This window comes from Nicotiana tomentosiformis, chromosome 6 (genome assembly GCF_000390325.3).
Source record: "Nicotiana tomentosiformis chromosome 6, ASM39032v3, whole genome shotgun sequence".
Taxonomy (NCBI): Eukaryota; Viridiplantae; Streptophyta; class Magnoliopsida; order Solanales; family Solanaceae; genus Nicotiana; species Nicotiana tomentosiformis.
Window position 1 is genome coordinate 28301597 of NC_090817.1, and position 72089 is coordinate 28373685.

General features: G+C 41.3%; 2 protein-coding genes across 17 annotated transcripts; both read right to left on the bottom strand.

Moving 5' to 3' along the window:
• Window positions 1–13593: 13593 nt before the first annotated feature.
• On the bottom strand, window positions 13594–57870 carry LOC104097862 (uncharacterized). 16 transcript variants are annotated; one of them, XM_070177227.1, is made up of 10 exons: window positions 57699–57870; window positions 52709–52776; window positions 46059–46339; window positions 39087–39154; window positions 37996–38060; window positions 36981–37296; window positions 36353–36777; window positions 16127–16219; window positions 15918–16026; window positions 13594–13837 (listed from the first exon to the last, which is right to left on the bottom strand). In XM_070177227.1, the coding sequence occupies exons 7-10, from the start codon at window positions 36650–36652 to the stop codon at window positions 13794–13796; spliced, it is 546 nt and encodes a 181-aa protein (XP_070033328.1). In that variant the 5' UTR covers window positions 36653–36777; window positions 36981–37296; window positions 37996–38060; window positions 39087–39154; window positions 46059–46339; window positions 52709–52776; window positions 57699–57870; the 3' UTR covers window positions 13594–13793. The 16 variants fall into 16 exon arrangements, 15 of the variants coding, with proteins under 15 accessions (XP_070033328.1, XP_070033332.1, XP_070033330.1 ...); XM_070177231.1 differs by lacking the exon at window positions 39087–39154 and adding an exon at window positions 56931–56996; XR_011408465.1 differs by lacking the exons at window positions 39087–39154; window positions 46059–46339 and adding an exon at window positions 15391–15531 and having other exon boundaries at window positions 15935–16026.
• Window positions 43560–44483, bottom strand: LOC138893727 (uncharacterized). The gene is made up of 2 exons (XM_070178381.1): window positions 44354–44483; window positions 43560–44056 (listed from the first exon to the last, which is right to left on the bottom strand). The coding sequence occupies exons 1-2, from the start codon at window positions 44481–44483 to the stop codon at window positions 43560–43562; spliced, it is 627 nt and encodes a 208-aa protein (XP_070034482.1).
• Window positions 57871–72089: the final 14219 nt, after the last annotated feature.

Here is a 72089-nt window from a genome sequence, read left to right on the forward strand (position 1 = left end):
TAGCCCCACGAGTACATATATATGATTAGTTTCAAAATCCGAGTTCAAATAGACTCTCAAAACTCAATTTTCTTATTTTTCAAAAAACTTGATAAAGCTTCATAAACTTCTACTTTGATTAACAAGATTTTGATGTTAAAATCTAGGATATGTTGATGAAATATAGTTAGAAATAGATTAGAATCACTTGCCCAAGGTTTTTAGGTGATGATCCCCTCTCCAAATCGCCTCCTACCTAGTCTAGGGTTAAACAATGAGAGAATGAACTCAACAATCGCGTCCCTCTAGCTATTTGATCAGTCGCAAATATTGCAATTGCGACTTGGGGACCCATTCAACCACAAATCCAACCATATCATTACTACCACGGCGTGTGGGCGTGCACCGTAGTAATTATGACTTAGTCGATTTCGTGGGACTGTGTAGTCACCATATCTGACTATCATTACCGTACTCTCTGTGTTAGAGCATTTGAGTTGTGATTTATGTTAGAAATTATGTTTAGGCTATGTGCTAGTGCTATTGGGACCCACAATGGTCGTTCTTTGCTGTTGAGTTATCTGCTTAACTGCAGTTATTTACTCAGGCATATTCATCATTGCATATCATATCTCAGTCTCTGTTATCATACATTGTCACATCATGTATCATTGATTTGGGTTGCTTAGCATGAGTTTTGTATGCCCGAGAGACTAGAGAGATTGATTACTGAGTGAGGCCAAGGGCCTTTTTTGTGAGTGATATTGTGGGATCAGGCTACGCGTCAAAGTGGGTACTATTGACTGATGATGGAATCGGGCTGCACGTTGCATCAGGTATTATCGATTCATGATTAGATTGGGTTGCGCGCCGCAGCATGATTTATTAGCGCTTTAGATGGATCTTCCCCTCTAGAGTATGCACACCCACAGTGAGTGCAATTGCTATTTATTCAAGATGGGATTCGGCTGCACGCCGCAGCGGGTACCGTACAGTGCTGAGTGAGAATTGAAAAGGTGAGGTTGAGTACTCTGAGATATGCATATTGGCATGTAGATATAGATATGTCATATTCCTCATATCATCCAGACTTGACATATTTTATCCGTTTTGAGTTTAACTGTTAAACGTGGAAGCATGTCTACATTCCTGTACTGGTACTTGCAGATTATGAGTTTCTCTGAGATATTATTATTTTATGTTGTGTAAATTTTCGTACTATTTAATTATGTATTTGAACCGTATTGTTCGGACTCGTCACTGCTTTTAGTCCAAAGGTTAGACTTGTTACTTATTGAGTTAGTTGTACTCACGCTACATCCTGTACTTCGTGTGCATATCCAAGTGTTTCCAGGCACGGTGGCTGTTGATCTTGGAGTTTCAGCAGTTCGGAGATTTTCGAGGTAGTTGCCTTGGCGTCCGCAGACCTTTACTTATTCTATTATACTTTCTTAGACAGTGTATTAGACTATGTTATTGTATAATAGCTCATGTACTCAGTGACATCCGAGTTTTGGGAAATTCTGTATTGAGCTGTGACGTTTTAATCCAGCTTTATTAGACTTTTACTTACATAACCTTATTTCCGTATATTTTAAATTTAAAGATGTTGAGATGTGTGAGTTGTATGCTTCCCTAGTATCAGGATCGCCACCATCATGATACTTGTGATTTTGGGTCATGACAAGTTGGTATCAGAGCCTAGGTTACATAGGTCTTACGAGTCATGAGCAGGTTTAGTAGAGTCCTACGGATCGGTATAGAGACATCTTTACTTATCTTCGATAGGTTGCCGAACCCTTAGGAAAACTTCACATTCTTAAATTTTTGTCTTGAAAATTTGTTGGTTTCGGAAGATATACTTCTGTTATTCTATTCTCTCATAGATGGGGAGGACACGTGCTACCGGACCGGGCGGACGACCACCAGTACCACCGGCTAGGGCCACAAGAGGTCGGGGTCACGGTAGAGGCCGAGGTGCATGACATACATCAGTTAGAGCAGCACCAACAAATCCACCAGTTTCTCCAGCTCAGGAGTAGGTTCCAGATGTGGTTGAAACAGTGGGGCCAGCTCAGGCACCAGTTGTGTCCATTGTGATTCCAGGCCTTCAGGAGGCTTTGGCCTAGATATTGACTATTTTCACTAGCCTTCCTCAGGTGGTTTCTGTTCAGACCGTGCCAGCCACTTGTCAGGACGGTGGAGGTACTTAGACTCTTGCTGCCCGTACTCCAAAGTAGGTAGTGCAGGGACTCCAGACATCGAGGGGTATTACCAACCCAGCCGGTATAGTAGCTTAGGCCCAGGTGGGTCCTTTTATGAGTTATAAGGATCAGAAGAGACCAGAGAGATTTGGGAGGCTCAAGCCTCCATCATTCAGGGGGGTTGAGTCAGAGGATGCTCAGAACTTCTTGTATAGGTGCCAGCGGATTCTTCTCACAACGGGAATTTTGGAGACTAGTGGAGTCTCCTTTATTACTTTTTAGCTATCGAGGACTGCCTATAGATGGTCGGAGCCTTATGATAGGAGCAAACCAGTTGGTAAAGCACCACTTTCATGGCATGAGTTCTCCATTCTCTTCTTGGAGAAGTTTGTGCCACTGACCCACAGAGAGGAGTTGCATAGGCAGTTTGAGAAGCTACGTCAGGAGGGCATATCTGTGACCCAGTACGAGATGAGATTTTTAGAGTTGGACCGTCACGCTATCTAGTTGGTTCCCATAGAGAGAGAGAAGATTAGGAGGCTCATTGATGGACTCAGCTATCAGTTGTGTTTTGTCATGACTTGGGAGAATGCATTAGGTGCTAGATTCAACGAGGTGGTTTATATTGCTCAATGGCAAGAGTTGGTCTGTAGTCAGGAGCGTGAGGAGAGGGAGGCCAAGAGGCCTCGTTGTCCGAGTGGTTTTAGTGGTGTTCCTTCTGGGGGCAGTCCTACCACAACAGGGGTCGTCATTATAGGCCCACTCAGATGGCTCGTCAGGTTCATCGGAGTGCATCAGCTGGCCATGGTTCATACAGTGCTCATCCGGGTCAGTCATCTCTCAGTCCACTCCCAGCTCAAAGTTCATCTCGTGCTCCTTCAGTTAAGGGTTCATCTGCACCAGGTTCCTCTAGTAGTTATTCTAGTTCTCGGGGTCCGCTTCAGTACTTGATAACATTGTCAGAGCGGGGTTGTTTTGAGTATGGTGAGTTTGGTCATGTGAAGAGGCATTTTCCCCACCTTTGGGAGGTCCAGTTTAGCTGAGAAGTCCGGCTGCGACTTTCGCACCAGTTACTTCGCCACCCGCTCAGCCAGCTCAAGGTGGGGCTCAGGGAGCCAGAGGTCACCTTAGATGGGGAGGCTGATCAGGTGGTGGTCAGGTTCGATTCTATTCTATCCTACCAGGACAGAGGCCGTTGCTTCAGACACAATAATCATAGGTATTGTCTCAGTAGTCCATAGGGATGCTTCTATATTATTTGACCGTGGTTCCTCTTATTCGTATGTATCATCATATTTTGCTCGTTTTGTAGATATGCCCCGTGTGTCCTTAGTTTCATCTATTCATGTATCTATGCCAGTGGGCAATACTATTATTGTGGACCATGTGTATCGGTCATTTGTAGTGACTATTGGGGGATTGAAGACTGGAGTTGATCTCTTATTTCTTTGTATGGTTGATTTCGACGTGATTTTAGGTATGGACTAGTTGTTATCATGTCATGTTATTCTGGATTATCACGTTAAAATCGTGATGTTGGTGATGCTGGGGTTGCCAAGGATTGAGTGGAGAGGTTCTCAAGATTATGTTCCCAGGTTCGGGGCATGACATACCGGGAAATCACACAAGCTAGAACCCAACTAAGGTCCGAAACATCTAATATCACGAACTGGTTGGCCAAGGCCTGAACATCAGCTGCAAGCGATCTCTCAACAACTCGAATAAATGTAAGGCTACCCATACTCGCTGCCTTTTTACTCAAGGCATCGGCCACCACATTGGAAAGCGCGTGACTCTATCTAACTGTTACTCTAGTCTATGAAGCCTCTAATGAAGTACTGAAAACATTGACTGTCTGAAAATACTGAAGACTGTAAGGTAATTATAATTACCTAAAAGAACTGGGGATCACCAAATAACTGGTACGAGAATCCTAGCTTTATGAATTGTCAAACTTTAAATTATTACCTGCATCGTGAGATGTAGGCCCCGGGCAAAAGGGACGTCAGTGCATTTGAATTGCACCGGTATGTAAAGCAATTGAAAGAAAGAACTATAAATGCTGTAACTAATACTGAGCTGATAACTAAGAATTGATAATTGATAACTGATATGATAAATGTTGAAACTGAAATTGAAATGATAACTGATAATAGATAACTGATAACTAATAACTGATAACTGAAATGATAACTGATAATTAATAAATGAACTGAACAAAGGAAGTAAGGATATGAATACTCCCTATTCTAAATGATGAACGACCTATTTATCTGAATAAACTACGGCCTCTGGCCCAATATATATGTGCACAAGTTACGGCCTCACGCCCAAGTATACATATACATAACTACGACCTTATGCCCAAAAATGCATAAAGCATAAACTACGACCTCAGGCCCAAATACAGGTGTTCAACATTCAGGGATTTGAAATCAGGAACTTACAATCATATTGTAATACATGATACTGAAATACTGAATCACATTGAGTTACGTGATACTGAAATGCTGAATAGAACTAGATTGAGACATGTTTTCTTGAACTAATTATGGACACTAGAACTTTAACTCTTGATGACATGGTGAGTAATCTAGATTGAGACTCATGGGCATCAAACCCAAGTCCATATTGATTATGCACTGAGATCACAACGTTAAAAATAAAAGTCATGAATGAGTTATGAAGCAAGAGAATAGAAGTTCTAAAACTTTTTAAGGAACTAGGCTTAATTATATATTTTTTAGGCAATTAATAATGTTGTAAACGTAGTGTAGGGAGAATAATTAATATTACGAAACATAGAGATTTAGCCTCACATACCTTGACTCTGGTCCTTTTAAGTATATCACAATGTTCATCACCTTTTTAAACGATAATATATGTCAATATATATCAAGAGGAACCAATAATAGCACTAATTCTCATTTTTTAGTCATTAAGGCATTTTATCAAATACTTTATGGGCATAAAGCCTCATAGCCCTCAGTAATTTGTCTTTTCTTCACAAAGTTCTCATTCTACTACTTCTAGGTGATTCTACAATCCCAAATAGATGTAACTAACACCATTTCTCATCACCCAAATTCTTACAACAATCATAAGTTAACAACCCAAAACCCTAGAATAGTTCATATGGTTCTCTTTATCAAACACATTTACTATTCTTCGAATAACTCATCAATTCACAACTATAAATGATTAAGTAGTAGAAATAATGCCTTTTTGAAGTTCACTCCTCTTGAATTAGATTTCTAGGGTTTCGTTTCTCAACAATGGTGTCTCGATCGAATATCTAATGATTGGAAGTATTTACCCATGTTAATAAGGTGTTGGAGAATTGAAATTAACTTAGAATCATTGTTAGAACTTACCTTGGATGATGGAGGGACATTGGGGAAGTTAGGTACTTGAGAGCTTCCCTCTCTAGAGTAGGTTTTTGTGTTTAGGGTGTGGGGGATGAGGTAGGACTTTTAAATAAGTGAACACGTCCCATAATTTAGGAGGAAATAAAAGTAGCTCGGATAAACATCGTCGGCGCGGGGAATCATCAGAGGTGCCAAAACTACAGTGCCTTGTACTATCAGGGGCGCCGACTTTAATGCCTTAGACAGTGCCTTGCACTGTCAGGGGCGCTGAGGTTAATTCCCTAGACAGTGCCTTGCATTGTCTATTAGCGCCCCAGGAAAAAGGGACGTTAGTATATATGGAATAGTACTAGTATGTAAAACTAAATACCCTCTCAATAGAACGAGCAACAGTAAACAGTATCAAAGATGATATCAATAAGAGACTCAAACGATATCAAAGTCCCAGATACATCGAGCCATATAGGATCCTGTGAAGGATCGGGCAAGTAGCTTACGAGTTAGAGTTTCCGCCAGAGTTTCTGTTTGTACACCCAATATTTCACGTGTCATGTTATAACATTCAAGTTTCCAGTATTCAGATCTCATGTCATGACATTTATGTTTCCAGTATTCAGATCTTATGTTAGAACATTCATGTCAGTTTATTACGTAGATACTCATGTCAGTCCAGTACTGAAATATGCATGCCAACATAGTACTCAGATATCGATGTAAGTTCAGTGCTCAGATATTCATGTCTGTTTAGTACTCAAATATTTGTGCCAGTTCAATATTCATATATCCATGTTAGTTCACCATTCACACATCCATCACAGACCAGCATTCACGTATATGTTTCATGTTATGTGCATTATGATGCCCTGTGAGACTTGTGTTTAAGCTCTATTAGCTGGCGGGTGTTTTGGGGAACTAACCTTCTCATTCAGACCATATATTATAACCACCATGTCTTTCAATATTCAATCAGCTCAGTATTCAGTCAGTTCAGTAGCCATCCAGTCCATGACCTATTCATTTCAATATCTCAGTAATTCAATAACCATGTATTCACTCAATTTAGTACTCACGGGTTCATGACATTTCAGTTTTCACATGTTTCCATCAGTCCTGCTTAACGTCCAGAGTTAGTCGTAGTTACAATCGGGACAATCACTTAAGGACGAATGATCCCAAGGGGGAGATAATGTAATACTCCGTAAATTTGAATTAGTTGTGGATGCATTAAATGAGTATTAATATGACCTTTTAACATGTGAAGTCCTATCATCTTTAATGGATACAGGTGGTTCCATAGCAGGTGGTATTGATCAATGATAGCACCACACTCTTTCCTTGGTTAATTTTGGTGAGCCCCACTTCATTTCAGGGTCATGTATCTTCTATCCTTTGTACATAGTATTTTGATGTATAGCAGGGGCCTTGTTGTCGGCATTGTCACAACACTCTTCTGTTCCAGTTAGAGGCACCGTAGACATAGTGTGGGTTGTATCTATTTTGGGAAAGTTAAACTAAAAATGTTGTAATGGTATCATGTGTTTCACTTTAACTATGATTGTACAACGTACTATTTTGAAGACTTGTTAATGACATAACTAATAGAAATGAATTGGTGTTGTTCACATGACTTCTTATTGACTTATTATTGAAATGTATTCTTCTCTTTATTTGCAGTTGAATTGGGTAGACGGCACTGTGCATGCTTGCTCGACCGAGGTAACTCTGTTGAGTGCCAGTCGCGCTCCCCAAGGTCGGGGCATTACATATAGTGAGTTCATGGTTTTGGAAGTGTGTATGCTTTAAGTTAGCATAAAATTCTCGTACCCATTACTCGTTGGCCTTGCAAAAAGTGTGGATGAAGCAGGCCCAGCCGCTTGAAACCAGCCGATTATGGAAATCTGAAAGGAGATCGACCACTTTGTCGTTCGCAATTCCTTTATCAAGTTTGAGCTTCTTCGTAATGAGATTATCATAATATCGACTTTGACAATCGCGCGACATGAATCTATTGGTATCATAGTTCAAATCCTCAGCCACTTCTTCAATTTCGTGATCATGTGCCTCATTTTTGTTATGGTTAGGGTCTATTTTTTAAGCTCAAAGTACCTAAAAATCGATGTCGAGTTAGAACTTCATTCAAACCATATTAAGAAATTCAAAACACATCAACTAGGCCAAAGAATTAAGAAAAAAGGTTCGCAAACCTTAAGTTGCAAATCTACTGCCTGCAAGGCTATGCTTCTGGAATCGCACCTACAAAAAATATATCGTAGGTGTGGACTGTTTAATTGAAAACCGCTTCTGTGGAAAATTCATTTCAGGTGCGAATTTCTGGATTAGTCTCTCATCGTGCCTGCGAAAGGAAACTTCGCAGATGCGGACAATTAGAATCAGTTAAAAATCTCACATGCGGATAAAGAGATGCAGGTACGAAGTTCACCACTGGTTTTAGAACCCAGTGCCCCATTTGTTCTGAGTTGGAATAAAGATTAAACAACCAAATATATACTCAGACTTCTAAATTTCAGATAATTTGCACATACATGATTATACTACTTGATTTCCAATGATTTGAAGGCACAAATGACCCAATTCTTCACAATTGTACCACCTCACATGCGTGCCCTAAACCCAAATTTTTCTCCACCTCTTCCAAAATTGGAACAAAGGAAGGGAATGGAGAGAGCACTACCTGGTTTACCCGTGAAAAATTAGGGAGAGTGTAGAAGAACATAACTTGATTTGATGAACAGTGGAAGAAGAGAGAGGGTGGTGAGAGTGTATGCTGGTATGAGAGGGAGAGGATTTTGAGACACGGTAAAATTCTGCCTTGTGTGAAACTAGGTAAAAACCCATGGGACCGCATCTACGGTTAGCTGGTTGTAGGAGCAACTGACGCAAGTGCGATTGTCCTTAGCTACGGCAGGTTCATTTTCTTCAGCAAGTACTCGCACCTGCGGCCTGTTTCCCGATTCAGTGCTTAGCCAACGTCTACACATGCATAGGAATTCCCCTGCTTCTGAAATGCTTTGTCCTTTAGCAAACATTCACACATGTGATCAAGAGGACTGCATATGCGGTTGAACCAGATATCAGAATTAGACAGCATACTATTTTTTTTATGTTCCTCCAACACCTAAAACTGCTCAAATGAACTCCAAAATTCTGAAACTTTGCAGATTAGTATAAAAATAATATAATAAACTATTCTAAAAAAGAAAATCTTAAAAATGATTTAGAAATTTGAAAGAAATTGGTTCCCTCCCACAAAGCGCCACATTTAACGTCGTGGCACAACGCGAGTCAACTTTAGAACTTTTCTCTTCACTTGGAGGATATGAAATGGGCACCTAAATAGGACTCAAGTTTGTGATCACGAACGGTGGGAGGTGGTAAGTGGATGAACAAGCCAAATGTCTTTTCCTTCATTTTTTATTTATTGGCTTTCATTTGAGGAATATCATTTTGTTGTGTTGCGCCTTCAAATCTCAACATGTACGACTCTTGCCTTTCCTCTTCGTAATTCCTCATTGATTGATGTGGTTACATTCCCATATCACCACATAACTCTAATGTTGAAAAATGCTTGGAATGAGACATCAAGCTGCCAAATTGAAACTTTTTCCAAATACTGATATCCTCATTTTCCCCCGAACTAGTGTCAATGTCAACCATATTTTATCGAGTCGTGATGGCACCTAACCCAACCCACCAGGCAAGTCTAACAGTATAAGTCACTACTATAATGAAAAACTATCAATATTAAAAATAAAACGACAAAAGAATCAATCTAACTACCCCAAGGACTAGTAGTACAAGTCATTAACCACTATGATTTAGATTTACAAGCTGATGAAAGGAATAAATACAATATTTGTTTGAAGTTACATAAACAGATATGAAATCCAACTCTACCATGAACAAAAAGGTAGCATGAATCCAGTACGCTGGTGCGTCTCCAATGCAAAGCTCTATTTTCACAGCTACTCAACTCTAGAACAAAAAGGTAGCATGAATCCTACTCTTGTTTAAAAATATCTCGCCTTGTTGCTTCCGCCTGACAAAATAACAATATCTCACCTTGTCGCTCCAACCTGACAAAATAACAATATCCCACCTTGTCGCTCCGGTTTAATAATATTCCCCATCGCAACAATAAAAATAACAACAACAACAACAACAACAACAATAATATCAATGATAATCGCACGGTAGAAACCTCGTGCCAATACCCAACAATCCGCCCAACACGTCAACATGTGCCGTAATTACAACAATACAACATGCCCATAGTTTTCATCAAGACATAAACTCATAAATGGCCCACATAATGTACAAGGACATAACAATAGGGAATGCAGATAGGTGTTCAATATATAGACATGAATACAACTAACTCAATTTAGGAACAACTCCAAAAATTCCCAACTTGTCTAACTTAAGAAATAATAATCCTAAAAACATGATCTCTCGACTGGAGAAATAACTCAAGTAGCCATCCAAGACGAACACATGTAACACAGAGATCTCACACGTCTCAATCAACGCACATCGCAAGAACAAGTACCAATGTGTGTTCAGCCATACGTATATCTACCTCCAAGGCAAGCTTAGCATAAATCTCAAGATTTTCTCATCATGTTCAACATAAAGTACCAATAGTCTCAACATTTCTCTAGCGTGGTTTATTGTACTCATGTAGTCGATTAATTAAATAATATATTGAATCAAGTAACACACAACTAAACAAGGCATATAGTAAGCTAGACTCTACCCCGAGCATGAATACCCATGGCACATGTATATACACTCGTTACCTCATATATACATCACCCCTGCATATAGCAAATTAGTATAAGAAATTTTCTCAACCAAAGCTAGGCAAGACACTTACCTCATCCAGGTTAGGTCAAACCTCCAAAATCGCGTTTCCGTGAGAAATCACCTCTAACCGGTTTGAATCAAGCCAATAATCTATCAAGGAAGTCAACCAATTCCATAGGAGATAATCTAAATCAATAAAGCCTCGAGCATTGAAGAATTCCACAAAAGTTAAAAAAAATCAACCCTAGGTCCGCGTGACCGAAACCTGAAACCAATACCAGAATTTGATGACCCATAACCCGTCGAGTCAAAATATATGATTAGATTCTAAAATAGAGTCCAAATCGGTACTCAAATCCTCAAAATAAACTTTCTTAAAGTGTAGTCAAAACTCCCAAATTTCACATTGAAATTCCAAGTTTTTTGCGTAGAAATTAAAGTAGATCCGTGAAATATAATCACAAATAGGTAAAAATCACTTACCTTCTTTTCTTGTATGAAACTCCCGATGAAAAATCTCCCCTTGCCAAGTTTAGGGTTCAAAATATGAAAGAATAAACTAAAATCCCGAAATTCCATCTCTTAACCCAGTTGTTGATGTCTCATTTGCGACCAAAAGTTCACAATTTGTGGATGTTCGCAATCGTGACCAGAAGTTCGCAAATGCGAAGTTCGCAATTGCAAGAAAAAGTTCGCAATTGCAATGTACCAGCACCAGCAATCCCAAACTTCAGCAGAATGATCCGAAACCACCTAGAATTTATTTGGAACCTCCCAGACACAAATCATATATGCATTTCTTTTATAAAACATGTTATGAAACTACTCGAGTACTTAAAACACCGAAAAGAGGTCGTCTTGACCCAATGTTGACCATCGTCAAACTCCAACTCCGTAACTTAACTAGTATACTCAACCAAAGACCCAAAACACACCCGAGCCTCTCGGGACTCCGTCTAATCATACCAACGATTCCAAATACATTATCCAAATTTATCAAAACTCTTGAACTATCATAAATAGCATCAAAACCAAGAATCGAAGACCAAGATTATTCTCTCAACTTGCAAACCTTCAAACATCGTCGAACGCATCTGTATCATATTAAATCAGCTTGGAATGAAACCAAACGTTGCACACATGTTTCTAATGACAAAATGGACCCATTCTAAGTCCCGGAATAACAATCCAAACCCGATAGACTCAAAGTCAACTCTTAGTCAAAGATCCAAAATTCCTTTTAAGACCCAAGTTTCGCATCTATACACTATATAAGTCTAAACAAGCTGCATCAAGCCATAACCATATTCTAGGATATAATCACACGACGTGCCATAAAACTCATGAACTCATAGTAAGATATTTAGACTGTAATAGTAGCTCATTACTAAACCCGGTATCGGTAGCATACCTCATATCAAATAAAACCTTGTTCCAAACCTTCACAATAATGATAATTATGTAAGAAACATGTACAAAATCGTAACCATCACCCAATCAACAAGCCGTGGAGATCTCTAGCCCGATTAGAACCATTGCCAAACTCTGAGCTGATTAATGACATTATTATCTAAACATACCTTATCCAAGTCTGATTGCACTAATTCAAGTCAAATAATCTCATATTACCCAGTACACGCTATTCAACTGACAAGCCACACCAAATGCCCCCTGTTCACATATGACGCAATATGTGCAACCAACAAGCAAGAACTCGAATATAACCAAAGATGGAAGAAGAGACAAATAAGAGAACCGCCCAATAAGTTCAACAAATACCACTGCAAAGCACAACTCTATGAACCCATCTCACAAGGCAGAAGCAAAGAACACGACATTAGCACAAAGAATCATGTCCTATCATAACTCCGTTGCAGCACGTAGTTCGATCCAAACATATCAATCCACACAAAATACTTATCTATCTGTAACGCTCACAATCAACAACCACATACATATCAACAGCAAACACGCGAAGTGCATGACCATAACCACGGAGAAACATATATCACAATATACCACAGATGGGAAACCATAGTCAAGGTGCAATAACCAATTCAACACCCCAAGGGCCATCTTCTCGAATCTCGCCACAAGTCCCGAACAGAACCACATCATGTATGTGAATAGTCAAGTAGTCTCACAACCCATTTGTAGCTTAAGAGAGTAACACATGAGACATCAGAACATGAATAAAATCAACTCTAGCCAGTGACACACCCAACAATTGATGTGCTGAGTAAACATACTTGATCCAATGTAAAGTACACATTCCCACTAGGCCTACCAAGGGACCCCCAAATAAATTCCGACCATCTTAGAATAGGCAAATAACCTTCCAAAAGTTCATAGTAACATATTCGTAACATAAACAATTAGACGTCTTACTCTTAACATATCTTCACGGTCCATAACCAAGGAATAATTTGTCTCTGAGAACATCCTTTCTCTAAACCTCAAGACTATAAGAATTTCCATATCCGGTCCTAACTCTACCACTCAAATGACTAACACACCACTCAGACACAATCATCTCACATCAAATACTCACATAAATCTTCTGAGCCACGTAGCACAACTTGTACCTCAGCAGCCAACAACCAGGCGATTACCGTAATACTAGTCAACTATCCGCAAGCCAAAACACGACGCGTCTCCTAACACGCACATATTTCTCAGGCGATACAAGATAATGCAACATCCTCTTAAACATCTTAAATCTCCCATGTCGTCTGAAGCGCATGACCTTCTCTTCGAAACTAAACCACGACCTTTTACTTGAACTCTCAATTCCACATGGAGCACCGCAACTATCATGCTAACTTATGAAAATACAAAAATCTCACAATCAACTCTAAATCACAAGAAGGATAAATACCTCATCAACCAAGAACCTTCCATTTAACTCAATCCCGGAGAACAAAATCATGACACATAACGAACTCCCCCTACCTGTAGAGTAGATCAACTACATGTCGTGGCCCAACCATCGCAAACTCTTCGGAACCCATTTGCAAATAATCAAATCATTAGAACTAAATCCCTCCAAATCAATATCGCAACAGATATTTCAATATATTCCAACGGTTATTAGGGGCTGCTGTTATTGTTTTTGCTGGGTCTATTGGAATGGTTATATTCTCTATTGCAACAATTAACAATTGTAATTTCTAATATTTATGGAAGCAAAATGAGAAATATTTTTCTATGCAATGAAATTTTATACACCATAACTTATATAAACCACGAAATAAAATTAAAATATCCAACTAGCGTTATCCATATACAAAAACAAAGTATGAATACATTGTTTGATCAACAATTCAAAAATCAAAATAGATGAGTTTGCATACAGAAAGTTCTAAACTAAAATATCCTTGAACATTATAATAGAAAGTCTTACAACGATCAACAACACTCAAGTAAGGTCTTCATCACTGCTTTCATCCGCAATCGCTGCACCTACAAAAAAAAATCAGAAATAATTAAATAAATTAGTTTTAGAAAATTGAATCACAAAGTAATTGAATAACCAATTTGATAACTCGGAAATTTTCTAACTCTCCGAATTCTTAAAATTTTCGGCAACAATCTAATAAAACTCTTCATCATCACATAAAACTCTATAACGTAGAAGAAGCCAGCAATCAAGTAAGTCCATAAATTGAAAACAATGAACAATCAGCAAACTCTTCAACATCACATGGCATTCAACCAACTAATATGGAGATTATGTGATACTATTGGTTTTGGAGTTAATTGCCACTGGTGGGCGATTAGTGATGAATTTTCCAGAGAGAACTTACAAAACAATATTGATACCACTAATGAAATAAGATAAAAGAGACATATTCTGAAACACCAGGCAAAGTATTTAGTGAAAAAATACAATTTGATACAACTACGAATGGAAGCCAAGGCATACAGCCTCCACAGAAATGTCTTCTTTTATTATGAACATGAAACAACCATCTTGAGTCTATTGTTTCCATGACCATTACCAAATTGAACCAAAACTGCAAAATAATTCATGCTGTTATGCACTAATTCCCAACCACAAAAAGCTCAACTATTTTGGCGTTCTATTGTAACAAAAGATTATCTCTGAAGTCTACCATAGCTCAATATCTCATAAGCAACATACATATTTTCTCAAGTGTCAAGTAGCACTTTAAGTCGAAACTCGTCATATGAAAGTTGTTGCGAAACAATGGGTCATCGAAGTCATAGTTATTAACTTGCTATAAAGATGCAACCCAACTATGTGATTGAATAATCCTAAAATCAAAATTAGTGCAATCGAGACTGTTTTTTACAATGATGACTGGATTGGAAATGGTCCTCTCAAAGAGATATTTCTAGATCTATTCAAATTAGTGCAACCTCCTCAAGCAACAGTGGTAGACACTTATAGCCAACAAGGGCGAAATTTTACCTTAAGAACACTTCTAAACGATTGGGAGGTTGCTAGCGCGACTGAACTTCTAAAACTGTTCGAGGCTTTCAAAGGTAGATACTAGAGCAGGACAGCCTCCTTATTCCCTTCCCCCCCCCCCCCCAAAAAAAAGAAGAAGAAGGGGAGGACAGTCTAACTCCGATTTCTCTTAGCAAAATATGCTGTTTTTTTAAAATATATGCAGATCACAACAATGTATATAAGAAAATTCTACCCCCCGCCCCTACCGAAACTCTCAAAAACTATTACATTGTAAACGAGTTAATCCCTGGAATGAGCTGGCCTTCTTTTTGCTATTAGTAGATGGACGACGGATTGGTTGCAAAGTTGTTTCTTGTGCAGAGGAAGCTTCTGCCGGTGAATTATCACCCAAAGCCTCTAGAATAATGTTAGCATCAATATCAATTTCGGAACATTGAAGTCGTGCAGGGACATCTGCAACAACTTCTTGACGGATAGTTGTCTTTTGTTCCTCAATTTTTCCCTCCATTCTATGTATCTTCTCCTCCATTTATTACAGAGAATTTGTAGCATTTGAAGAAGGTTCAAAATATCCTACTCTCTCACAAAGAAGTTCTTGTAACCCCCCGTCCATACAACTTCGATGTCTAGGATGTTCAGGTCCCATGACAGATGCAAATGCCTCTACGGACTCATTGCCATTTTCATTTTGTTATGCATCAATTTCCTCCATTTCAGCCTACGACACAAATTCATAAAGATAGAATTCTAGTAAATAAAAATTAAGCTAATAAAAATAAATAATAGATCTCGATATAACATCAGATAACGTGCTATAACATATTAAAAATATAATTCGATTTGTTACGCTATTTGTGCACATAAGTTAAGCAAATTAAGAAAAAAGCAAGAAAAAGGAACAACAACAACATAAGATATTTATTAACATGATGAAGTAGATGTATTAACATCATAAAAGATAGGCATAGAAACATAGCAGCAGCAATATGCAAAATAAGCAATATTGTGTTCCTCTTCAAACTTTCATAAGTTATAAGCAGTAGCAACCATTTTTGCCATAATAAAAAGAAGAAAATTAAAGATTCAAAATTCTCAAAATTTTACTAGTTGTATCTTCATACGAGCACTTGTATGATCGCCCAAGTTTCCTTTTTCCTGTAGCTACATAGAGTTCCTTTGAAGATAAAGGATCCGAAGATTCCTTGCCTTTTTCCTAGTTATATGAAAGTGAGTTAGCCTTCCTGGTGATCATCCATTAACTAAACAAGAGCCAAACTTGAGAAAATATTTTCCATGAGTTGTTAGTAATATACCAACTTAGATTGAATTAATGCAAAACTTCTTTTCCCAGTAGAGTGAGGATTCTTCAACTTTTTTCGGTTCTCAATATTAGTTTTGGAAATTCTCTGCAGGAAGAAAGAAGCACCAAACAACAGCTTATAAGTAGAACTTGCGAAGTATATAGTAAACACAATAAAAGCGAAATGGGAGAACGGAAAATTATAAGAAAAAACAGCAGCAACAAGTGGAGTATACGCAGCAGTGACAACAAAGGAAAAGCAACAGAAGTAGTTAGGCTATCAGCTAACCTAAAAACACTTGATTCGAGCATCGAGGGTTTTGAGGCTGGATTACAGAGCTTGTACAAGCAATTTATCAACATAATTAAAAGAAGAAGTATATCTGACACGAAGTTATAATTAAATTGTAGCTTAAACTTTTGCGCCATTATTATTCATCATTGTAGACCAACAGAATTTAATGTTTGGCAGCACTTCTATGAATACAGTGGACTTACTGTACATGTTTTTCCCACTGATAAATCTTAGCTTAAACTAGTACTCCCTATGTTTCAATTTATGTGAATTTATTTCCTTTTTAGTCTATGCCAAAAAGAATGACCCATTTCCTTATTTGGAAACAATTTACCTTTATGCAATGATTTATAGCCACACAAAATATATGTGCCTCATTTTACACCACAAGTTTAAAAGACTTTCCTCTTTTCTTAAACTCCGTGCCCAGTCAAATGGGTTCACATAAATTGAAACGGAGTGAGTACATGTTTTTTTGAAAATCATGTATGAAATCATACGTTTATAAATGTTGTTGCCAAACTTTTTTCCAAATACTTAATCAGAAGAATGAAAGCACCAAAAACTTTATGTTAATAATCTAAATACTTAAACTTTATTCTTGATTAATTCAAAGAAAACAAGAAGGAAAAACAGCAGCAGCAGAAGTGAATACGCAAAAAAATAGCAGCAGTGAAGTAGAAAAAGACGAGAAAAAACAGCTTGAACGAGCGAAGTATACGCAACTTTTTTGACAAAGAAAAAGCAGTGAAAGACAAAAAAATAACAGTTAAAAAAGAAGAGCACGCACGGTAGCAACAAAGTGAAAGAACAACAAAACAAAAGAAGCAACGGCAGTTACGACAAAGAAAAAGCAGTAAAAGAAGGAAAAATAGCAGTGTAACGACCCGGCCAGTTATTTTGAGAGTTGTAGCCTCGTTCCCCCATTTACAGCTTATTTTGTACTTTATAGCTGTTATGTGACTTGCCAGGGTAGTCGGTTTGAGTCCGGTGTGATATTAGAATGAAATGAGACACTTAGTCTCAAGGTTGAAAGCTTAAATTGAAATGATTGACCGGATGTTGATCTTTGAGTAAATGACTCCGGAACGGAGATTTGATGATTATGTTAGCTCTGTTAGGTGATTTTGGACTTAGGAGCGTGTTCGGATGGTGAATTGAAAGTCTGTAGTGGAATTAGGCTTGAAATAGCGAAAGTTAGAATTTTTGAAAAGTACGACCGGGAGTGGACTTTTTGATATCGGTGTCGTATTCCGATTCCGGATGTTGGAATATGTCCATAATGTCATTTGTGACTTGTGTGCAAAATTTGGGCTGAATCGAATGTGATTTGATAGGTTTCGGCATAGTTTGTAGAAATTGGGAGTTTAAAGTTTATTAGGCTTGAATCTATGTGCGATTCGTGTTTTGATGTTGTTCGAGGTGGTTTGAAAGCCCGACTAAGTTCGTATGTTATTTTAGGACCCGTTGGTATGTTTGGTTGAGGTCCCGGGGGCCTCGGTTGATTTCGGATGGTTAGCGGATCGATTTGAAGTTTGAAGGAAGTGGTGAAGCTCACCAGCTTCTCGTTTAATCGCACCTGTGGAGTGGGGATCGCAGGTGCGATCTCCCAGAAGCTAGAGGTGAACTGGATAAGCGGCCAGGGAAGAGGTGAGAAGAGGTCGCATGTGTGAGGTCCTTTCCGCACCTGTTATACCGCAAATGCGGTTGGGCTTACGCAGAAGCGGAGCTGGGCTGGCCTGGGCAAGACGCAGGTGTGAGGAATTAACCGCATCCGCGATCCCGCAGGTGCGAGCGAGGCTCCGCAGATGTGAAATTGAGAGAGTGGACTATTTCCGCATAAGCGGATGGAAGGCCGCAGAAGCGGCACCGCAGGTGCGGAACATGGAGCGCAGATGTGGGCCTGAAGAATATAAGTGACTTCCGTAGAAGCGAGGAATTGATCGCAAAAGCGGTTCCGCAGGTGCGGACATATGGTCGCAAGTGCGAAAAGCCTGGGCAGATTATTAAAAACAAGGGTTCGCGATTTTGGCTTTATATCAAACATTTCAAGCACAGTTTAGGCGCTTTTCATAAATAATATTACTTCCCCATTTATTTTCGCACCTAATTAACGTATATCTAATTGGTATGGTTAGACTCGTGGTTGAGTGGACTTTCGGGTTTTGTGAATTTTATCGAATTTCGAGACGTGGGCTCAGGGCCAACCTTTGAGCCGATTTTTAATTTTGATTAATAACTTAGCATTTTCTTATGGAGTTGATTCTTTTAGTCCATATTGATTTTTATCGCATTGTTTATGGCTAGATTTGAGGCATTTAGAGGCCGTTTCGCGAGACAAGGGTGAGTTGGAGTACATATTTGCTCGTATTGAGGTAAGTAATAGTTCTAAATTTGATTTTGAGGATACGAAACCCCATATTATGTGTCTATGTATTTGGTTTTGAGGTGACGCACATGCTAGGTGACGGGCGTGTGCGCGTGCACCGTAGGAATTGCGACTTGGTTAAATTCCGTGGAACCGTGTAGTTGTATAATCTATTGTTATATGTACATTCTCCATGTAATAGAGAAATTTAACTACAAATCATGTTTAGACTACGTGTTGGCATTGTAGGGACTCACAGGGGTCGTGTACATGTTGAATTATCTGCTAAATTATTGTTTGTACTCAGTCTTCATTTGTATATTACATCTCGGTCTCTATTGTTCTTTTTTGATTCATCGTATCATTGCTATCTGGGTCGCTTATTATGAGTTTTGAGAGCCCGACAGACTGGAGAGGTTGACGACCGAGTGAGGCCGAGGGCCTGATTGTGAGGTATTATACTATAGCACGTGAGTTGTCTGTACGAATACAGATATTACACTATAGCACGTGAGTTGTCAGTGCAGCACGTGAGTTGTACGTGCGGATCCAGATATTATATTATGGCACGTGAGTTGTCCGTGCAACACATGAGTTGTCCTTGCAGATTATAGTGCTTGAGCTAAAGGAGCCCCTCCGGAGTCTACACACACCCCTAGTGAGTGTAAGTACCTATTGAGTGTGAGTGTCGAGTGCTGAGTGTTGAGTGAATGGGAAGGTGGAGTGACTGTGGCCCTGAGAGGATGCATTTGATTTCATTATTGTTGCATTAACTGTCATGTACCATTGTTTGAAATTTCTGAAAGATATTACACTCTGTTTCACTTGAACTAGTCATGTAATAACTGTTGACCTAATTTATCGAACTTGATAGCATGCCTACTTTCTTATGTTGAAATCACTGTAATTGAACTATAACTGTGAAGCTCGTCACAACTTTTAGTTCTTTATTTAGTATTGTTACTTGCTGAGTTGGTTGTACTCCTACTTCACCCAATACTTCGTGTGCAGATCTAGGTGTTCCCGGACACAGTGGGTGTTGATTTCCGCGCACAGTTGATCTTCTGGAGATTTCGAGTTAGCTGTCAACATTTCGTAGACCTTGTTTCTCCTTCCCTATCTTTCCACTTATTGAATTTGGTTTCACATTTTCATAGACAGTTTTTTTCGGACTTGTGATGTATAGATACTCATGTACTTAGTTGGGTTTCTATCCTGTTTATAGGAAGTTGTTATCATTTAAACTATTTTAAATATGTTTTCTGTGAAGTGTTGGACTTATTTCATAAATATCGGCTTACCTAGTACCACGATAGGCGCCATCACGACAGGTTAAGATTTTGGGTCGTGACAAGTTGTTATCAGAGCCTTGATTACATAGGTCTCACAAGTCATGAGCAGGTTTAGTAGAGTCTTGCGGATCGGTACAGAGACATCTGTACTTATCTTCGAGAGGCTGCCGAACCATTAGGAAATTTCACATTCTTGTATTCTTGTTGTACGGATTTATTGTTCCAGTAACTAAACTTCTATATCCTATTGTCCATGGTGAGGATACGTGCTACCAGACAGGATGGATAGCCACCAGTACCACCAGCTAGGGCCACGAGAGGCCGAGGTCGCGGTAGGGGTAAAGGTGCAGCTCTTGCACCAGCTGGAGAAGTACCTGCAGATCCACCAGTTGCTCCAGCTCAAGAGCAGATTCCAGATGTAGTTAAGCTAGTGTGGCCAGCTCAGGCACCAACTGTGCACGTTCTGATTCCAGGCCTTCAGGAGGCATTGGCCCAGATATAGATATTGACGGTCTGTCCAGGCCTTGCTCGGGTGGTATCGGCTCTGGCTGCGCCAACCACTTCTCAGGCTGGGGGAGGTAGTCATACCCCTGCTGCCAGCCGAGCCGGTTACGGCTGCTCAGGCCCCGGTGGTCCTCGTTATGATTGATGATAGTTAGAGGAGACTTGAGAGATTTGAGAGGCTTCGGCCTCCATCATATAGTGGAGCTGAGTCGGAGGATGCCCAGGGCTTCTTGGACAAGTTCCAAGGGATGCTTCGTACAACAGGTATTTTGGAGACTAGTGGGATCTTGTTCATTACTTTTCAGTTTTCTGGGGCTTCCTTCAGATGGTGGGAGGCTTATGAGAGGCACAGGCCGGTTGGTGCAACACTACTTACATGGCAGGAGTTCTCCGTTCTCTTTTTGGAGAAGTTCATACCGCAATCTCGCAGGGAGGAGATGTGCAGACAGTTTGAGTAGCTTTGGCAGGATGGCAAGTTTGTGACCCAGTATGAGATGAGGTTTTCTGAGTTAGATCATCACGCAGTTTGGTTGGTTCCCACTAATAGGGAGAGAATCATGAGGTTCATTTATGGCCTCTTATATCAGTTGTGGTTGCTTATGACTAGGGAGAGGGTATCTGGTGCCACTTTTGACGAGGTGGTTGACATTTCTCGGCAGATAGAGATGGTTCGAAGCCATAAGCGGGGTGAGAGGGAGTCCAACAGGCCTCGAGGTTCGGGAAGCTTTGGTGGTGTACCTTCTGGGGACAGTCCTACCACTGTAGGAGTCGTCATTATAGGCCCGCTCAGACAACTCGTCCAGCTCATCGTGGTGCATCAGCTAACCACAGTTCTTACAGTGCTCATTCAGTGCACTACCAGCGCAGAGTTCTCACCATGCCTCATCCGCTCAGGCTTCTATAGGTAGTTCCTCGGGTTATCTAGAGCTGCAGTTCTGTCATAGGAGGGGTTGTTTCGAGTGCGGAGACTTTAATCATATCAAGAGAGATTGCCCTAGGTTTTTGAGTGGAGCTCCACAGCAGAGTTCTCAGACGATGGAACCAGCACCAGCAGCTATGCCACCAACTTAGCCAGCTCGTATAACCATCGAAGGCTATTGAAGTGACTAATTCCTGGAAATTAGGAGGCGTTAAAAGGTGGGGCCCAAGCAATTAAAGGTCGCCCTGGAGGGGAGGTCGAGCAGGGTGCGATCAGGACCGATTCTATGCTATCCCTACTAGACCTGATGCTGTTGCCTCTAATGCAGTGATCATATGTATTGTCTCAGTATGCCACAGGGATGCCTATGCATTATTTGACCATGGTTCCACTTATTGATATGTTTCATCGTATTTTGCTCATTATCTAGATATGCCCCATGAGTCCTTAGTTTCATCTGTTCGTGTATCTACGTCAGTCAGTTATACTACTGTTGTGGACCGTGTATATCGGTCGTGTGTAGTGTCTATTGGGGGATTGGAGACTAGAGATGTTCTCTTATTGCTTAGTATGGTGGACTTCGATGTGATCTTGGGTATGGACTGGTTGTCTTCATATCATGCTGTTCTGAATTGTCACACTAAGACTGTGACGTTGGCGATGCCGGGGTTACTAAGGATCGAGTGGAGAGGTTCTCTAGACTATGTTCCCAACAGAGTGATTTCATATTTGAAGGGCCAATGGATGCTTGGGAAGGTTTTTTTATCGTATTTGGCCTTTGTGAAGGATGTTAGATCAGATACTCCTACTATTGATTTTGTCCCGGTGGTGCAAGATTTTCTAGATGTGTTTCCTGAGGACCTGTCGGGCATGCCGACCGACAGGGATATCGATTTTGGTATTGACTTGGTGCCGGGCACTCAGCCCATTTCTATTCTACCGTATCGTATGGCACCAGCTGAGTTGAAGGAATTGAAGGAGCAACTTCAGAAACTCCTTGATAAGGGGTTTATTAGGCCTGGTGTGTCTCATTGGGGTGCTCCTGTCTTGTTTGTAAAGAAGAAGGATGATTATATGCGAATGTGTATTGATTATTGCCAGTTGAACACGGTTACAGTGAAGAACATGTATCCATTGCCATATATTGATGACCTATTTGATCAGCTTCAGGGTGCCAGGTTGTTCTCCAAGATCGACTTGCGTTCAGGCTATCATCAGTTGAAGATTCGGGAGCCAGATATCCCGAAGACTGCTTTCAGGAGTCTGTATGGTCATTACGAGTTTCTTGTGATGTATTTTGAGCTGACCAATGCCCCAACATCATTAATGCACTTGATGAACGCTGTATTTCAGCCCTATCTTGACTCTTTCGTCATTGTGTTTATTGACGACATTCTGGTGTCCCGGAGCCGTATGGATCATGAGTAACACCTGAGGACTATGCTGCAGACCTTGAGGGAGGAGAAGTTGTATGCAACATTTTTGATGTGTGATTTCTGGATAGATTCAGTGGTATTTTTAGGCCATGTGGTATCGAGTGAGGGGATCAAGGTAGATCCAAAGAAGATAGAGGCGGTTTAGAGTTAGCCCAGACCGTCCTCAGCTACGGAGATCCTGAGTTTTCTTGGATTAGCGGAGTATTACCGTCAATTTGTAGAGGGTTTCTTGTCTGTTGCGACACCTATGACCAGATTGACCCAGAAGGGTGATCCGTATAGGTGAACCGAGGATAATGAGGAGAGCTTTCAAATGCTCAAGACTACATTAACTACAGCCCCAGTGTTGGTGTTGCCTACTGGTTCGGGGTGCTATAACGTATATTGTGATGCGTCGTGCATTGGTCTCGATGCGGTGTTAATGCAAGACTGTAGGGTGATTGCGTACGTGTCTAGAAAGCTGAAGGTGCATGAGAAGAACTATCATGTCCACGACCTTGAGTTAGCAGCTATTATTAATGCCTTGAAGATCTGGCAGCACTATTTGTATGGTGTTCCTTGTGAGGTTTTCACCGATCACCGGAGTCTACAATATCTGTTTAAACAGAAGGATCTTAACTTGCGGCAGTAGAGATTGTTGGAGCTGCTTAAGGATTATTATATCACCATCCTCTATCATTCCGGAAAAGGCCAATGTGGTGGCCGATGCCTTGAGTCGCAAGGAGGAAAGTTTGGGGAGTTTAGCATATCTACCGGTGGCAGAGAGGCCTTGGCCAACCAATTTGTGAGATTGGATGTCTCGGAGCCCAGTCGGGTTCTAGCTTGTGTGGTTTCTTGATCTTACTTATATGATCACAGCAGAGAGCGCCAGTATAATAACTCTCATTTGCTTGTCCTTAAGGACACGGTTCAGCACGGTGATACCACAAATGTTACTATTGGGGATGATGGGGTATTAAGAATGCTGGGTATTTGTGTGCCTAATGTGGATGGGCTACGTGGGTTGATTGGTGAGGAGGCCCACAGTTTGCTGTATTTCATTCATCCGGGTGCCGCGAAGATATACCAGGACTTGAGGTAGCAGTATTGGTGAAGAAGAATGAAGACGGATATAGGGGGCTTTGTAGCTCGGTGCCTCAACTGTCAGCAAGTAAAGTATGAGCATCAGAGACCGGGCGGATTGCTTCAGAGGTTAGAGATTCCATAGTGTAAATGGGATCGGATCACCATGGATTTTGTAGTTGGGCTCCCACGGACTTCGAGGATGTTCGATGCTATTTGGGTAATTATGGATCGACTGACCAAGTCAGCGCACTTCATTCCAGTTGGGACTACTTATACTAGCTTGTTCGCTTCCACGGCGTGCCAGTGTCCATCATTTCAGATCGGGGCACGCAGTCCACATCACAGTTTTGGAGAGCCGTGCAGTGAGAGTTGGGTACCCAGTTGAGTTGAGCACAACATTTCACCCTCAGACAGACGGACAGTCCGAGCACACTATTTAGATATTGGAGGATATGTTACGCGCTCATGTCATTGATTTTCGGGGTTCTTGGAATTGGTTACTGCCACTCGCAGAGTTTACCTATAACAACAGCTACTAGTCAAGCATTTAGATGGCTCCGTATAAGGCTTTGTATGGGAGACGATTTAAATCTCCGGTGGGTTGGTTTGAGCTTGGAGAGGCTAGGCTATTGGGTACTGACTTGGTCCAGGATGCTTTAGACAAGGTTAAGATGATTCAGGAACGGCTTCGCATGGCGTACTCTAGACAGAAGAGTTATGCCGACAAGAAGGTTTGTGATGCTACTTACATGGTCGGGGAGAAGGTACTGCTCAAGGTTTCATCCATGATGGTGTTATGAGGTTCGGGAAGAAGGGAAAGTTGAGCCCTTGTTATATTGGGCCATTTGAGGTACTTCAGAGAATTGGCGAGGTGGCTTACAAGCTTGTCTTTTGGATCGACAGATTAGAAAGTTGAAGTCAAAGGACATAGCTTCAGTAAAGGTACAGTGGAGCGGTCAGCCAGTTGGGGAGGCTACTTGGGAGACTGGGCGGGAGATGAGGAGCAGGTATCCACATCTATTTGAGACTTCAGGTATGTTTCTAGACCCGTTCGAGAACAAACGTTTGTTTAAAAGGGGAGGATATAACGACCCGATCGGTCATTTTGAGAGTTGTAGCACTGTTCCACTATTTACTACTCATTTTGTACTTTATAGCAGTTATGTGACTTGTCGGGGTAGTCGGTTTGAGTCCGATGTGATTTTAGAATGAAATGAGAAACTTAGTCTCAAAGTTGAAAGCTTAAGTTGAAATGATTGATCGGATGTTGATCTTTGAGTAAATGACTCCGGAACTGAGTTTTGATTGTTTCGTTAGCTCTGTTAGGTGATTTTGGACTTAGAAGCGTGTCCGGATAGTGATTTGGAAGTCCATAGTGGAATTAGGCTTGAAATGGCGAAAGTTGAAATTTTTGGAAATTTCGACCGGGAGTGGACTTTTTGATATCGGGGTCGGATTCGGATTCATGAAGTTGGAGTATGTCCGTAATGTCATTTGTGACTTGTGTGCAAAATTTGGGGTCAATCGGATGTGATTTGATAGGTTTCGGCATCGTTTATAGAAATTAGGAGTTTAAAGTTCATTGGGCATGAATCTATGTGCGATTCGTGTTTTTGATGTTGTTCGAGGTGGTTTGAAGGCCCGACTAAATCCGTATCATATTTTAGGACCCGTTCGTATGTTTGGTTGAGGTCTCGGGGGGCCTCGGGTTGATTTCAGATGGTTAGCGGATCGATTTGAAGTTTGAAGGAAGTGATGAAGCTCACCATCTTCTGGACATATGGCCGCATGTGCGAAAAGCCTGGGTAGATTATTAAAACAAGGGTTTGTGATTTTGGCTTCATTTCAAGCACGGTTTAGACGATTTTTGAGAGGGTTTTCGAGGGTTTGTGATTTTTGTGCTTATTTTTGATTAATAATATTGCTTCCCCATTAATCTTCCCACCTAGTTGGCGTGTATTGAAGGTGTAGTTTGGGAGTTTGAGGTTAGGGATTTGGAGAGTTTGATTTGGGGATTTGGGTGACGATTTGGTGTCGGATTTTTATAAATTTGGTATGGTTAGACTCGTGGTTTAAGTGGACTTTCGGGTTTTGTGACTTTTATCAAATTTCGAGATTTGGGCCCGGGGGCCGGCTTTTGAGTCGATTTTCTATTTTGTTTAATAACTATGCATTTTCTTATGGAGTTGATTCCTTTAGTCCGCATTGATTTTTATCGCATTGTTTATGGCTAAATTCGAGACATTTAGAGGTCGTTTCGCGAGGCAAGGGCGTGTTGGAGTAGAGATTTGCTCGTATTTGGGTAAGTAACAATTCTAAATTTGGTTATGAGTGTACGAAACCCTGTATTATGTGTCATGTATTTGATTTTGAGGTGACGCACATGCTAGGTGACGGGCGTGTGGGCTTGCACCTTAGGAATTGCGACTTGGTCAAATTTTGTGGAACCGTGTAGTTGTATAATCTGTTGTTATCTGTACATTCTCCATGTATTTGTAATGACCTGATAGGTCATCTTATGTTTTAGAACCTAATTCTGCGCTATAAAGCCTTAAATACCTCATTTTATCTTTCCTCGATTTGCGTGCACAGTCTAGGTATTTTTTCGAAAAGCTTTAAAGGCTTAAATACCCTTTCTATCTCCCCTATTTTACCGTTACTGTTCATTGAGAACAATTGTATTTCTTTCAGACTCTGTTTGTATATATGCTTTGAAGCTCGTGAGTTGTGACTCCAGATCCGAATTGTATCAGTTATTATGGGCTTTATGTTATTCCGCATTTCAGTTTTAGCTTCTATTTAGTTTAATTGATTATGTTATTGAAATTGACTAAAATTGGTTTAAAGAATCCTTTAACACTGGCTTGCCTAGCAAAGGAATTGTTAGACGCCATCACGGTCCCAAAGGTGGGAATTTCGGGTCGTGACAAGTTGGTATCATAGCACTATGTTGCCTAGGTCTCATAAGTCACGAGCAGGCTTAGTAGAGTCTGGAGTACAGAGACGTCTGTACTTATCGTCCAGAGGCTATGAAGTTTAGGAACAAATTTCACTTCTATTCTTCTCTATCGTGCGATTTTATTCTCTCATTGCTAATTGAACTCTTCTACTCTTGTTCTCTCGCAGATGGTGAGAACACGTACTGCATCTTTAGCTGAGCAGCAGCCAGAGCCCCCAGTGGAAGCTCCTATGAGGGGCAGAGGTCGAGGTCGAGGTCGTGCTAGAGGCCGAGGCAGGGGCAGAGCTTAGCCTAGAGCTCGAGCAGCAACACCAGCAGTGGAGCCTCAGGTAGAGTTTGACGAGGAGGTTCCAACCCAGACTGTTCCTGTCGGAACTACTCAGGTCCCGGAGGTGTTCATCGCCACCCCAGTACTTCAAGACGCTTTGGTCAGTTTGGTGGGCCTTATGGAGAGTGTGGCCCAGGCCGATACATTTCCCATGGCACCAGCTGCCTCTCAGGCTGGGGGAGGAGCACAAACATCCACTACTCCCACTCCGGAGCAGATGGCTCCCCAGTATCAGGCTCCAGCAGCTCCGCGAGTTAGAGTAGTTCAGCCGGTTATTGCGGCACAAGCTGGTGATGGACTAGCTATGTCTTCTAAGGGCTTATTAAGGTAGGACAAGTTCACCAAGCTCTTTCCAGTTCACTTCAGTGGTGCACCTTCTGAGGACCCATATGATTATCTTGACCGCTGCCATGAGGTTCTGTGGAACATGGGGATAGTTGAAACTAATGGGGTCGATTTTGCTGATTTTCAGATGACGGGTTCCGCCAAGAGATTGTGGAAGGATTTTGTATTGACCAGACCAGCAGGGTCACTTGCTCTTACTCGGGACCAGTTCTCTCAGATATTTCTTGAGAAGTTCCTTCCTGACATATTGAGAGAGGAGTATCGTCGGCATTTCGAGCATCTCCCGCAAGGTAGTATGACTGTTACTCAGTATGAGACCCGTTTTGTGGATTTGGCCTGTCATGCTCTCTTTTTACTACCTACTGAGGGAGAGAGAGTGAGGAGGTTTATTGAGGGACTCACTCAACCTATCAGGCGACAGATGGCCAAGGAGATTGGAAGTGAGATTTCCTTTCAGGCGACTGCTAATGTTGCGAGGAGGATCGAGATTGTTCTTGCACAGGAGAGAGGGTAGGGGTTTGATAAGAGGCCCGTCAGTTTGGTGGGTTCAGTGGTGCCTCGTCTGGAGGCAAGGGTAATTTTGGTAGAGGCCATCCTCCTAGGCCGTTTCATTCAGCACTCCAAGCATCCCACGGTGCTTCAGGTGGACGTGGCCCTCATATGCCTTATTCCGACCAGTTAGCTGACAGTGCACCACCAGCTCCTATTAGTGCACTTCCGCTCTAGAGTTTTCAGGGTAGTTACTCAGGTTGACAGGGTCAGTTTCAGGGTCAGCAATCACAGCAGTCGAGGTCCTGTTCTACTTGTGGTGATCCGAGGCACATTGCTAGAAGCACCTCCCGCCCAGCCAGCTAGAGGCAGGGGTCAGACAGCTATAGGTGGAGGTCAGGCCGCTAAAGGTGGAGGCCAGCAAGTTAGGGCCCGTCCTAGAGATGTAGTTCAGAGTGGTAGGGCACAGCCCCGATGCTATGCTTTTCCAGCGAGGCCTGAGGTTGAGTCATCTGACAATGTTATCACATGTACTGTTTCAGTTTGCAGTAGAGATACTTCAGTTCTATCTAATCCGGGTTCTACTTACTCATACGTGTCATCCTATTTTGCTTCATATTTGGTTGTGCATCGTGATTCTTTGAGTGCTCCTGTGTATGTGTCCACACCTGTGGAAGATGCTATCATTGTAGACCGCATTTATCATTGGTGTGTGGTAACCATTGGGAATCATGAGACTAGTGTAGATCTTCTACTTCTCGATATAGTAGATTTCGATGTTATCTTGGGTATAGATTGGCTGTCACCTTATCACGCAATATTGGATTGTCACGCTAAGACAATGACCTTAGCCTTGTTGTGGTTGCCTCGATTAGAGTGGAGAGGGACTCCTTGCCATTCTACCAGTAGGGTTATCTCTTATATGAAGGCTGGTCGTATGGTCAATAAGGGGTGTCTAGCTTATTTGGCTTATGTCCGCGATTCTAGTGCGGAGGTTCCTTCCATGGATTCAGTACCAGTTGTTCGTGAGTTTCCGGAGGTATTTCCTGCAGACCTGCTGGGGATGCCACCCTACAGGGACATTGATTTCTGTATTGATTTAGCTCCGAGTACTCAGCGCATCTCTATTTCGCCATACCGTATGGCCGCACCAGAGTTGATACCGTAGAGCTTCGAGCACTCAGTGCAGGATTTTCTTGATAAAGGCTTCATTAGACCTAGTGTCTCGCCCTGGGATGCGCCTGTGTTATTCATGAAGAAGAAGGATGTATCAATGAGGATGTGCATAGATTATCGGCAGTTGAACAAAGTCACCATGAAGAACAAGTATCCATTGCCGAGGATTGATGACTTATTTTACCGGCTTCAGGGTGCCAAGGTATTTTCAAAGATCGATTTGAGGTCTGGCTACCATTAGTTGAGCATTAGGGCATCCGAAGTCCCTAAGGCAGCTTTGTGGACTCGGTACGGGCATTGTGAGTTTTTAGTGATGTCATTTGGACTGACAAATGCCCCAACATCATTTAAGGATTTGCTGAACCGAGTGTTCAAGCCCTATCTGGATTCTTTTGTGGTTGTGTTTATTGATGATATCTTGATCTACTCCCGCAGTCGAGAGGAGAACGAGCAGCATCTTCAGATTGTACTTCAGACTCTAAGAGACATCCAGTTATATGCTAAGTTTTCAAAATGTGAGTTTTGGTTGGACTCGGTCGCTTTCTTGGGGCACGTTGTATCAGCAGAGGGCATTCAGGTAGACCCTAAGAATATTGAGGCAGTTTAGAACTGGCCTAGACCCACTTCAGCCACAGAGATCCGGAGTTTCTTGGGATTGGTAGGCTATTATTGTCGTTTTGTGGAGGGGTTCTCATCTATAGTAGCCCTGTTAACCAGGTTGACCCAGAAGGGTGCCCCGTTCAGATGGTCAGACGAGTGTGAGGCGAGCTTTCAGAAGCTCAAGACTGCATTGGCTACAACGTCAATATTGGTGTTACCTATAGGTTCAGGATCTTATACGGTATATTGTGATACATCCCATGTTAGGCTCGGTGATGTATTGATGCAGGATGGAAGGGTGATTGCATATGCGCCGCGACAGTTGAAGGTTCATGAGAAGAATTACCATGTCCATGACTTAGAGTTGGCAGCCATTGTTCAAGCGCTGAAGATTTGGAGGTACTATCTTTACGGCGTGTCGTGTGAGGTTTTCACGGATCATCGGAGCCTACAGTATTTGTTCAAGCAAAAAGATCTCAATTTGAGACAGAGGAGGTGGTTGGAACTATTGAAAGACTATGATATCACCATCTTGTATCATCCCGGGAAGGCCAATGTGGTGACCGATGCCTTGAGTAGAAAGTCAATGAGTATGGGCATCCTTGCGTACATACCAGTCGGTGAGAGACCGCTTGCATTAGATTTCCACGCCTAGTCTAATCAGTTCATGTGGTTGGATGTTTCTGAGCCCAGTCATGTTCTAGCTTGTACAGTCACTCGCTCTTCCTTATTTGAGCGTATCAGGGAGCAGCATTATGATGACCCTCATTTGCTTATCCTTAGGGATACAGTGCGGCACGGTGGTGCCAAGCAGGTTACTATTGGATATTATGGAGTTTTGAGGATGCAAGGTCGTGTTTGTGTGCCCAATGTGGATGTACTTCGTGAGTTGATTCTTGAGAAGTCTCACAGTTCCCGGTATTCTATTCATTCAGGAGCCGCCAAGATGTATCAAGACTTGCGGGAGCATTATTGGTGGAGTAGGATGAAGAAAGATATAGTTGCATATGTAGCTCGGTGTCTAAATTGTCAGGAGGTAAAGTATGAGCATCAGACCTGGTGGTTTGCTTTAGAAGTTAGAGATTCCTGAGTTGAAGTGGGAGCGTATCACTATGGATTTCGTTGTTGGACTCCCACGGACTCAGAGGAAGTTCGATGCAGTTTGGGTCATTGTAGATAGGCTGACCAAGTCAGCACACTTCATTCCTGTAGCAGTTACCTATTCTTCAGAGTGGTTGGCAGAGATATACATCTGCGAGATTGTCCGTTTTCACGGTGTGCCTGTGTCTATCATTTCTGATCAAGGTACGCAGTTCACCTCGCACTTTTGGAGGGTAGTACAGCGTAAGTTGGGAACGCAGGTGGAGCTGTGCACAACATTTCATCCTCAGACGGACGGACAGTCCGAGCGCACTATTCAGATATTGGAGGATATGCTCCGCACTTGTGTTATAGACTTCAGAGGTTCTTGGGATCAGTACTTACCGCTCGCGGAGTTTGCCTACAACAACAGCTACTAGTGGAGCATTCAGATGTCTCCCTATGAGGCATTATACGGTAGGCGGTGCCGATCACCCGTTGGATGGTTCGAGCCAGGGGAGGCTCGGTTGTTGGGTACAAATTTAGTATCGGATGCCTTGGATAAGGTCAATATTATTCAGGATCGACTTCGCACAACTCAGTCCAGGCAGAAAAGTTATGCCGACCGTAGAGTTCGTGATGTTGCATTCGTGGTCGAAGAGAGAGTTGCTTCGGGTATCACCCATGAAGGGTGTGATTAGGTTCGGAAAGAAGGGCAAGTTGAGCCCTAAGAAAATCGGGCCTTTTGAGATTCTTGAGAGAGTGGAGAGGTGGCTTACAGGCTTGCGTTGCCACTGGGTTTATCAGCAGTTCATCCGGTGTTCCATGCGTCCATGCTCTGAAAGTATCACGACGATCCGTCCCATGTGTTAGATTTCAGCTCTATCCAATTGGACAAGGATTTGACTTACGAGGAGGAGCCGGTGGCTATTCTAGCCCAGCAGGTTCGTCAATTGAGATCGAAGAGTTATTCTTCAGTCCAAGTGCAGTGGAGAGGTCAGCCCGTCTAGGCAGCTACTTGGGAGTCCGAGTCGGACATGCAGAGTAGATATCCCCACCTTTTCACCAGCCCGGGTACTTTTCTATGTCCGTTCAAGGACGAACGATTGTTTTAGAGGTGGAGAATGTGATGACCCGATAGGTCATCTTATGTTTTAGAACTTAATTCTGCACTTTGAAGCCTTAAATACCTTATTTTAGCCTTCCTTTATTTGTTTGCACAGTACGGGTGTTTTTCCGGAAAGCTTTTATGTTAAAAACTGAGAAAATATGAAATTTTAGCCTTAAAAATCCATTTGAGTTGACTTCGGTCAACATTTTGAGCAAATGGACCCGGAATCGTGTTTTGACGGTCCCGGTGGGTCCGTATCGTGATTTGGGACTTGCGCGTATGCCCGGAATGAAATTCGTAAGTCCCTAGCCCAAATTATCGGACTTTGTTGAAATTTGAAAGTTTGAAAGCTTAATGACTTTGATAGTTTGACCAATGTTTGACTTTATTGATATCGGGTCCGTAGGTCCAATACTACATTTATGACTTATTTGTCAAATTTGGTGAGAAACGGAGTTAGTTTGTCGTGGTTCGGACGACCGGTTGTGAAATTAGAAGTTAATGAGTTTTGTTGAAAATTTCCTTTGATTTGATGCTAAATTCGTAGTTCTATGTGTTATTTTGGTGATTTGATCACGCGAGCAAGTTCATCTGATATTTTTAGACTTGCGTGCATATTTGGTTTAGAGTCCAAAGGGCTCGGGGTGAGATTCGGATAGGCTACGGAGTGATTTCGACTTAGAACTCAGCTTGTGTTCTGCAATTTCTGGTACTGGTCTCTGATCTCACAATTGCTAGATCAGTGTTCGCATTTGAGAACATCCCAAATCCTGCCAGGCTCGCATTTGCAAAGAGTACCTGGGTCAACATAAGTTTGCATTTGCGATCAAGAGGTCGCAATTGCGGGGAGGCCAGAGTTCGCATTTGCGAATAATACTTTGCATTTGCGAAGTGGGGCTGGGGCAGGCTTGGTCGCAAATGCAGAAGATCAATGTTCGCAATTGTGTACAAGTCATCGCATTTGCGATGAAAGCATAGATGGGAAGGACTTTGCATTTGCGATTGTTTCTTTGCATTTGCGGGGCTTGCATTTGCGATCCCCGGGTCGCTAATGCGACATCTGCAACTGATCAAAATGGGAGTTAGACAGGATTTTTGTTCATTCTTCAAATTTTCAAAACAAGAAAACCCTAGAGGCGATTTTTCAAAGAACTCTTCTTCCCAAATCACTGGTAAGTGATTCTAATCCATTTTCTTTCAATATTTCACTACATTTCCTAAGATTTCAACCTAAAATCTAATGTTTTCATGGTGGAAATTGGGGGTTTGGGAATACTTAGGGATTTTTGCAAAATGGGGATTTAGACCTCAAATTGAGGTCGGATTCCAAAACAAATTACATAACCGGTCTCGGGGGTGTACGGGTAATCAGGTTTTTGTCCGAATTTCGGGATTGGACCAAGCGAGCCCAGGGGTTGACTTTTGTTGACTTTTTCAATAATGACCTAAATTGAATCCTTTGCAAGCATGGTAGTTCATAAGGCTTAATTTGAATCGTTTAGTTGGTAATTTCCTAGATTTTATTGGTTCGCAGGTTTTTTTGAAAGGCAAAGCCGTGGTTGAGCTTTGAGTGGAATATTGGAGCGAGGTAAGTGTCGTGGTTAACCTTGACTTGAGGGATTAGGACTTGTTTGTTTTTTTCCTACATGTTTAGATGTTAAGTACAACGTATATGTGAGGTGACGAGTACTTATGCGTTGTTGTCGGGTTAAAGCATGCGGGTGGAGACTTTTTCCTTGTAGTTTATTGCTTATTTTGATCTTGATATCCATGCTTAGACTAGTTACTTACTAAATTGATCATTCTTATCATGTTTACGTGCTTTTGTGATAATTGAGTATTGATTCCAAAGTTGAGATTGGTATTGTGGAACCATTGTTGAAGTAAGGCTTGTTCTTGTTGATTCAATCTCCCTGCTATTACTTGTTCATTGTTATGTGGTAAAGGAGAGTGTTAATGCACGAAGGGTGATGCCGTGCCATATTATGAGTGTCAATGCACGAAGGGTGATGCCGTTCTATATTATGAGTGTCAATGCACGAAGGGTGATGCCGTGCCATATTGTGAGTGTTAATGCACAAAGGGTGATGTTATGCCATATTGTGAGTGTTAATGCACGAAGGGTGATGCCGTGCCATGTTATGAGAGCTAATGCACGAAGGGTGATGCCGTATAAATTTTCTTCATTGTGTTTAGTTGTTTTTAATGGTTAAAGGCATGTTGACTGTTCTGGTTATCATTTCCGTTGTATCTCTTATATCTTATGCCCCTTTTGCATGTGCCCCTCCCAATAGTACATGTTTAGTTGTTATTTGCTATTACTTTGTACATATACTGTTATCTGCACAGGTTTATTATGTGGGTATCTTGCAATAGCCTCATCACTACTTCGTCGAGTATAGGCTCGATACTTACGTGTACGCGGGGTCGGTTGTACTCATACTACACTCTGCACTTCTTGTGCAGATTTTGGTACCGGTCCTAAATGATCGTGAGGTTTAGCAACTTGGACTTGCTTATTGGAGACTCAAGGTAGATCTGCTGGCGTCCGCAGACCTTGGAGTCCCCTTCTATCTCCCCCTTTCTATCTCCCTAATTTTATTGTTTCTTTTCATTCGGAATAGTTGTATTTCTTTCAGATTCTGTTTGTAGAAAATCTTAGAAGCTCGTGAGTTGTGACTCCAGATCCGAATTGTATCATATATTATGGGCTTTATCTTATTCCGCATTTCAGTTTTAGCTTCTATTTAGTTTGATTATGTTATTGAAATTGACTAAAATTGGTTTAAAGAATCCTTTAACATTGGCTTGCCTAGCAAGTGAAATATTAGGCGTCATCACGGTCCCGAAGGTGGGAATTCCGGGTCGTGATAGTATTAGAGAAATTTAACCACAAATCATGTTTAGACTACGTGTTGGCATTATAGTGACCCACGGGGGTCGTGTACATATTGAATTATCTGCTAAATTGCTATTTGTACTATGTCACAATTCGTTTGTATTTTATATCTCGGTCTCTATTGTTTATTTTTGATGCACCATATCATTGCTGTCTGAGCCACTTATTATGAGTTCTGAGAGCCCGAGAGACTGGACAGGTTGACGATTGAGTGAGGCCGAGGGCTTGATTGTGAGGTATTATTCTATAGCACGTGAGTAGTCCGTGCGGATCCAAATATTATACTATAGCATGTGAGTTGTCCGTGCGGATCCAGATATTATATTATAGCACATGAGTTGTCTATGCAGATTATAGCGCTTGGGCTGAAGGAGCCCCTCCGGAGTCTGCGCACACCCCCAGTGAGCGCAGGTACCTATTGAGTGCGAGTGCCGAGTGCTGAGTGAATTGGAAGGTTGAGTGACTGTGGCCCTGAGAGGATGCATTTGATTTCATTATTTTTGCATTACCTGTACCATTGTTTGAAATTTCTAAAAGATATTACACTCTGTTTCACTTGAACTGGTCATGGAACAACTGTTGACCTAATTTATCGAACTTGAGAGCATGCCTACTTTCCTATGTTGAAAACACTGTAATTGAACTATAACCGTGAAGCTCGTCACTACTTTCAGTTGTTTATTTAGTATCATTACTTGCTAAGTTGGTTGTACTCATACTACACCATGCACTTCGTGTGCAGATTCAGGTATTCCCGGACACAGTGGGTGTTAATTTTCGCACACAGTTGATCTTTTGGAGATGTTGAGGTAGCTGCCGACGTTTCGCATACCTTTATTATCCTTCCCTATCTTTCCACTTATTGTATTTGGTTTCAGATTTTCATAGACAATATTTTTCGGACATGTGATGTATAGATGCTCATGTACTCAGTGACACCCTGATGTTGGGCATTTTCGCGTTGTATTTTGGGTTTCTATCCAGTTTATGGGAAGTTGTTATCATTTAAACTATTTTAAATGATAGATAGATGTATAGATGCTCTGTTAAGTGTTGGAGTTATTTCATTAATATCGGCTTGCCTAGTACCACGATAGGCGCCATCCCGACGGGTTAGGATTTTGGATCGTGACAAGCAGGAACATCAACAAGCTGAGTATATACAATAAAGTGAAAGACGCAAAAAATAGCAGTAGTGAAGTAGAAAAAGAAGAGGAAAAATAGAAGCAACGAGTGAAGTATACGCATCTTTTGCGATAAAGAAAAAGCAGAGAAGGAAGAAGAAAAAAAAAGCAATGGCCAAGAAGAACTGGAGGAAACATCTCCAGGAAGAAAGAAGAAGAAGAAGAAGAAGTATAAAGAAATATAGATACCTGGAGTTTTTCAGAGTTCCAATATTTAAGGAGTTTCTTAAACCGAGAAGCTGGAACATCTTCAAGCATATGGAGTCGTCGAGTGTCATCATTGCCATAGGCGTCAAAGTTGTATTTATTCAATCTACTCTTGTGCTTTTTCCAGGCAGCTTGGACTGTTTCCAAAATCCATTTTTTTTCCAGCTTCATGAATATCATATTTATCCTACAATTGGTGTCAAATATGTTATTGCAAAAAATATGAAACATTTTCAACCAAAAATTAAAAATGAAGAACTTCAGAAATTGGTATATTCCCATATATCGTCTTTTGTATCAATCATCCTCCAATCCAAAATATTAAGAGGACATAGAGTCGCATTCATTGCCAACATGTTGAGGAGGCTTCCAAGCTGTAGCACAAATGCTTCACTAGGACCAACAAGCTGATTAAAATTGTTAAGTAAAATCAGTTTACGCTCATGTCGTCCATGTACATATTTCATCTTTGTTTTACCTTTTTTCTTTTTTGAATAGAAGGTCATACAATTATACGAACCAAAAAAAATCACCAAATTACTATTGTTGATACATTATTTATAACTAAAATAGGATGTAAACTTCTTTGGATAAAATATATAGTTCTTACCTTGTTCTTCACATTGTTCATCACTGATAGGAGTTGTAGAATTCAGTTGAACTTGTTCCTCTACTACTTCTACTACAAGAGTGGTTGATCTAGTTTGTACATGTGTTACTACTCCTGGACATTGTGACAGTAGCAGATTCTCTTCAATAATATTCGGGCGCTCTTTGTTTGATTGTCTAGCAGGAATAGTATATTTTTGGCTAAACGAATTCCTTATTTGGTTTGCCAAAGATGCCATAGTTCCAGCTTTTATGTATGCCGTGCCTGTCTTTCTTTTGGATTTTGAAGGTCTTTCTTGACTCATGTTTATCGGAATCTGTGACGAACACATATAAAAATAGGGGGAAAGATTTAGATATGAGTACCAAATTGATATAAATGTCAAAATGAGAAGGAAAATCGAGCAAAGGCTAACTGCTAGTTCACACAGAAATAGAGAATATAACGTTATATATTGTCAGCCATCATCTAACCTATAAAGATGCAACACTACTTCAAATGTCAGAATGAGAAAGAAAAATGAGCAAAAGCTAACTGCTTCTTCATTATTATAAGGCTACAAAGTAGATATAGATTCAAATGGAGTTCAAATACCAAGGTCATATGCAAGAGCTGCTCGGATATAAGAAAAGCTTGGAATTGAAACAAACTAATCTTGAACTGAAATATATTAAAATAGCTCCATGTATCAGACTATTGTATCAAGTACTTAGTTGTCATGACCCAAAATTTAACCCGTCGTGATGGTGCCTATCGTGATACTAGGCAAGCCGACATCTCCAAAACACTTTCAACATTTAACAAAAATGAATTAATATATTTAAAATAACTTGCGTCTTTCAAGAAAACAGGGTAAAACCCAAAGCATAAGTGCGGAAAAATTGCCCGACATCGGGGTATCACTGAATCACGAGTATCTAGATATCCAGTCTAATACAAATAGTGTCTGAGAATCAATACTGAAAAGAAAGAAAACATAAAAAGAGAGACAAGATTTGCGGACGTCGACAGCTACCTCGTAGTCTCCGGTACTCGATGGCGCACGAACTCAACGACCTCCGTGATCAAACACACCAAGATCTGCACATAAAGTACAGGGTGTAGCATGAATACAACCAACTCAGCAAGTAGTAGAAATAAATAAAGAACTGAGAAGGTAGTGACGAGCTATACAAATACAGTTCATTTTCAATAATTCCAGCAAAGAATAGACATGCTTTAAAATCCGACAGTTACAGTGCAGGTAATCCGGATATAGAATCATTCAGAAATTTTACAACAATGACAGATAGCAACTAAATGCATCAACAAATAGAAAACAAGTACAACCTCTCAGGGCACCAGACACTCAACTCATCACAACAGCTAAATCACTCGGCTCTCAGCCCTCAGTACTCACACTCAATAGGTACATGCGCTCACTGGGGGTGTGCACACTCCGGAGGGGTTCCTTTCAGCCCAAGCGCTATAATCCGCACGGACAACTCACGTGTTGCACGGACAACTCACGTGCTATCGTATCATATCAAGATCCGCACAGATAGCTCACGTGCTACAGTATCATATCAGAATCCGCACGGACAACTCACGTGCGAAGTATAAATATCATGATTCGCACGGACAACTCACGTGCTACGGTATCTATATCTCATAACCAGGTCCTCGGCCTCTCTCAGTCATGTACCTCTCTAGTCTCACGGCCCTCAGAAATCATAAAGATCAGCCCAAGCAAATAACAGTGTATCACCAAGAATCAAGAAGAGATTGAGATATGATGCGCAAGTAAAATCATGACTGAGTACAAGACGGCAAATAGCAGTTAATTCAACAAGTACTCGACCGTTGCGTGTCCCAATAGTGATAACATATGACGTAAGCATGATTTCTAACATGATTTGTAGTCAAATCTCTATAAAACAGAGAGAACATGCAATTAGCAATAGTCTATTCGATTTTACAGTCTCACGGGATGGACCAAGTCACAATCCCCCACGGAGCACGCCCACACGCTCGTCACCTAGCATGTGCTCGACCTCTAAAATAGTCACATCAAACCAAAATCCGGGGTTTCATACCCTCAAGACTAGTTTTAAAACTGCTACTTACCTCAAACAGCGCAAAATCCTACTCCGTAATGCCCTTGCCCCTCGAATCAATCTCCAAACGCCCTGAATCTAGCCACAAGCAGCACGATATAATTAATATAAGTTAAATGAATTGATTCCACAAGAGAAACACGAAATTATAAGCCAAAATCCGAAATAGGCTTAAACCGGCCCACGTCTCGAAATCCGACAAAATTCAAAAAATATGAACACCCATCCACTCACGAGTCCAACCATACAAGAATTACTCTAATCCAACCTCAAATCACCTTCCAAAACTCGAAATTTTAGCCTATGAAGTTTCTACCATTTTTCCCAAATTTACAACTCAAATCCCTAATTAGATGATGAAAATAGCAATAGATTCATGAAATATAGTCCAATCCGAGTTAGAATCACTTACCCCAACAATCTTCTTAAAGAAACATCAAAATATCGCCTCACACCGAGCTATCTAAGTCCCAAAATCGAAATGGGAATCAAACCCTCGAAGTTCCATTTTCTGCCCAGTTCTTCCGCACCTGCGGACATTCTGTCGCATCTGCGACACTGCACCTGCAGAAATTCCATCGCAGGTACAGATCCCACTTAAGTTCCCAGATTCCGCATCTGCGGTCACATATTCGCACATGCGGGTGCGCACCTGCGGGCTCTGTCCGCTTCCGCGATCCTTTCCACTCAAGCCTTTTTCGGCATCTGCGCCTCCCCTTTCGCATCTGCGGTTTCGCAGATGCGCTCCTAACCTTGCACCTGAGCTTCCAGTCCAACCCGGCCTTTCCCTCATCTGCGTCCTCCTCTTCACTTCTGCGGGGCCGCACCTGCGAGCTTACACCGCAGGTGCAAAACACCAGAAGAAACCAGCAATGACTAAGTCCAAATTTCCATCCGATGGGCATCCGAAATACCCCCGAGTCCCCCGGGACCTCAACCAAACATACCAACAAGTCATATAACCCCATGCGGACTTAGTCGAACCTTCGTATCACTCAAAACAACATCAAAACACCAGATACACCCGGATTCAAGCCTAAAGAACTTTTAAACTTTCAAATTTCACAAACGACACGGAAACCTACCAAACCACATCCGATTGACCTCAAATTTTGCACACAATTCATATTCAACATTACGGACCTACTCCAACTTCCGGAATCAGAATCCGACCCCAATATAAAAAGTCAACCCCCCGGTCAAACTTCCCAAAAAATGCGACTTTCGTCATTTCAAGCCTAACTTAGCTACAGAGATCGAATTGACAGTCCGGACACGCTCCTAAGTCCAAAATCAGCAAACGGAGCTAACGGAACCGACTGAACTCCATTCCGGAGTCGTCTTCACATACTTCCGACTACGGTCAAAATCTTGAGACTTAAGCTTCCATTTCAGGGACTAAATGTCCCAAAACACTCCGAAACCAAAAACAAGACCTCCCGGCAAGTCACTTAAGAAGAAACAGATACGATGAAAACTGTAAATAGGGGATCGGGCCTAATACAGTTAAAACGACTGGCCAGATCGTTACATCCTCCCCCTCTTAAAACAATCATTCGTCCTCGAACGAGCATAGAGACATACCTAAAGCGGTGAAAAGATGAGGATAATGGCTGCGCATATCATGCTCAGTCTCCCAAGTCGCCTCCTCGACCGGCTGACTCTTCCACTGAACCTTCACAAAAGCAATATTCTTCAACCTCAGCTTTCGAACCTGCCTATCTAAGTTCGCCACCGGCTCCTAAACATAAGATAAATCCTTGTCCAATTGGACTGAGCTAAATTCCAACATGTGAGACGGATTGCCGTGATACTTTCGATCCAAAGAAACATGAAATACTAGATGAGCTCCTGCTAGACTAAGAGGCAAGGCAAGCTCATAAGCAACCTCCCCAACACGTCGCAATACCTCAAATGGACTAATAAACCTCGGGCTCAGCTTGACCTTCTTTCCGAACCTCATAACACCCTTCATGGGTGACACCCACAGCAAGACCCGATCTCCAACCATGAATACAACATCGCGAACTTTCCGATCCGCATAACTCTACTGTCTGGACTGGGCTGTGTGTAGTCTATCCTGAATCACCCTAACCTTCTCCAGAGCATGAACCAAGACTGTACCCAATAATCTGGCCCCGCTCGCCTCGAACCAACCCACTGGAGACCTACACTGCCTACCATACAGAGCCTCATACAGTGCCATCTGGATGCTCGAGTGGTAACTGCTGTTGTAGGCAAACTCCGCTAGAGGCAATAACTGATCCCACGAACCCCCAAACTGCATCACACACGCACGTAGCATATCCTCTAATATCTTAATAGTGTGCTCGGACTGTCCGTCCGTCTGAGGGTGAAATGTTGTGCTTAACTCCACTCGAGTACCCAACTCATGATGTATGGCCCTCTAGAGCCGTGATGTAAACTGCGTACCTCGGTCAGAAATGATATATACCGGTACACCATGAAGCCTGACGATCTCGCTGATATACACTCGAGCCAGCTGCTCGGAAGAATAGGCAGTCATCACAGGAATGAAATGAGCTGACTTGGTCAGCCGGTCCACAATCACCCAAACTGCATCAAACTTGCGCTGAGTCCGTAGAAGCCCAACAACGAAATCCATAGTGATCCCCTCCCATTTCCACTCCAGAATCTCTAACTTCTGAAGCAACCCACCTGGTCGATGATTCTCATACTTCACCTGTTGGCAATTTAGGCACCGAGCTACACACTCCACTATGTCCTTCTTCATTCCCCTCCACCAGTAATGTTGTCTCAAGTCCTGATATATCTATGCAGTGCCCGGATGAATAGAATACCGCAAACTGTGAGCCTCCTGGAGAATCAACTCACACAAACCATCTACATTGGGCACACATAGCCTGCCCTGCATGCTCAATGCACCATCATCCCCAATAGTGACCTCCCTCGCATCACCGTGCTGGACCGTGTCCTTATGGACGAGCAGATGGGGGTCATCATACTGACGCTCCCTAATACGATCATAAAGAGAAGACCGAGAGACCACATAAGCCAATACTCGACTTGGCTCATAAATGTCTAATTTAACAAACTGGCTGGCTAAGGCCTGAACATCCAATGCCAATGGCCTCTCTGCTGCTGGAAGATATGCTAAGCTCCCCAAACTCACTGCCCGGTGACTCAAGGCATTGGCCACCATATTGGCCTTCCCGTGATGGTACTAAATGTTGATATCATAGTCCTTAAGAATTTCCAACCACCTCCGCTGACGCAAGTTAAGATCCTTCTGTTTGAACAGATGCTGCAAACTCCGATGATCAGTGTAAATCTCACAATGGACCCCGTACAAATAGTGCCGCTAAATCTTCAAGGCGTGAACAATAGCTACTAACTTAAGGTCGTGGACAGGATAGTTCTTCTCACGGGGCTTCAATTGGCACGAAGCATAAGCAATCACTCTACCATCGTGCATCAGAACACACCCAATACCGATCCGCGAGGCAAAACAATACACTGTGTAAGAACCAGAAGCTGATGGTAGAACTAGAACTGGAGCTGTGGTCAAAGCAGTCTTGAGCTTCTGAAAGCTCTACTCGCACTCATTCGACCACCTGAAAGGAGCACCCTTCTGGGTCAATTTAGTCAAGGGCGATGAAATAGATGAGAAACCCTCCAAAAAAATATGGTAATGGCCCGCCAACCCAAGAAAGCTCCAAATCTCTGTGGCTGAGAACGGTATGGGCCAACTCTGCACCGCTTCTATCTTCTTCAGATCCACCTGAATACCCTCACAGGACACCACGTGCCCCAAGAACGCCACTGAACTGAGCCAAAATTCACACTTGGAGAACTTTGCATAACGCTTCTCCTCCCTCAATCGATGTAACACAATCCTCAGATGGTGAGCATGTTCCTCCTGTCTACGAGAGTACACCAGGATGTCATCAATGAATACAATAACGAACGAGTCAAGATAAGGCTGAAACACACTGTTCATCAGATGCATGAACGCTGCTTGAGCGTTGGTCAGCCCAAAAGACATCAGAAGGAACTCATAATGGCCATATCGGGTCCTGAAAGCTGTCTTAAGAATATCTGAGCCCCGAATCTTCAGCTAGTGATACCCTGACCTCAAATCAATCTTGGAGAACACCATCGCTCCCTGAAGCTGGTCAAATAAATGATCATTACGCGGCAAAAGGTACTTGGTCTTGATTGTGACCTTTTTCAACTGTCTGTAATCAATGCACATTCTCGTAGTACCATCATTCTTCTTCACAAGTAGAACTGGTGCACCCCAAGGTGACACGCTAGGCTGAATAAACCCTTTATCAAGAAGTTCCTGAAGCTGCTCCTTCAACTCCCTCAACGCAGTCGGTGCCATATAGTATGGTTGAATAGAAATGGGCTGAGTGCCCGGCACCAAATCAATACCGAAATCAATATACCTGTCGGGCGATATGCCGGGCAGGTCTATAGGAAACACATCCGAGAAATCTCACACCACCGGAACAGAATCAATAGCAGGGGCTTCTTCACTAACATCCCTCACAAAGGCTAGATAAGATAGACAACCTTTCTCAACCATCCGCTGATCTTTAAAGTACGAAATCACTCTATTGGGATCATAGTCTATAAAGCTGCTCCACTCAACCCTCGGCAACCCCGGCATAGCCAACGTCATGGTCTTAGCGTAACAATCTAGAATAACATGACATGGAGACAACCAATCCATACCTAAAATCACGTCAAAATCGACCATATTAAGCACCAAGAGATCTACTCCGGTCTCCAGGCTCCCAATAGTCACAACAAATGACCGATATACCCGGTCCACCATAATAGTATCCCCCACTGGAGTAGATACATGAACAGATGAAACTAGAGACTCACGGGGCATATCTAGAAAATGAGCGAAATACGATGATACATATGAATAAGTGGAACCAAGGTCAAATAATACAAAGGCATCTCCGTGGCAAACTGAGAAAATACCTGCAATCACAGCATCTTAAGCAATGGCATCTGGTTTGGCAAGGAGAGCATAGAAACGGGCCTGGCCACCCCCTGATCTGCCTCCACCTTTCGGGCGACCCCTAGTTGACTGAGTCCCACCTCGAGCTAGCTGGACGGGTGGTGGAGCTGCTGGTGCTGGTGCCATCGGCCGAGTACTCTATTGTAGAGCCCCACTCAACAACCTAGGGCAATCTCTCTTAATGTGTCCAAAATCTCCGCACTCAAAACAACCGCTCCTCTAATGGAACTACTACTCCCGATGCCCAGAGGAACTACCCGTGGAAACCTGAGCTGACGAGGCATGGTGAAAACTCTGCGCTGGTAGTGCACTGAACGATGGCTGGCCCTGCTGATGACAATGTGATCCGTGGCCAGATGATGCACCACGGTGGATTGGGCCAGCCATCTGAGTATGTCTGAAAGGACGACCCCTACCGTGGTGGAACTTCCCCCAGAAGGAACATCACTAAATCCACCCTGTCCACGAGGCCTCTTGGCTTCCCTCTCAACCCGCTCCTGGCTGCGAACCATCTCAATCTAACGAGCAATGTCGACAACCTCATCGAAAGTAGCACCAGACACTCTCTCTATAGTCATAAGCAATCACAGTTGAAAAGTGAGTCCATTTATGAACCTCCTGATCCTCTCCCTGTCTGTGGGAACCAACCAGATAACATGATGGGCCAACTCTGAAAATCTCATCTCATACTGCATCATGGACATATCACCCTGACGAAGCTGTTTGAACTGCTTACACAGCTCCTCTCTACGGGACTGAGGCACGAACTTCTCACAGACAGGGAGAACTGCTGCCACGTAAGGGGTGATGTGCTGACCAACCTACGCCTCACGTAAGCCACCCACCAACTGAAGGCAGCCCCAGAGAACTGAAAGGTAGTGAACGAGACCCCACTGGTCTCTAGAATACCTGTTGTACGGAGTATCCTCTGACACCTATACAAGAAGCCCTGTGCATCCTCTCCCTTGATACCACTGTAAGATGGAGGCTGGAGTCTCCCAAACCTCTCTAATCGATGCAGCTCATCATCAAGCATGACATGTACCACATAGACCTGAGAAGCTAAAACTGGTTGGGCTGGTGGTGCCCCGGTGTCTAGAATCCCTGTACCACCTGCTCCGGTGTGCGGGTGGCGAGAGTCTGAGCACCTCCCCCGGCCTGAGAAGTGGCTGCTGCGGCTGGAACAGAGACCGCCTGAGCTAGACTGGTACACACGATCAGAATATGATCTAAGGCCTCTTGAAGACATGGAATCACAATAGGCACAGGTGGTGCCTGAGCTGGTCCCACCGGCTTATCCACAACTGGAGTCTGCTCCTCAACTGGGGCAACTAGTGGATCTGCATGTGCTGTCCTAGCTGCGGTGCGAGCTGCACCTCTGCCCCTACCACGGCCTCTACCGCGGCCTCGGCCTCTCGCGGCCCTGGCTGGACGTACCAGTGGTTGTCCGTCCTGCCCCGTAGTACGAATCTTCGCCATCTATGAGAGAATAAAACAACAGATGTTCAGTCACCAGACTCAACAGATTTGCACGACAAGAATTCAAGAATGAGAAGTTTTTCCTAAGGGCTCGGCATCCTCTCGAAGATAAGTACAGACGTCTCTGTACCGATCCGCAAGACTCTAATAAACCTGCTCATTACTCGTGAGACCTATCTAACCTAGGCTCTGATACCAACTTGTCAGGACCCAAAACCTAACCCGTCGTGATGACGCCTATCGTGATACTAGACAAGCCGATATCTCCAAAACACTTTCAACATTTAACATAAATGAATTAATATATTTAAAATAACCAGCGTCTTTCAAGAAAACGAGGTAAAACCCAAAGCATAAGTGCGGAAAAATAGACCAACATCGGGGTGTCACTGAATCATGAGCATCTATATATCCATCTAATACAAATAATGTCTGAGTATCAATACTGAAAAGAAAGAAAACATAGAAGGAGAGACAAGGTACCTGTGATCACTAGGGGTGTGTAGACTCCGGAGGGGCTCCTTTCAACCAAGCGCTCTAATTCGCACGGAAAATGATCGCAAAAGGGTGCATTTATCATATTGTGCGAGTTAGAGATGCAGATGCTGAGATACCTACACTTCAGTCTATTCCCATAGTCAAAGAGTATGCAGATGTGTTTCCAGACGAGCTTCCAGGTATTCCTCCAGAGCGAGAGATTGATTTTAGCATCGATTTGCTTCCAGGAACTCAACCAATATCCGTCCCTCCGTATAGAATGGCACCTGGCGAATTGAAGGAGTTGATGAGCAGTTAAAAGATTTGCTGGAGAAAGGTTACATCAGGCCCAGTACCTCACCTTGGGGTGCACCAGTACTATTTGTGCGGAAGAAAGACGGCTCGTTGAGGATGTGTATCGATTATACGCAGCTGAACAAGGTAACTATTAAGAATAAGTATCCACTTCCAAGGATCGATGACTTGTTTGATCAGTTGCAGGGGGCTAGATGCTTTTCAAAGATAGATTTGAGGTCGGGGTACCACCAGGTCAGAGTTCGGGAAAAAGATATTCCGAAGACAGCCTTCAGGACCCGATATGGCCACTTCGAGTTCCTTGTCATGTCCTTCGGGTTGACTAATGCACCCGCTGTATTTATGGACTTGATGAATAGCCTATTCCGGCCATTTTTAGATCTGTTCGTGATAGTATTTATTGATGATATTCTGGTTTATTCCCGTTCAGAGGATGAGCATGCGGACCACCTGCGAGCGGTACTCCAAACCCTCTGTGATCGTAAGTTGTATGCTAAGTTTTCTAAATGTGAGTTCTGGTTGAAGTCTGTAGCATTCTTGGGGCATATTGTATCAGATGAAGGGATAAAGGTGGACACTCAGAAGATTGAGGCCGTGAAATCTTGGCCTAGACCTACCACTCCGACAGAGGTTCGTAGCTTTCTAGGCTTAGCAGGATACTATCGGAGGTTCGTAGAGGGTTTTTCTTCCCTTTCGGCACCATTGACGAAGTTGACACAGAAAGAAACTAAGTTTCAATGGACAGAGGCTTGCGAGCGGAGTTTCCAAGAGCTTAAGAACAGGTTGACCTCAGCTCCAGTTCTAACACTTCCAGAGGGTCTAGAGGGTTATGCCGTGTATTGTGATGCATCAGGTGTCGGGTTAGGATGTGTTCTGATGCAACATGGGAAGGTAATTGCGTATGCTTCAAGGCAGTTGAGGAAGCACGAGAGGAATTATCCGACCCACGACCTCGAGTTAGCTGCGGTTGTCCATGCACTTAAGATATGGCGGCATTATTTATATGGTGTTCATGTTGATGTATTTACTGATCATAAAAGCCTACAATATATCTTCAAGCAGAAAGAGTTGAATTTGCGACAGAGGCGATGGCTTGAGTTATTGAAAGATTACGATGTTAACATTCTCTACCATCCAGGGAAAGCTAATGTTGTAGCAGATGCCTTAAGTCGCCGATCTATGGGTAGCTTAGCACATGTAGAGCCCAAGAAAAGACAATTAGCTAGAGAGATTCATCAATTGTCTTCGTTGGGGGTTCGGTTAGTAGATTCTGAGGATGGTGGAGTTGTACTCCAAAACACTACAAAATCATCCCTCATAGCGGAAGTCAAGGAAAGGCAGTACGAGGACCCAGAGTTGGTCGAGCTGAGAGAGCGAGTTCCACAGCAGAAGAAGCCACTGTTAGAGCTAAAGGTAGATGGGGTTCTCAGATATAGGGGTCGTTTGTGTGTTCCAGATGTAGCAGGACTACGAGACAGGATTATGTCAGAGGCACATTATTCATGGTATTCCATCCATCCTGGGTCGACGAAGATGTATCATGACATTAAGGATGTGTACTGGTGGAATGATATGAAGAAGAACATTGCTGAGTTTGTCGCCCAATGTACTAGTTGCCAGCAAGTGAAGGTAGAGCACCAGAAGCCTGGAGGGCTAATGCAGACTATAGAGATCCCGACATGGAAATGGGAGGCGATAAACATGGACTTTATCACGGGTTTACCTCGTTCTAATCGTAAGTTCGATTCCATATGGGTGATAGTCGATAGACTCACGAAATCAGCTCACTTCCTACCGGTCAGATCTACATATACAACAGAAGATTATGCAAAGTTATATATTAAGGAGATAGTGCGGCTACACGGAGTACCAGTTTCTATTATATCTGACCGTGGGGCTCAGTTTACAGCACATTTTTGGAGGTCATTTCAGAGAGGTCTAGGGACTCAGGTGAATCTCAGCACAGCTTTTCATCCACAGACTGATGGACAAGCCGAGCGCACAATTCAAACGCTCGAGGATATGTTACGAGTATGTGTGTTGGATTTTAAAAGAAGTTGGGATGAACATCTACCTCTTGTCGAGTTTGCATATAATAACAGTTACCACTCCAGTATTCAGATGGCTCCGTACGAGGCTTTGTATGGGCGTAAGTGCAAATCTCCTATAGGGTGGTTTGATGTTGGGGAATCTGGGTTATATGGGCCAGACCTGGTTCAACAGGCCATAGAGAAAGTAAAGCTTATCCGGGAGCGACTGTTGACAGCTCAGAGTCGTCAGAAGTCATATTCTGACGTGCGGCGACGAGACTTAGAGTTCAGGATTAATGACTGGGTATTCTTAAAGGTATCACCTATGAAGGGCGTGATGAGGTTTGGCAAGAAAGGCAAGCTTAGCCCACGGTATATTGGGCCTTATAGGATCATTCGGAGAGTGGGCCAAGTAGCTTATGAGTTAGAGTTGCCTTCAGAATTGGAGTCTGTCCATCCGGTTTTTCACGTATCTATGCTACGGAAGTGCATTGGCGATCCTACCCGAGTGGTGCCCACGAATGATGTACAGATTACAGAGGACTTGTCATACGAGGAAATTCCAGTTGCCATCCTAGACCGACAAATCCGCAATCTACGAAATAAGGAGGTAGCTTCCGTAAAGGTTTTATGGACGAGCAAGAATGTAGAAGAGATGACGTGGGAATCGGAGGAAGAAATGAAGTCTAAATACCCCCACCTATTTCAAACTGAAGATATGGCTCGAGATGGGATGCTACAACACAGCTCTATTCAGGCTAGCAGGTCATCAGGTAAGCTTTTATTTTTCACTTTTAGTATTTATGATTTACGGTTGGTGAGGCAAAGTGTTGCTATTTATAAACATTGGCCATGTGTGGCATGCATAGTATGTTTTCTGGCTACGTACAGGTTGGTTTTAACCTAGTGTACGAAGGATACTCTGGCAAAAGTTTCCAAAGTCTCTAAGAGTAAACATTCGAGGACGAATGTTCCCAAGGGGGGAATAATGTTACACCCTATATTTTCGTACGTAAAAATGCATCGTAAGCAAACTAATGTAGGACCAAAAATGAGAAAATTTTTAAAAGTATATAAAGTAATTTAATCATGTTACCTCTGAGGTTACAAATATTGAAGATCATGAACAACAAGTACAAAGAGGGTTGGACGGTTCAGAAGCTAAAGCAATTGAAGAAAATAATGTTTCGTCGAAAGTCGACAAGTTGGGAATGTTATAACATATACCTTTGGGGTGAGACTAGGGTGCTTAACATGATAAGGAGATTATGTTATGATTTATATTAGTCGTATGACATCCGTGTGTTATGTTTTGAAGTCAAGCGAGTTGTGGAACAAAAGTCGATGAAAGTCATCACAAGTTACATTCATAAGTTTTACTGAAACTTTGGGTCAAATGTAACTGCGATTTTCTCCCAATATACTTAGAGTTATGGGGTGTTCCACCCATCAAATTAAAGATCTATGAGTCTATTTTCCAACGCATTAAACCGTTTGTCAATACGACATTGGAGTAGAAAGATATGGGCATTTGTGCGATACTGCGCAAGCTGCTAGGTGACAAGTAGGTGTGTCACCTACTTGCTTAAATGAGAGCCCAAAAAATGGGCCATTTCGGGTCGTCCAAAGAGGCCTTTAAGGGCCTATTTTCTTCATATATTAGACTTAAAATAGAGCATAATAACCAGACATAAGCTCTGCAAAGAATCCTCCCAAAAATTTCCCACAAACCCTAATTGATTTTCTCTCCCTTTCAAGTTCCAATCGGAGGTAAAACCTAGAGTTTGATGAACCAAGATAAGAGCTGAGTTATCCAACAAATAAGGTGAGTTTACTGCTCTCTTTCATCCAATTTTTCTTCTGTAAATTCATGGTAAGTCGTTCTATACTTGTAAGAACTCACGGGACGGTGATCGGAAGCCGTGAGTTCGAGTTATTCACTTGTAGCGGACTGTTTTGTGGACTGTTTTGTGTTGCTGTTGGGCTGCGTGTTTTACTACTGTTTTGTGGAGTTTTGGAGGAGGAAGGGGGTTTATAAACACCATATAAATGTAGGGTGGTTGGCTGGTCGTTCGTCATAACATTTTCGGGTCGTTTGACACTACTACGGTGGTCGTTTTGTGTACGAAGAGATTGGGGTGTGTTGGGCTGTTTTGTAGTATTTGATGGTGTATATAGGGCTGGAAAATGATGTATATATGTTGTTATTGTTCTGTTCTTGTATTGTTGGTGTTATCTTGAATTTGGAGGAAGTAAGGATTATAGGGGAGATGCTGCCCGTTTTAATACAAAATAAGTTTGTCGTTCGTTGTGCGATAGTTGTACCTTTCGTAACTTAACGATAGTATTATTATCATTCTTGTAGATTAAGGTGCGAAGAGGTGAGTTCAACTTGGTGATTGGAAAGATTGTGATAAGGTATGTTAAGGCTAAGCCTTCCTTCATTTTGGCATGATCTCGTAGCTACATGTGTTAGTAATGAGACAAAAAGAGAAGTTCATATTCATGAATTTATTCACACTATTCTAGTCTCATAAGTTACAATATTATTCCTTATCGAGACTCTATATTATAGGGGAGATGCTGCCCGTTTTAATACAAAATAGGTTTGTCGTTCGTTGTGCGATAGTTGTACCTTTCGTAACTTAACGATAGTATTATTATCATTCTTGTAGATTAAGGTGCGAAGAGGTGAGTTCAACTTGGTGATTGGAAAGATTGTGATAAGGTATGTTAAGGCTAAGCCTTCCTTCATTTTGGCATGATCTCGTAGCTACATATGTGTTAGTAATGAGACAAAAAGAGAAGTTCATATTCATGAATTTATTCACACTATTCTAGTCTCATAAGTTACAATATTATTCCTTATCGAGACTCTATATTCAATTTTAGTATTGTCTTCTTCCAGTCAAGAGAACAGCAAGCCTATATATACAGTATTACAGTATTTTCATTACCATCGAGCTATAATCGATGGGCAGGCCCCTATTGGGCAACCTCTGATCAGATGGAAAGTTATATACCGAGCTTACTGTGGCCGAGCGCCTATGAGCGAGCCCAGCATGGTCGAGATACATAGCCTAGTATGGCCGAGCGCCTATGAGCGAGCCTACTATGGCAGAGCAGTTATATATACCGAGCCTTATAAGGCCGTACAATTATTTTACTTACTATATTGAAGGAGTTGAGTCAGTATCAGCAGGTAAGTATATCTCCAGATCATCTTTGACTCCCAGTTACTTCCAGTTATTATATTATCAGTTCAGTTTCGATTTTCAGTTATGTTATTGCCTTACATACTCGGTACATTATTTCGTACTGACGTCCCTTTTCCGGGGACGCTGCATTTCATGCATGCAGGTTCAGATAGACAGACGAGTAGACCTCCTTAGTAGGTGTTTCCAGAGTTTAGCCTGATCGGTAAGCTCCACAACCTTCGGAGTTATCGGGTCTAGGTTTTTGTGTGCATCTTATGTATGTATTTATATATATAATATGGGTAGGTCGGGGCCCTGTTCCGATCACAATATATCTATCAGTAGAGGCTTGTAGACATATCCTGTTGGTTAGTGCAGTATGTTGGGTTTGTAGGCCTGGTATGTATAATTTGGTGGTTTGTCAGCTGTAGTAGCTATGACGGCCTTTTCAGCCTAGCTTTATATTGATGTTTAGTTAGCGCTAGTTTCCATTCAGTTTTATATTTTGCTTCGCAAATTGTCTTGCAAGGTGGCCTCATGGCCAAAGTATGACATTATGTGTTCAGAGTCCCTTAGTCGCAATTTGGTACGCCAGGTTAGGTGAGGCACCGGGTGCTTGTCTCGCTCCTAGGTTCGGGGCGTGACACTATACCTCACAACCAGGCCCTCGGCCTCTCTCAGTCATGTACCTCTCTAGTCTCAGGGCCCTCAGAAATCATAAAGATCAGCCCAAACAAAATAACATAGTGTATCAACAAGAATCAAGAAGAGACTGAGATATGATGCACAAGTAAAACCATGACTGAGTACAAGATAGCAAGTAGCAGTTAAATCAACAAGTACTCGACCGCTGCGGGTCCCAACAGTGATAACATATAGCCTAAGCATGATTTCTAACATGATTTATAGTCAAATGTCTATAACATAAAGATAACATGTAATTAGCAATAGTCTATTCAACTTTACAGTCTCACGGGACGGACCAAGTCACAATCCCCCACGGTGCACGCCCACAGGCCCATCACCTAGCATGTGCGTCACCTCCAAAATAGTCATATCATACCAAAATCCGAGGTTTCATACCCTTAGGAGCATATTTAAAACTGTTACTTACCTCAAATTGCACAAAATCCTACTCCGCAATGCCCTTGCCCATCGAATCACTCTCCAAACTCCCCGAATCTAGCCACAAGCAGTAAGATATAATTAATATAAGTTAAAAGAATCGATTCCACAAGCAAAACATGAAATTATAAGCCAAAATCCGCAATAGGCTCAAACTGGCCCCCGGGCCCACGTCTCGAAATCCGACAAAAGTCATAAAATATGAATACTCATCCACTCACGAGTCCGACCATACAAGAATTACTCGAATCCAACCTCAAATCACCTCCCAAAACTCGAAATTTTAGCCTATGAAGTTTCTACCATATTTTCCCAAATTTACAACTCAAATCCCTAATTAGATGATGAAAATAGCAATAGATTCATGAAATATAGTCCAATCAGAATTAGAATCACTTACCCCAGCAATCATATTGAAGAAACCTCGAAATATCGCCTCACACCGAGCTCTCAAAGTCCCAAAATTGAAATGGGAATCAAACCCTCGAAGTTCCATTTTCCGCCCAGTTCTTTTGCACCTGCGGACATTCTGTCGCATCTGCGATGCCGCACCTGCGATGCCGAACCTCCGAAATTTCCATCGCAGGTGTAGATCCCACTTAAGTTCCCATATTCCGCATCTGCGGTCACATATTCGCACATGTGGGTGTGCACCTGCGGGCTCTGCCTACTTCTGCGATCCTTAACACCCAGGCCTTTTTCCGTATCTACGCCTCCCCTTCCGCATCTGCGTTTTCGCAGATGCGCTCCTAACCTCACACTTGCGCTTCCAGTCCAACCCGGCCTTGCCCGCATCTGAGTTCTCCTCTTCGCTTCTGTGGGGCCGCACCTGCAGGCGTCCACCGCAGGTGCGAAACACTAGAACACCAGAAGAAACTAGCAATTCCTAAGCCGAAACACCCCCGAGGCCCCCGAGACCTCAACCAAACATACCAACAAGTCATATAACCCCATGCGGACTTAGTCGAACATTCGAATCACTAAAAACAACATCAAAACACCAATTACACCTGGATTCAAGCCTAAAGAACTTCTAAACTTTCAAATTTCACAAACGACGCCGAAACCTACCAAACCACGTCCGATTGACCTCAAATTTTGCACACAAGTCATATTCAACATTACGGACCAAATCCAACTTCCAGAATCGGAATCCGACCCCGATATCAAAAAGTCAACCCCCGGTCAAACTTTCCAAAAATTCGACATTCGCCATTTCAAGCCTAAATTTGCTACAGACCTCAAATTCACAGTCTGGACACGCACTTAAGTCAAAAATCACCCAACGAAGCTAACAAACTGACGGAACTCCATTCTGGAGTCGTCTTCACATACTTCCGAATACAGTCAAAATCCTAAGATTTAAGCTTCCGTTTTAGGGACTAAGTATCCGAAAACACTCCGAAACCAAAAACAAAACCTCCCGCCAAGTCACTTAAGCAGAAATAGATACGGGGAAAAGAGTAAATAGGGGATCGGGGCTAATACACTCAAAAACCATCGGTCGGATCGTTACATTAGCATATTACAAAAGCATGGAACTGAAACAGACTACAAATGCCAAGAGCAAAAATTGTTCGAAAGAAGGCTATAAAGTCTCAATCAGTATCATTAAAATGATCCCCCTCTTTTGATATATTTATAATTGTATTTTGTGAATATTGTACATCAGCTGACATATCAATGACTTCAAGAGGTAAATCTTCGCTCGACCATCTAACATCAATATCGGCTACTCTAGTTGATGGATCGGCTTCATCATTATGCTCCCTCCAAAAAGTCTCCCCAACATTAGGAATATTCTCTTGCTCCAAATCATACAAATCAACAGGGACTTTATTCCTTGCATAATAAACATCTGTATCAATTGGATCCTTACATAAAAAACTTGATTTACTTGAGATGCCAATACAAAAGGGTCATCAGTACTACATAGTCGGTTAAAGTATACCCGGGATAACCCATACTCATCTACTTCATTATGAAACCAATCGCATCTAAATAGTAAAACACTAAAGTGACCCCAATAATCAATCTCAATCATATCCTGAATAGCTCCATAGTAGTGAACCTCTCCATCAATGGGATTTTGGTCCCTGACACTAGCAAAACTATCAGTTGTTGCTAACAAATTCACTCCACTATTCTGAGTATTCAACGGGGCATCCCGCGTCATTGTATGAAATAAGTAACCATTAATAAAATATCCAGTATATCATTTGGCCAATGTATTAGACCCTTTAGCTAGCCATCGCAAATGATTGGGCACTTCATTGCTTTTAACTTTCTCTTTAAACCAATCGACGAAGTTCCTACTATGATTCCTTTCTCTTACCCATGCATTTGATCTAGTACAATTAACAATTAAATTCTTATGTTCCCTGCAAGCCATATGTTTTAAATTTAATCATTAATCTTATATGAATTATGTTTAGAAGTTATAAGATATAAAATAAATGAAGATTATAATATAGAAATTAGTCCTAGTGGAGGAAAATCACTAATTGTCCACATTAAGGTTGCATGCAGTTGAAACATCTGGTTATATTCAGCATCAAATGTTTCGACACCGAATTCCCATAGTTCCTTCAATTCAGCAATTAATGGTTGTAGGTACACATCGATATCATTTCCCGAAGATGATGGACCTGAGACGATCATTGACAACATCATATACTCTGGCTTCATGCAAATCCAAGGCGATAGATTATAGTTCATTAACATAACAGGCCACATGCTATGAGAAATGCTCATTATTCAAAATGGGTTGAAACCATCACTTGAAAGACCCAATCTAACATTACGAGGGTCGCTAGAGAATTCAGGGTGCAAGGAGTCGAAATCCTTCCAAGCATCACCATCAGCATGGTGTCTTATATTTCCATCATTTGGTAGTTCAGTAGCATTCCATCTCATAGCTTCAGCTATTTCAGGACACATGAATATCCTCTAAAGCCTAGGCTTCAATGAAAGGTACCTTAAAACATTTGCAAGGGTTTTGGACTTTTTATTAGTCAAAACATTAAAAATATTCTTCTATCTAGAAGACCCACACACAGAACAAGTATCTGCATTTGCATTGTCATTCCAAAATAACATGCAATCATTATGACATGCATGTAATTTTTCATAATCAAGACCCAAATTTTTTATCATGCTTGTTTCCTTGTAGAAAGACTCGGGTAGCTGAGCAAATGGAAATGCCTCTTTTAACAACACCAACAAGTCAGAGAATGCCACATTACTCAACTCATGAATGCATTTAAACAAGTACAACCAAATCGTAAAACCTAGTTTGGAGAAATTCTTACACCCTGGATACAAATCTTGTTTCCCTTCGTCCACTAATTTAAAGAATCTTTTTGCATCTTCAGAAGATCCTTCCCTCACTTTTTCAAGTCCCAAATCATCATCAATATTTCGAAATTTATCATGAAGTAGTCCATCAATAACGTCATGTATGTCATAACCTTCATCATTATTGCTTGGATATCGAGTCTTTCTCGGGGGAAACCCTTCCCCGTGAAAAACCCATTTGGTGTATCCATGAACAAACCCATGAACAATCAAGTGATCTTCCACCACATTTCTATAATGCCCAAAACAATTAGTGCATTCTTTGGAAGGTCATAATATTTCATTTCCTTGGGAAGCTCGTTCAAAATCCTTACCTAGAAATTCATTCACTCCTCGTATGTACTCGTCAGTTGACCTTCGAAGTCCCATCCACCTTCATATTGGAAGCAATTTAAAGTACTACTTCTCTCTTCCTTGGTTCACAAAATAATTCAGTATTTGAATGAGAAGCATATTTGCACTTTTATCTGATTTATCATGTGAGAGGATTATAATAAAGCGTCCGTAGATCTTTCAGAAGCCAAGAGTAATTCTACTTTTAACACTCTAAAGAGAAGACAAGCCAATAGTCATGTACAACATGATGCTTCTGCAATCTGCAGTGTTAAACCGATTTTCATAGAGAAAAACCACTGCCAGCAGAAATATAAGTTTGAAACAAAGTTCTTAAGTTAGTACACCTGAGTACGTCTTCCAGGAAACATAAGGTAATAGAAGCTATGATGTCTAATACAAGCATACTGCAGTAAGATGCCTAATTCAAAATGTGTATTCTTTCACATTAAGAAGTGATACGAATAGAAGCTCCAGGTGTATTTCATGTTTTAATAAGTGTACAAGTTTGGATTCATTACCTGGAAAGCAATATCACAATCTAGAAGTAGTTAATAACCAAAAAAGAAAACACATGCACAGACTTCCTGCACAAATCAGTTTTACCGTGGTCATAGGGAAAGTTGAAATAGAAAAGGGAGTAATGATCGTTGGCCAATACATCTCAAATCAGTAACAGAGACAGAAGATTTAGGTGACAAATGACACTCCCATGTTTAGGAAAATTAAGGATTAGATAACATCATTTTTACCAAGCAAGAAGATTTAGAAGGGCAAGCAATTTCTCTGAGAAGAATAATCCCAATGTCTAATAGACGTGATGGCAAGCAGTTACCAATCAGACTAAAGCATAGACATGAATCAATCTCACAATTTTAAGTGAAAGCAGCGCAAGCATAAATGAACAGAAGTAATAGAATGTGTTTATCAAAAATATTACCAGAGAAGGAAAAAAGGAGCAGTGAAACAACTTTTCAGAATAACCAAGACAACGAACATCGAACATCAAACATCGAACATCGATAGCAAATATCGAATAAACAAAATCTCATGGTTTCTAACACATAATCAAAACCTAACAGATAAATTCCCCAAATTTACAAACTAAAAATCACAAAATCTATCATGTTATACAGACAAAGCAGAAGTAAAATAATGGATTTATCATAAATATTACCATAGAAAGAAAGCAAAAGGAGCAACAAAATAATTTTTCAGACTAGGGAAGAAGAAAGCGAAAATCGAACAGTGATAGCAAACACAAAACCCGAGAAAAATCGATAGCCTACCTCAGAGATTGCTTGTGTGTTAGCCGAAATTGGTCGTCCTTCAACGAAAGTTGCCGTCCTTCGCCGGAGCTGGCCGATTGAGTTCGTCGATGGTGAGGTCGATGATCTCTAGGTTGGGGCTTAGAGAGAGATGGTGTTTTTTCTGGTTTTGAGAGAGTCAGAGATAAACGGAATTTTCATAGTATGTTTTAACTTAAAATATAATAAAGAGTTAATAAAATATTAGTGGGGTCATTTATTTTGTTTTCTTTGTTTTCTAATAAATATGTAGGAAGGAAAATAAGGATGGAAAAATTGTTACGCCCCTGACCTGGGGACGAGACCGGCATCCGGTGCCTTACCTAACCTTGCGTACCAACTTGCGACTAAGGGACTCTGAATATATAATATCATACTTTGGTCATGGGGCCACATTGCAAGACAATTTGTGAAGCAAAATATAAAACTGAACGGAAACTAACGCTGACTAAACATTAATATAATGCGGGGCCGACAAGGCCGTCATAACTACTACAACTGACAAACAAACAAAATATACATACAAGACCTACAATCCTAACATACTGCAATAAATGACAGGATATGTCTACAAGCCTCTACTGATGGATGTACTATGATCGGAACAGGGCCCCGACCTACCCATAACATATATACAGATATACATAAGATATATACAAAACTCTAGACTCAGCATCTCCGAAGGACGTGGAGCTTACCGATCAGGCTGAACTTGGGCAACACCTACTGAGGAAGTCTACCAGTCTATCTGTATGAACCTGCACGCATGAAATGCAGTGCCCCCAGAAAAAGGACGTCAGTACGAAATAATGTGCTGAGTATGTAAGGCAATAAAATAACTGAAAGCTAAAACTGAACTGATAATATGATAACTGAAAGTAACTAGGAGTCAAAGATGATCTAGAGATATACTTACCTATTGATACTGACTCAACTATCTCAATATAGTAAGTAAAATAAATGTCTGGCCCTATAAGGCTCGGAACGTGTAACTGCTCCGCCATAGTAGGCTCGCTCATAGGCACTCGGCCATTCTAGGCTCTGTATATCGGCCATTATGGGCCCGCTCATAGGCGCTCGACCATAGTAGGCTCGGTATATAACTTACCATCTGATTAGAGGTTGCCCAATAGGGGACTGCCCACCGATTATAGCTCGATGGTAGTGAAAATACTGTAATACTGTATATATATAGACCCTTTGCTCTCTTGACTGAATAGAGACAAAACTAAACTGAATATAAAGTCCTGATAAGGGAGAATACTGTAACATATGAGACTAGGATAGTGTATATAAATTCGGGAGTATGAACTTTCCTTTATGCCTCGTTATCAAACACATGTAATTACGAGACCATGCCAAAATGAAGGAAGGACTTAGCCTTAACATAACTTATCAAAATCTTTCCAATCACCAAGTTGAACTCACCTTTTCGCACCTCCAATGCTTATAAATAGCAGCACTTTGCCTCACCGATCATAAATCATAAATACTAAAAGTGTAAAATAAAAGCTTACCTGATGACCTGCTAGCCTGAATAGAGTTGTGTTGTAGCATCCCATCTCGAGCCATATCTTCTGTTTGAAATAGGTGGGGGTATTTAGACTTTATTTCTTCCTCTGATTCCCACGTCATCTCTTATACATTCTTGCTCCTCCATAAAACCTTCACGGAAGCTAACTCCTTATTTCATAGTTTGCGGATTTGTAGGTCTAGGATGGCAACTGGAATTTCCTCCTATGATAATTCCTCTGTAATATGTACATCATCTGTGGGCACCACTAGGGTAGGATCGCCAATGCACTTCTGTAGAATAGATACGTGAAAAACCGGATGGACAGACTCCAATTTTGAGGGAAACTCTAACTCATAAGCTACTTGGCCCACTCTCCGAATGATCCTATAAGGCCCAATATACCGTGGGCTAAGCTTGCCTTTCTTGCCAAACCTCATCGCGCCCTTCATAGGTGATACCTTTAAGAATACCCGGTCACTAACCCTAAACTCTAAGTCTCGTCCCCCACATCAGAATATGACTTCTGACGACTCTGAGCTGTCAACAGTCGCTCCCGAATAAGCTTTACTTTCTCTATGGCCTGCTGAACCAAGTCTGGCCCATGTAACCGAAATTCTCCAACATCAAACTACCCTATAGGAGATTTGCACTTATGCCCATACAAAGCCTCGTATGGAGCCATCTGGATACTGGATTGGTAATTGTTATTATATGCAAAATCAATATGAGGTAGATATTCATCCCAACTTCTTGTAAAATCCAACACACATGCTCGTAACATATCCTCGAGCGACTGAATTGTGCGCTTGGCTTGTCCATCAGTCTGCGGATGAAAAGCTATGCTGAGATTCACCTTAGTCACTAGACCTCTCTGAAATGACCTCCAAAAATGTGCTATAAACTAAGCCCCACGGTCACATATAATAGAAACAGGTACTCCTTGTAGCCGCACTATCTCCTTAATATATAACTTTGCATAGTCTTCTGCTGTATATGTAGATCTGACCGGTAGGAAATGAGCTGATTTCGTGAGCCTATCGACTATCACCCATATGGAATCGAACTTAAGATTAGAATGAGGTAAACCCGTGATAAGTCCATGTTTATCACCTCTCATTTCCATGTCGGAATCTTTATAGTCTGCATTAGCCCTCCGGACTTCTGGTGCTCTACCTTCACTTGCTGGCAACTAGGACATTGGGTGACAAACTCAGCAATGTTCTTCTTCATATAATTCCACCAGTACACTTCCTTAATGTCATGATACATCTTTGTCGACCCAGGATAGATGGATTAATATCATGATACATCCTGTCTCATAGCCCTGCTACATCTGGAACACACAGACGACCCCTATATCTGAGAACCCCATCTCCCTTGAGCTCTAATAATGGCTTCTTCTACTGCAGAACTCGCTCTCTCAACTCGACCAACTCTGGATCCTCGTACTACCTTTCCTTGACTTCAGTTATGAGAGATGATTTTGCAGTGTTATGGAGTACAACTCCACCATCGTCAGAATCTACTAACTGAACCCCCAAACAAACTAATTGAGGAATCTCTCTAGTTAATTGTCTTTTCTCGGCCTCTACATGTGCTAAGCCACCCATAGATCGGCAACTTAAGGCATATGCTACAACATTAGATTTCCCTGGATGGTAGAGAATGTTAACATCATAATCTTTTAATAACTCAAGCCATCGCCTTTGTCGCAAATTCAAATCTTTCTACTTGAAGATATATTGTAGGCTTTTATGATCTGTAAGTACATCAACATGAACACCATATAAATAATGCCGCCATATCTTAAGTTCATCTACAACCACAACTAACTCGAGGTCATGGGTCGGCTAATTCCTCTCGTGCTTCCTCAACTGCCTTGAAGCATACGCAATTACTTTACCATATTGCATCAGGAAATGTCCTAACCCGACACCTGAGGCATCACAATACATGGCATAACCCTCTGGACCCTGTGAAGTGTTAGAACTGGCGCTGAGGTCAACCTGTTCTTAAGCTCTTAGAAACTCCGCTTGCAAGCCTCCGTACATTGAAACTTAGTTTCTTTCTGTGTCAACTTTGTCAATGGTGCCGAAAGGGAAGAAAAACCCTTTATGAACCTCCGGTAGTATCCTGCTAAGCCTAGAAAGCTACAAACCTCTGTCGGAGTGGTAGGTCTAGGCCAAGATTTCACGGCGTCAATCTTCTGAGTGTCTACCTTTATACCTTCATATGATACAATATGCCCCAAGAATGCTACAGACTTCAACCAGAATTCATATTTAGAAAACTAAGCGTACAACTTACGATCACGGAGGGTTTGGAGTACCGCTCATAGGTGGTCCGCATGTTCATCCTCTGAACGGGAATAAACCAGAATATCATCAATAAATACTATCACGAACAGATCTAAAAATGGCCGGAATAGGCTATTCATCAAGTCCATAAATATGGCGGGTGCATTCGTCAACCCAAAGGACTTGACAAGGAACTCGAAGTGGCCATATCGGGTCCTGAAGGCTGTCTTCGGAATATCTTTTTCCCGAACTCTGACCTGGTGGTACCCCGACCTCAAAACAATCTTTGAAAAGTATCTAGCCCCCTGCAACTGATCAAACAAGTCATTGATCCTTGGAAGTGGATACTTATTCTTAATAGTTACCTTGTTCAGCTACCTATAATTGATACACATCCTCAGCGAGCCATCTTTCTTCCGCACAAACAGTACCGGTGCACCCCAAGGTGAGGTACTGGGCTTGATGAAACCTTTCTCCAGCAAATCTTTCAGGTCCTAGAAGCAAATCGATACTAAAATCAATCTCTCACTCTGGAGGAATACCTGGAAGCTCATCTAGAAACACATCTGCATACTCTTTGACTACAGAAATAGACTGAAGTGTAGGTATCTCAGCATCTGCATCTCTAACTCGCACAATATGATAAATGCACCCTTTTTCGATCATTTTCCTCGCCTTCAGATGGGAAATAAACCTATCTCTGGGTGTCACTATATTACAAGGACTGGCTCACCAGAAATTGAAATCTGGCTACCTTTGTTCGGCAATCAACCGTGGCATAGCAAGTTGCCGACCAATCCATGCCCATGATAGCATCAAAATCCATCATCTCTAGCTCAACTAGGTTAGCTGAGGTCTGACGACTACAAACTGTCACTGTACAACCTCGATAAACCCATCTAGTAATAATCGATTCTCCGACTGGTGTAGATACCGCAAAAGGATCACTTAGTATTTCAGGCACTATACCAAACTTCCCCGCGACAAATGGGGTAATATACGATAAAGTAGATCCTGGGTCTATCAAGGTATAAGAATCATGAGAGAAAATGGTCAATATACCTGTCACAACGTCTGGTGAAGACTCCTAGTCATGTCGACCCACTAAAGCATAGATACGGTTCTGATTACCACCTGAACTGGAACCTCTACCTCTGCCTCTACCTCTACCAGCCGAAGACTGAGGCTTACGCCCCGAAGGATGCACAAACATGGATGATCTTGTTATTGAACTTGCTGGTTGTGCCATTCCCCTAGAATCTATATTTGGACAATCTCGCATCATATGCCCCGAACGCCCACATGTATAACAAGCATCAGAACCTGCTCGGCATTGGCCCAAGCGTCCTATACCACATATGTCACACCGCGGCGGAAATGACCATGTCTCCACAGAACCTCATTGTCGCTGCATATCTGACGCCCGTGAGCTCTCACCTGGTCCTGACTGAGTATAGCGGTCATAACTATAACCCTATAACTAAGGTAGCGGAGGCATAGGTGGCCGTCCGAAGTACTGGGGCCACTAACTACCCGAGATTACTCCTGAGACCTAGGAAATCTCATCCTCTTACGTTGCCCTTGCTCAGACCTCTCTGTACCCTGCTGCCGACGCCTACCCCTTTCTATATTCTGGGCAAATGCCAGAATCTGGGAGATATCCATACTATCCTGCAATGCAGCGGTGGCACATGCCTCAGTTAACTATGGGGCCAACCCTGCTATAAATATGTGAATCCTGTCTCGCATAGTAGCAACTATGGATGGTGCATATCTGGCCAATGAGTCAAAACAGAGACTATACTCTCGAACACTCATATTGCCCTGCTTGAGGGCTAGAAACTGATCGACTCGAGCGTGTCAGATCTCCCGCGGTAAGTGCTGGTCAAGGAAGGTATCTGAAAATTCTCCCAAATAGCTGGAGGTGCATCACGTCCCCTGGACCTCTCCCATCCCTCGTACCAAAGGATGGCTATATCTCGGAGTCAAAAAGCTGCTAGCTCAACTACCTCTTTCTCCGTGGCATGCATAACCCGACAGATCTTGTGAAGCTGATCAGTGAAATCCTGCGGGTCCTCCCTCTGATCTTCCCCCATGAACTCTAGGGGACTCAAAGGAATAAACTCTCAGACCCTTGAACTCCTAGACCCCTCAGAAGATCCTGCACTAGCTGATGTCCTAGCCTTTTACTGGCTAGCTACCAACTGTGTCAACAAATGCACCACACACCTCAAGTCCTGATCTGATGGAAGTGGAGGGGGAACTGGATGTGCGGTATCCCAAGGAATCTCCTTAGGTGGTAGAGGAGCCGGTAATGGCTGAGTAGGGGTCTCGCCTTGGGACTCAGACTGGGCCCCATCTACTGGGGGTACCCTGTTGGTCCCCTCACCTACTGTTGTATCTCTCCTCTGGATAGCCGTAGTCTTCCTAGTCACCGTCATCTGTGCATGCAAATACCAACACGTAAGTTTAACTCAAATTTCCTATAACTCAGTTCTATAGCACGGTTTAGATTTGAAAGAAGGGTAACCAACTCCTAAATACCATGTAGTTCCTTGCTTATATAATGTGGTTCACAACACATCTATAAACAGGACCCTACTAGACACGACTTGTAGATTCCCTAGGACAGAATTGCTCCGATACCAAGTTTGTCACGCCCCGAACCTGGGGGGCGAGACCTGCACCCGGTGTCTCACCTAACCTTGCATACCAACTTGCGACTAAGGACTCTGAACATATAATGTCATACTTTGGCCATGGGGCCACATTGCAAGACAATTTGCGAAGCAAAATATAAAACTGAACGGAAACTAACGCTGACTAAACATCAATATAATGATGGGCCGACAAGGCTTTCATAATTAGTACAACTGACAAACCAACAAAATATACATACAAGGCCTACAAGCCCAACATACGGCACTAACTGACAGGATATGTCTACAAGCCTCTACTGATGGACGTACTGTGATCGGATCAGGGCCCCTACCCATAACATATATACATATATACATAAGATGTACACAAAACTTTACACCTGGAAACTTCGAAGGACGTGGAGCTTGCCGATTCGGCTGAACTCAGGCAACACCTATTGAGGAGGTCTACCTGCTGTCTGTCTGAACCTGCACGCATGAAATGCAGCGCATCAAAAAAAGGGACGTCAGTATCAAATAATGTGCCCAGTATGTAAGGCAATAAAATAACTGCAAGATGAAACTGAACTGATAATATGATAACTGAAAGTAACTGGGAGTCAAATATGATCTAGAGATATACTTGCCTACTGATACCGACTCAACTCTCTCAATATAGTAAGTAAAATAAATGTCCGGTCCTATAAGGCTTGGAACGTGTAACTGCTCCACCGTAGTAGGCTTTCTCATAGGCGCTCGGCCATACTAGGCTCTATATATCGGCCATTCTGGGATCGCTCATAGGCGCTCGGCCACAGTAGGCTCGGTATATAACTTACCATCTGATCAGAGGTTGCCTAATAGGGGCCTGCCCACCAATTATAGCTCGATGGTGGTAAAAAGACTATAATACTGTATATATATAGACCCTCTGCTCTGTTAACTGAATAAAGACAAAACTAAACTGAATATAAAGTCCTGATTATGTAGAAAACTATAACTTATGAGACTAGGATAGTGTATATAAATTCGGGAGTATGAACTTCTCTTTATGCCTCGTTATCAAACACATTTAATTACGAGATCATGCCAAAATGAAGTAAGGGCTTAGCCTTAACATACCTTATCACAACCTTTCCAATCACCAAGTGGAACTCACCTCTTCGCACCTTAATCTACAACATCGATAATAATACTACCATTAAGTTACGAAAGGTACAACTATCGCACAACGAACGACAGACTTATTTTGTATTAAAACAGGCAGCATCTCCCCTATAATCCTTACTTACCAACAACACAAGAACACAATAATATCAACATATATACATTATTTTCCAGCCTTATATACACCATCAAATACTACAAAATAGCCCAACACACCCCAATCTCTTCATACACAAAACGACCACCGTAGTAGTGTCGAACGACTCGGAAATGTTATGACGAACGACCAGACCACCACCCTACATTTATATGGTGTTTCTCTACCCACTTCCTCCTCCAAAACCCCACAAAACAGTAGTAAAACATACAGCCCAAAAACAACACAACACAGTCCGCTACAATTGAATAACTCGAACTCACGGCTTCCGATCACCGTCCCGTGAGTTCTTATAAGTATAGAACGACTTAGCATGAACTTACAGCGGAAAAAATGGATGAAAGAGAGAACTAAACTCATCTTATTTGTTGGATAACTCAGCTCCTATCTTGGTTCTTCAAACTCTAGGTTTTACTTCCAATTTGAATTTGAAAGGGATAGAAAATCAATTAGGGTTTGCGGAAAATTTTTGGGAGGATTTTTGCAGAGCTTATGTATGGTCATTATGCCCTATTTTTAGTCTAATATATGATGAAAATAGGCCTTTAAAAGACCTCTTTGGACTACCTGAAATGGCCCATTGTTGGGCTCTCATTTAAGCAAGTAGATGACACGCCTACTTGTCACCTGGCAGCCTGTGCAGTCTCAACTTGAGCAAGAAGTAAAACTGTTTAATGCAAGTAGGTGACACACCTACGCCCATATCTCTCTACTCTGATGTCGTATTGACAAACGGTTGAATGAGTTAGAAAGTAGACTTATAGATCTTCAATTTGATGGGTGGAACACCCTGTAACTCTAAGAATATTAGGAGAAAATTGCAGTTACATTTGACCAAATTTTTCAATAAAACTTATGAACGTAACTTGTGATGACTTTCATCGACTTTTGTTCCACAACTTGCTTGACTTCAAAACATAACACACGGCTGTCATACGACTAATATAAATCATAACATAATCTCCTTATCATGTTAAGCACCCTAGTCTTACCCCAAAAGTATATGTTATAACATTCCCAACTTGTCGACTTTCGACGAAACATTGCTTTCTTAAATTCCTTTAGCTTCTGAACCTTCTAACCCTCTTTGTACTTGTTGTTCATGATCTTTAATATTTTTAACCTCCGAGGTAATATGATTAACTTAGTTTATATACTTTCAGATATTATCTTATTTTTGGTCCTACATTAGTTTGCTTACGACATACTTTTACGTATGAAATATAGGGTGTAACAAAAACAAACCTTTCCATATACTTTTATTTTACCAGACCGTTCCCACAGATAACTCTATCGTATTACCTTTATAAATCATCTCCATATATTTACTTATGGTGACAGTTATTATACTATTGGAACGGTTATTCTTCAGAAGTGTCCTAGAAGCCTTTGGACTCTATTGGGACTATTAAAATCGTTCCAGTATATTATCTATTGTAACAGTTACAAAATTATTGCACAATAACTGTTCCAACAAAATCATTTTCTAGTAGTAATAACATAGAGAAAATATTCCAGATAGACAGTTACAGAATAAAGAATATCAACAATAAAGGTTCCCAACATGATCCGATTCCATATCAATTACAAAAAATATTTTGAAGAGAACATTTGAAGAATCAAATGTATAAATTCATGATGACAACTTTATATATACATCAATTCGTTACGTTACCAACAACTCAAAAAAATATGAGATATCAACTCAACTCAGGTAATTCCATCCTGGCAATCAAATCATCAAATAAACAGAGGCATAGATTAAAATGTTAGGTACAATGTAAAAATATGTAAAATGCATGACAAATCATAAAGATTTCACTTGCAAAAATCAAGGCAACACCCAGTTTTGGGCAACAAGTCATCAAATATAAACACAAAGATATGGCACCTTCTGCCCATAATTCTGTCACAATAACAATAGCCACCTATATCTCTCCATCTTGAAAATAACAATATCCCACCTTGTCACTCCCGCCTGTTCAAATAACAATATCCTCCTTGTCGGTCCTGATTAATAATATCCGGCCTTGTCACCCCCGCTTGAAAAAATAACAATATCCCTCCTTAATGCTCTGGTTTAATAATATTCCACGTCACAACAACAACAATAACAACAACAATAACAATCACAATCATACGATAGAAAATACATGCCAACACCCAACAATTCGCCCAACACGTCTATATGTGCCATCATCACAACAATACAACATGCCCATAGTTGTCATCAAGACATAAACTCATAAATGGCCTACACAATGCACAAGGATATATCAATAGGGAATGCGGATGGGTGTTCAACATACAGACATGAATACAACTAACTCAATTTAGAAACAACTCCATAAATGCCCAACTTGGCTAACTTAGGAAATAATAGACCTAAAACATGATCTCTATCATGGAGAAATAACTCAATTAACCATCCTAGATGAACATATGTATCACAGAGATCTCACACGTCTCAAACAAGGCACAACGCAAGAACAAGTAAAAATTTGTGTTCAACCATACGTATATGATAGCATCCTAGGAAGATAATCTCTATTCAAGGACAAGAATAAAGCCTTGGAATCTCAAATAGGGCCTTTAACAAGATCTCGAGCGAAAGAGTTGCAAAACAATGTCATTAGACATCAAGTACAAATAAAGAAGTTGTTAATTGGAAGGAAGAGCTCAAGGATAAAGGATATGAATTGAATAGGTTTTACGACTGTTTAATGGCACAAATTTATGTCAAAGAAGAGGATGATTGGATCCAAAGAGACATCCTTTAAAGAAGGACGTAATCAGTCCACTTTTGGACCCATTTGGCACCTAAAATGTGTCCACATTTGCAGTCCAATAAGTCCTACATGTAGCCACATTTTTATAACATAAAAATGACTTACTTTCAACCCAAGAAGTACAATATTCGTGCAAGAAGTTAAGTGCAAGTTGGTGCCAAGTTTCTTGCAAGTTGCCTTCAAAATTTTAAAGATCCTATCCAAGATTGGTTTGAGACTTTCAAGATCCTATCCTAGATCAGTTTTAACTTATTTTCATATATTTTGGTACTAGATGTATTTCTTCCAAGTTAGTTAAGATTATGTTTTCCTTTTTCTAAGGTTATTGGTGTTACTTTACAAGATTGACTTGGTTTTTGTTTCCTAGTGTTTTCCTTTTCCTAAGGTAGTTGGACTTGTGTCCAAAATAGTTTACGACTTTATTTCCTTGTTTGCTAGCCTTAATTTTGTGACCCCCTCCTACCTATATAAGGGTGTCTTCTTTGTTTTTAGATGGAGATTATTACATACTGTTATCAATAAAAATTGGGAGTTTTTCTTGCACCCTTGTGTGTGGCTACTCTAGGATTTATTCTTCAACCTTCAAGACTCAACTTAAGGTTATAAGATTAAACACTTTTCAAAATCTTAGATGACTTTAGGTATTTAAGAAAGGTGACAGGCTTAGGCTTATTGTTGTTCTGGTTATTCTAAAAGGTCGGTTTCACAATCTATCTCCTGTCTTTAATTCTCTATTAAAGGCGGTTAGTTCTTTATTAGCTAATTGTTGTTGTTATGATTCAATATCAAGAATCAAGTTCGAGAAACTATTTCTTGAATTAACTCTATCTTTAATTTTTGTCTTCTTTTTTATTTTTTTTATTTTCTTTTAGCTTCCGCATATTTCTTGATTTTTTTATTTTTTCGTAGTAGTTCTTGGACCCCTAATGTGTTGTTATCAAGTGGTATCAGAGCATAGATTAATTAAGATCTCAATCTTGATAATTTTGGAAGGTTCTTTAGCAAAAACAAAAAACCAAAAAAAAAAAATAATATGCCAAAAAGAGTGTTATTGCTCATTATTATTTCCAGAATTCAAGTATTATTTGGTTTCCAAGTCAAGAAAGGAAACAAGAAGAGGGGATCCTAGTTTTTGAAGATTAAGGTAACTTCTTTCCTTATTCTTATGGATTTTGGGTTTCTTAAATTCTTTCCTTTTTTCTACTAACCATTTCCTATTCTTCCTAGGTTTGGTCCTTCACTTTTTTTCTAACTCTGTATTCTTATCACTAAGAGTTGTGACTAGTAAGGTTTATTAATAAATCTAAAGATTAACGACTAAGGGTTGCTTTAGTGAAAAAAGGCGAGAGAGGTAAGATAATTAAAGGTAAAAAGCCAGCTTAGAGAGATACATATTGCTTTTAATCTTTTTCTTAAGATGTCTCACACATGTAGTTATGAAGAAAGGAGGCGAGCTATGACTGAACAACTTGAAAAGTCGAACATACAGTATGTCGAACGAAAGGAAGACAATGATAAAGTTATTTTTCAAACTAGATCTAAAGTACTATCTAAGATTTGTTCCATTAGAATTGACAAAAATGTTGAAATGAGTAAAGGTAAATAAAAGGGCATTATTGCGATTGTCTATTGGAAGGTATAAGGATAAGATCTGGTGTGATGTGATTCCCATAAATAATTATCAAATCTTTATTGGGAAAGCCATGGTATGTCTATAAAAGAGCTTCATATCACAAGGAGAAAAATAGATACTCTTTTGAGTATAATGGGAAGAAAATCATTCTTGGCCATTTGAATCCCTCGGAAATTTTTGAAGATGAAAAGACTGTTAAAGAGAACATGGAAAACTATGAGAGAGAAAATAATGAGAGGAGTAAGGAAGTCATATTCACATTCTAAGAGAGGAAAAAGTAGAGGTTGTATTGAATGAAGAGAATGGGATGTCAACTTTGAAAAGGAGTAAGTTTGAACGAAAAACAAATAGAGAAGGCAATGAGATAAAAAAATAGTATGTGAGTTAGAGAAAGAAAAATAAGAGGGTTTGAGTGAAGAGAAAGAAAAAAACTTTAGTGAGAGAAAAGAGGCTAAGGGTGAGGATAATGTTAGTCTTGTGATAAAAGCGAAAGAGAGTGTATGTAAGAAAAAAATTTCTTTACTTCCTAACCCAATAATTCTTTCTTGTTTTACTTCTTTTGATTTTGTACAGCCACGTGTTGAAAGACCTTTTGAAAGGAGAGGTGAAGCGCAAGAGATGGTAGCAAAGGATCCAATTTGATTCCAACATGAATTTCGCGAAATCAATTCTTGTTGGATGGTGGAAGGTAAAAGCTTGGTTAAATTCTTTGTTATTGAACCATTTGACTATTTAGATTCTTATTTCCAAGCTTATGACATGGAGTATACTAAAGCCATTGCTAGGTTGGAACCATTGCATAAAATAATACAAGGTGAAGATGTTTCATTTGTAAATAATTCCAAGTATGGTATGTATAATTGGTTTATTCGAATTCTTGGGCTTTCCAGAACACCTAAGGTATTTTGGGAGGTAATGAACTATACTCTTATTTCTTATGTTGGTGACTTTATTATTTTTATGGACGGTGATATTTTTATGCATATCAAGTCATTAATTATAATACCTACATCAAAATGCAAGGGTAATTTTCTTCCTTTTTGTAACGACTTGACTGGTCATTTTTAGAATTAGCATCTCGTTCTGTGACTTAAGGTCTCGAGCAGCTTTGTATTATATATTATGACTTGCGTGTGTGGTCGAGTTCGGGTTTTGAATGATTCGGGATTGATTTGGAAGAACAATTCATGTTTTAGAAGCTTAAGTGGGAATAGATGACCAGAGTTTGAATTTTGTGAAGACGACTCCGGAATGGTAGTTTGATGATTCCAATAGTTTCGTATGGTAATTTTTGACTTAGGCGCATATCCGGATTTTGATTTGGAGGTCCGTAGATTGATTTGATGCATTTTGGTGAAAGTTGGAAAATTTGAAGGTTTGGAAGGTTGCGAGGTTTGACGCAGGTGCAAGGGTAGTAAGCGTAGATGTGATGGTCTTTCCGCAAATGCGATACTGCAGATGCAGTGCATAGAGCGCAGATGCGAATGGTCTTGTGTTTAGTGGTTCTCACAGGTGCGGTATTCATCCGCAAAAGCGAAAGTTCTGGGCAGAACATGTTATATATCGAGGGTTTGATATTTTTATCACTATATGTGTTTGAGACCTCGGTTTTTGCGGATTTTCTAGGGGAGTTTTACGTGTTGGATTGGGATTTGAGCCGTTATGAGGTTTTTTTCACACGAGAAGGTAATTTTAGAGTATTGATTTGGCTTTTTTAAGGTAAGTATCTTGCCTAACTTTGTGTGGGGGAACTACCACTTAAGAATTGAGTCGTTTGTGCTAATTTGTGACATGTGAAAGCTGTGTACGAGAGGTGACGAGTACGTACTCGGGCTTATATATGAAAATTGACCGGTTAGACTCTTAGGCTTCTTTCATGTATTTATTTGGAATTGTTAGCACATGTTATATCTCTTATTTGTCATGTTTACTATCACATGCTTTTTTGAAGTTGTCATTGGATGTCACATCATTTACTTGTCAAGTTTTGCTCTTATATGCTTTATTTGAAGTTGTTACTTCTTTTATCATTATGTGACTTCTTTTATATTTGAGTTACTCTTAATTGAAATTGTTATTACATGATATCCTTTTGTTGCCGGGTTATTCTCATGCATTTAGACGTAGGTACTAGTTCGTGCCATCTCTTTCATTGTTAGCCTATTTCATACACTA

Bases quoted from the DNA above. Each gene is read 5' to 3' on its own strand.
- LOC104097862 (XM_070177230.1), bottom strand. From the start codon at position 36,652: ATGGGAATATACCAATTTCTGAAGTTCTTCATTTTTAATTTTTGGTTG. The intron at 16,027-16,126 runs GTATATTACTAA...TCATATAACTAG, and splicing joins CATTAATTCAATCTAAGTTG to GAAAAAGGCAAGGAATCTTC. The intron at 13,838-15,917 runs GTAAAATTTTGA...TTTTTTTTGTAG, and splicing joins CTCGTATGAAGATACAACTA to GTGCAGCGATTGCGGATGAA.
- LOC138893727 (XM_070178381.1), bottom strand. From the start codon at position 44,483: ATGGCTGGCCCAATCCACCGTGGTGCATCATCTGGCCACGGATCACAT. The intron at 44,057-44,353 runs GTAGTTCCTCTG...CTGTGATTGCAG, and splicing joins GTCAGCTCAGGTTTCCACGG to GTATTTTCTCAGTTTGCCAC.